Here is a 71,349-nt window from a genome sequence, read left to right as displayed (position 1 = left end):
GAAGATAATAGTCAACACATTCTCTGTTTCCATGCCTAAAACACAACATTACAATCTATCACAGGAAGATAAAACTGGTAAGATGAAGCAGGTCTTTAAGGAAACATGACTGCGAACATCTTTAATGCCTTAAAAAGCAAGTTATATAAGACACAAAAGATTTCTTTAAAAGCAGGATATAAAAAGACAAAATAGGATTTCAAAGAGTAAAATTAAATTACACTTAAAGTGCAGTTTAAGATATTAACAAATAGTCCCAAATGATGAAAACAGAAAAAGAAAAGTTTTAAATCTAAGAGAACTGAAAGTTGGAGCCGACCTCAAGTTGTATTTCCAGACATGTGGCGCAGAAAAACGTGAAAGCTGCTCCGACGTGAGCAAACGCAGCTGCGAGCAAGAAAAGTACAAACAGCCGTCGATATCAGTGGAAGTGTTTGACGCATACGGAGTAAACTGGACGGAGGAGAAGTGGTTTATTGCTGCAAGAGTGGATTGAAATATCTGTTTTGTGTTGATGTTTTGATACTTTTATTGACTTTATTTTCCATTACGTTGTTGGAATCACTGATGTGGATTCAAGGTGTTTACAGCTGCAGCACTCAAACTAACCTTTCAGAGCTTACAGGCCGTGTTTAAGACTCCAAATACCGACTCTAAGTGGGTTTTTCCTCTAAAACAAGTCGGTTTGAATGATAAAAAATGTATAGAAAAAAAAGAAATGCCCGATTTTGGGGCAACTGTTGTGAAGAAGAAGCCTCAGGGACGGACATTCAAGCTGACTTGTCCTTTCATAAAAGTGCTCTGATGACCGGATGAACTTTGCACGCCAGGTTTGTGGCTGCAGAAGTGCTGAGTCTGGAGATCAGTGTTTCCTGAGGAACACGATGTTTTCCTGCAGTAAACTGTGTCGCCATCCTGCAGCTCAGCTGACCGGGCTTCATGCTGTCTGAACACAAGTGTCACGCTCCACTGACGGATCACATGTCCGTGGGTCAGGATGGTTACTGTTCGGCCTCTCTGTCTGTGGTACCCGACTGCACGAAGCATCTTTTACTTTTACCTCATAGTCACAAGGTTCAAATGTCATCTAGAAAGTCTTTTAAATTGACTAGATATGTAAAATAAAGCCACATTCTGCCTCTGAAGTTGCTCTTTGTCAGCTATCATGACTTTCTGCCACTTTAATTTAGAATAAATGTGTAAAAACAACAGTTAAAATGCAAAGAATCGGTTGTCGCTCAGTCTGTTTGAGCTGCAGCGAACTATCTGCCAACTAGATTTAATACACGACACAGAAAACACACAACTCGGAGGAGATGCTTCTTCTCCCCTCTCCAACCCAAACACATCGACCACTGTACCTGCAGTGTTACCTCAACAATTATGGATGCAATGGAATAAAAATAAATACAATGAAATAAATGAAAGGAAATAAAGGAAAAAGCAGAGTTCTGTCATTGCCTGTATTAACAGAGAGCCGGCCAACCAGATTTTAACTTGAGTTTTGTTGAAAAGGCAAATTATTATTTCACTTTTCACAATAAAATGAACCAATGTGAAAAGCAAATTCCTTTTTTAAGCTGAAAAGGACAATTTGTCAAAAGAAGAATGTAATAGATTTCTTTTTTTTTGCATCGTAACATAAATGTACATTATTTCTGCTCTTGAGAAACATTTTAAGAACTCCAATCTGTTGATACACCTTTGAAAAACAACCTGCTTTTTGTGTGCCGCCGACCAAAAGTCCTCACGTGAAGTCATTCGATCAGAGGAAACACTTCGTCAGGCTTCACGTGACGAGTGTGTTGTTTGACATCCTGCCTCAAGTTGAGGTGTGTGTGTGTGTGTGTGTGTGTGTGTGTGTGTGTGTGTGTGTGTGTGTGTGTGTGTCTCTATTGTACATGTTTGGTAAAAGTTATCAGATTCAAAACCACAAAGTAGAGCTGATTAATGTCAAAACTTTGGCTCAAACTGAAGCGGTTTGTGATGCTCTCACCTCCGGGTACTTCTTGTGCTTGAGGTACTCGTTGATGGACGGGTGTAAGTACTTTGCGTATCCCTCGTTAAGACTGTAGATCTTCCCCTTCGGCTTGATCTTCACGTTCTTCTCAGTCAGGATGAACTCGCCGATGGCCTGAAGAACAAGAACGTTATGTTGAGGTGGAAAGCAAACATTTTATAATAACTTAAATATACTTATGGAGAGAAGACAGTCCATTAAAAAATGCCAGAGAGAAGTCTGCAAAATACACGTTCTGTATTATAAAACATATTATAACTGACTTTAGGCCTGAGGACTTCTCGTGTTGGTGGATTTCATGCTTGGAAACAGAACAACACTCTGGTTTCAACAACAAGATTACTTACAAACATGCTTTGAACCTTTTCATCCCATAATAACTAAAGCTGCCTCGGCTGTTACCTCTGAGCCAAATAATAAACAGAAAAAAGGTAAATCTTTATCTGGAACAAGATGCAGGATATGACGCGGATAGCCACTGATGAAAGTACTGCAATATTTATGGATTTGCAGTATTACAAACTGAGAAAACATTTTCTCCATTTGATGCACACAGAAAGTGGAACTATGCACACAATTCTGAAACCGTGAAGCTCATGCATCACGATATTTATGCAACTAGTTTTGATTGTGCAGTTTTTCTGCAGAAATAAAGAAAAAGATGAATAAAAGCCTCCAGACCGCTAAACTCTAAGCACAGTCAGCCAGGAGTCAGATCTTGAAGGATTGCCTCTTTAACATAATGAAAAGATGTTTAAATAAAATGATATTGATATTCAAAACAACCTCCAATACATACACACAAAAAACGTGTTTGTCTTTATAGTCATGCTGGACTTCTTTAAGGATTTATACGAGACAAGTGCTCAATAAAAAAGGCTTTATGTGTGTTTATGTGTGTGCAGCGTGGAGGAATGATTGACAGGATAAAAGTGTGTTTTCTCAAATAAAAGCAGCTATGGGGCCATAAAAGCGTATAAACAGTGACATCAAGAGACACTAATGATGAGAAGGAGACGGCAGAGAAACCCCGAGGAGGCGTCCGCTAGCAGTGAAGTACTCACGGGGTCCAACATGAAGAAGTTGAGGCCGGCCCCGGTGCTGAGGGCCACCAGGGTGGCGCTGCCGTACAGAGCGTAGCCCGCGCACACGATGTTGTGTCCCGGCTGCAGAGCGTCTTTCTCTGTGGGCTCCCCCTCCGACTCCTGAACACATGAACACATGAACACATGAACACATGAACACATGAACACATGAACACATGTTTCCTGCAGTCCTTCACTTCCCCAGGTACCACAAATATAGAAGAGTCGGCTTTAAGGACTGTATACTAAAATATTTACAGCAAAAAAAGGTTTAAACAGCAACAGTGAGGGAGATAAACGGGGCCACGTTTTCTAAATGTGCTCTGGGTCAGTACGTCTATATTTGTATGTTTCTTGCATGGTTTCTCTGCTTGCTGATCCAAAACAATAGACTGTAAATCCTGCTAGTACTTGAGTGACTGACTTCACGTGCAGTTAAGATGAAACTCAGATCAGCTGGACAGCAGTGCCCCCTTGTGTCTGCAGAGTGTTACTGCAATGCTGTAAATATCCTTTTATGTAACACATAAAACTATTCTCAGACTGACATACTCAACTTTCATAAAATGTGAAGAGCCTACTGATGTCAAATATATTTCATTATCATTATTTATTTTATTTAAAAGAATATTTGTATATATTTATGTACATGTATGTATTATATTTGTATATTTAAGTAGAATATGTGTTGGACCTTGATGCCCTTAACTTATTCTATTTATTATTATTTGACGTATTCATCCTTCTAAAATTGCATGAAATGTAATAAATCCTTCTTAGTGAACTAAATACATTCAGATGACAGAATATTCACAACGATAATGAGAATCAGATCATCAGTTTTACATCTTTTACTAGAACAATACATGATTTATCTTATCATGTATATGTCTGGAAGGATCCTCATGACCTTTAACCTCCTTTTAAACGACCGATAAATCTACACAGAGACTCACCCGTTTGTAGATGGCAAATATGGTGCCGATAGAAGCCAAGCAGTCGATGTTACTGGATCCGTCCAGAGGGTCAAAACACACCACGTACTTCCCCTGTGACAAACAAACTCAACACTATTATTAACTATTACAAAAAACGGTCCAATCTAAAGTTTGTTTAGCTTTTATTCATAAGAGATCGTCCCAAACTGTTATTAGACACACTCCAGGTAAGAGGGTTACATTTTTTTGTATTGCAGGTTTTCAGGAATTTGATGCTTTAATATGCAAATTTCTTTCTTCCTGTATCATACATCATCTTCGTACATTGTTCTGTCCTTTTAATAAAAATATATCTTATTGTGAATTATGAGGTTCCTTCACTAATTTCCTATCTAATGCAGGTTCAAACGATAAGTCCTGAGTTTACCCATCACGGCGCGGTGTCGTCGTGTCCACTCACCCTCTTGTCTTTGGGCGTGATGATGATGTCCTTGTTCTCCTCAGACACCATGCAGCAGGTACCGTAGGAGGCCTGCAGCATGTTGATCACCAGGTCGTTAGACAGAACATCCAGCTTCTTCACATCGTCCCCCGTCACGTTCACGGAGCCCGCCAAGCCCTGCCTGTGTGGACCAACCAATCAATCAATCAAAAAATCAACCAATCAACCAATCAACCAACCAACCAACCAACCAACCAATCAATCAGCCAATCAATCAACCAACCAACCAACCAACCAACCAACCAATCAATCAACCAATCAACCAACCAACCAATCAACCAATCAACCAACCAACCAATCAACCAATCAACCAATCAATCAATCAATCAGCCAACCAGCTAAGCCAGCTAAGCTTAAGTCTCACACAGTGGTGTAACGTAATAGTATTTTCATCCCCTTTCTGTCCAGTAAAAATAATCCAGATGTGTTGATGTTTGTGATGAACTGAAGGATGAAGTGTTGCGTCGTGTGCTGAGAAAATCCTTCTACTTCTTAAAATAAATAAACTATTTAAAAAGCCTCTTGGATCAGCTGGAAAATGCATCGTCACAGAGCTGAAAATTACACATGATGATGATCTTATGGAATATGCAGTGGCGGGCCGTCAGGGCCTGCAAAGCCTTCTCTGCTGGCCTAAACAGAATCACAAAGTTATAGCTATTTTATAATTTAATATTTTTTCTTAAATACATTTAATTTTTTCTTATATGTATTATAATTTATAAAAATATTTTTCCTATTATCTTATTTTCTCATTGCACAGCTACTGTGCTCCTCAGTTGCTCTGTTTCCAGTGCAGCTTGTTTTAAGTAGAGCTTTTATCCAATCAGATTTCACCTCTGTGTCTCTAGTAAGAAGAGAGGCCCCAGCCTGCAGACTCACCCAGTGCTGCCATGTGCAGTTTAAATTGAATGGGGACGATATTGTTGATTCAACCAATCAGATCTTTAGTTTGGGATTCATGGCCCCACCAGAGCAGTTTGCAGGCCTAGTTACGTCAGCTCAGAGTCCAGATGCCTCTCTGCCAGTGTGCTGTGATTGGTCAGTGGGCGGGCACGTGACTATGTGCCCGCGAAACATGATTGCTAGCAGAGCTTTGTAGCAGACAGAGTTCAAGTGGAAATATTTGAAAGACATTTTACCTAGCTTTGTTTTCTTAATATGAAATGGCGGAAGGAGGAGAAACGGATTTAGTGGCGGAGTTACTGGGAACGCTTTTCTCAAGAAGGACATTTCTGAACAAACTGGACATAGTAAGAAACACCCCACAGCTAGCAGCCCTGACCAGCCAGGAAAAGGATTTGTATGCAGGGTCAGAAGCGTTGCACATGTTATGGCTGGGAATGTGTTTCATTTTAACTGAGCGTCGGTACTTTTGGAGAGACTCGAGTGGATCTACAACTCACAACCGCGGCCCGCCCTTCGCCGGTCCACGGCCGAAGACGACCACCGAACGCGGTCGAAAACGGACCACCGACCGGCCGCGGAAGACGGACAAGCGACCGGCAGCGGAAGACAACCGAACGTCGGTCGAAGACGACGACCGAACAGCGGCGGACCACGGACAACCGACCGGCGGCGGATCCGGTTGGACTTCTTACTGGAACTGATGTACTGGGATTAAACTCTTTGTCAGCATAGACAGCATTTGGTAAGTGAACTTCGTTTGTTTACCTCTACTGTTCATTTGTCGTTTTTATGAATAGTATTTGAATGGCTCGTGCTCGTGTGGTGGAATGTGGATCCGCTGCAGGTCTGCTGGATTGATTTGTTGCTTTGTTGTCATATGAATATATGCGACTGCTCTTGTGAGTTTGTCATTGTGTTACATTGATTTGGACTATATTGTCCGTTAATGACGCAGCGTCCCGTCATGCTCGTAGTCTTGTATCTGCACATTTTATTTCATTTGTCAAATGTTGCAGTGTTATGTGAATATGCGGCTTTTACACGAAACAAATAATAACCCGTAGCTGTGACGTCATAATGAGGTTATTAGAAGTGGAGAACAGCACTGAAGGCCCAGGTATAAAATCCACGGCCCGCCACTGGGAATATGATGCATTGCTGCAGATTAAAGCAGCCAACTCGATATAAAGGAGTTAAAATGCTACATACACATTATTGCAGCAGGAATATCAATCCATAAACATCATAATAGTGAAACTGATACTTTTACTTCAGTAACATTTTGAATGAGTATTTCCACAGAGTGGTATTAGTGCTTTTACTTCAGTAAAAGGATCTGAATACTTATTTTCACCTCTTCTGAGGAACAACTCGCTCGAATAAAACTGGTGCAAGAAAAAGAGATTCGGCTCCTCAACAAAGACGAAGCAGTCACACGGAAAAGATGCATCCAGTCGGCTTGTGATCATCAATTATCGTCACTCAGTTTCAAACAATGTTGGTTTGTCTTTTGGTTACATCATCTCAACGTGTGGCAAATTCACTGCATAATGATTCATTCTCTGTGAGCAGCTTCAGTACTTCTCCTTCATATGGAACAAGTCTGTAAAACACACTGTGAGGTCGCTGTGAGCAGATGTAGTGAGGCTGTCTACTGGCAAGAATCTGGCGTTACGATTCAACATATAACATATTTGACAACATAATGTTGTGATGCTCATGTGTGGCGCCATTATCTTAGATATAAGTGTTTAGTGTTTGTAGCTCCTCGGGCATCATAAAGGCTGCAGATGATGAAGAACAATGTCATAAAACACTTAAAAATATTCCTCCATGAGCGTAGAACTAACTACATAATAATATGTAATAAACGATTGTATTGAATGTCTGCATACCTCTTGTAAATGCTATTTAGAGAGACCTGAAGTAAAGTGATTCCATTTTCAGTATTACTGCATGAATATCGGCTAACAATTGGTAAAATATCAATTCATGCTAGTATAGCACGCGTAATCTTTGTTTTGAAACGTGCTATATAAATAAAGTTTATTAAGTTTGAAGGTACTTAATGGTCTTTAAGGATTGTTACAGGCTGTGTTTCCCTCTCAACAAGCTTTTTTATTTGTATTTAATTATATATTATTATATATATTTACAATACAACTGCTTATCTCGCTAGAAAAGCTGCACAAATCTCTCTTTTTTTCTCACATTAGAGTGTTGAAATGCACCTAAAATCTCACAAAGCTCTCTAGTCTTCGCTCCCAATGCAGCAGCGTGACTTCTACAGAACACACAGAACAATACATCAGTCATATCAGCGCCTTCTGTCTCGGCCCCTTGAATCTCTCTCTGGCTCCTAAATCTAACTTCCTACCAGCTGTTCTGCAGCTGATCTTGACCCCTGACCTCTTCGCCGAGGGACGCAAGCCAGCACAAGTAGTTTACTAAAGATCACGTCTGCACGTGAGTCTTTGCTTGATCACGGATATGTATCACAGTCAGTAATGCACTGGTGCATGTCAATGGTTCCCATTATTAAGCCTTTTACTCACAGGTGGTTCAGGCCGGCCTTGCGCACAGCAGAAGAAATGGCTTTGATGGCGGTCAGGATGGCGTTGATGAGCTGGGTCAGCTCGCCGGTCGCCCCCTTAGCCTGGCGGCCGGTCTCGATGACGAACCGGGTCAGGGTCCATACGTCCGTGTCGAACGCCGACTGGTCCGACATGCTGGTTGCTGGTTCTCTTCGGTCCCTCCTGGGCGAGCAGCAGAGCGGACAGGCGGCGAGTGAGCGTCCTCATTAACAGCCGCGTCCTTTTCATGCCCAGAGCCATGACTGCAGGCCAAGGGGAGCTATTTGTGTGCGCGCGTGTGTGTGTGTGTGCGTGTGCGTGTGTGTGTGTGTGTGTATTTGTAGATGGGTGAGGCAGTGTCAGGTGTCAGCTGTGGAAACTGGCAAAGTTGAGTCCTGAACAGGACAAGCCCCTTCACTCATTTAGTGAAAAACCTGCAACAAAAACCTGCAACAACAGTGACTGAAGGCTTGTGTAACACGAGAGCTCTTTTGGGAAACTCTCAGTATTTTAACCACATTTGTTTGCACGTGAAGCTGCCAGCAGTCTGCTGCTGTGACAATAGAGGAACTACTTTCTATATTTCCTACTGAAGCTTGCTTTTTCAAAATAAAACATGTCTATTTAGGTTAAAAAAAGATCTTGCAGCGAATGTTTACAACAGAGCTTTGGACAGCGTGCTTTATTTACTACCAACTGTTATTTTAAAGGGAGTTTTGATCCAGTATTTTCTGTTTCTGAAGAAGAAGAAGAAGAAGAAGAAGAAGAAGAAGAGTAGCAGCACAACAGCAGCTTAGTGAGCTTTAAATGTCAGAGGACTCTGAGCTTCACTGACCTTTAGCTTAAAGGTCGACTCCTCTGGATTAAATATCTCTTTACTTTAGTTGACAGTGTATCTTCACAACTTTTCAACGTCTAAAACCGCAGTGAGTTTATTTCAAGTTATTCATTTCATCCACATAATCAACTTTTTCTTCTTTTATTCAATAATAAATATTTTAACAGATAAAAACATGATGATTCAGACACTGAATGTATTACTTCTTAAATAGTTTTGGCCCCAAAAGAAGAAGAATTAAATGATTCAAACCTCCGCTCACTCGATGTCCCCACAGTGTTGCATGACAGAAGAGAATACTGTTGGAACTTTTAACTTTTAATTTGTTTTCCAGTTTAGAAAAGCACAAGTAACCCTCGATCATTATTGAACCACAGCGGTGCTACTGGGCTGTTAACAGTCTGGGAAGCCATTTTTCTTTGGGCCCTCTGCAGTCTCCTGATATAAAGTCTGTGGTGAACACAAGCTGAAGACGTTTCAACGTTTTCTTCTTGACCTCTATGGAAAACGTCACGGGGTCAAGGAAAGATGTGAAGGAGAGTTCACGAGGAGTTAGGAAAAGACAACCGACTGGTGTTTCCGACTACACTTTCACTAAGTTATGTATTTATGATGCGACAGCGGACGTCACTGGAGTTATCTTCTATCCTTTGGTAAAGGAAGGTCCAGTGTTTCCTAAAGGAGCTAATACAGGAAGCGTTGAAGCACCTTTCCTGAGCATTTAGAGAATTCAAGCAGCTCTTATCACGGCGGCCGCTGAGATACTTCTGAGTCAGACTATTCGACCGCAGCCTGGTCCTCCTTTAGCTTCGTGGTTTCAACATGAAGTCACGTGACCGCGGGTTGAAGCCGAACGTTAGCGTTTGACTTCTACCGCTTAAAAAATGATAACAGTGTTCATTTGTGAAGACAATGTGTAAAAGTATCATAAACGTCAAAGCTTATTTTCTGAAATAATCCAAAATAAGATGGAAAAATGACGTTAGCTTCCTGTGGAGGGAGCCAGTGAGACGCTAACTTCCTGTTCGGACTACAAGTCGTCCTGCAGCACTTTATTTCTATACTTAACTAAAACACCACTTTGCCTGTTAATATTCCAGCTTGTTATAAGCTGCATTATTGTGAAACATTTGACTCTGACACAGGAAGCTGTTCTTATTCAACTCTGCACACATTTTGATACAAAGCTTCCATTTTCTTTAACCAATGACTGGTAACCTCGTCTGCTTCTGTCCTTTTAATTGTCAGTCTGGTTGAACTTTGAGCGCTTTATTCTCTACTTACAAAAGAAATCCTCACACAATATAACAGCTATTTAAAGGGGACTTTGTAACCTAAAAGCATTAAAGATCACACAGAAGCATAAAGTCCTCTCAGACATCTGACTCTAACGAATCAAGATGTATTTTAAGCTAAAGGCTGCAGACGCGACACACATTTCAAAATGATGAAAACACAGATTCTTTGTCTTCTTCGACTCATTTGGATTTATTGAGACTTCATCATTCCAGAAACAGAAGTTGTTCACATTATGAAAGGCATCACGTTTTGTTGCAGAGGTTTTGGTTTTTGGTCCTTCACATGACTAGAACATGTTTATTCTATTTGTAATAAAAAGGCACAAGTGGAGGTAAACAGGAAGAATAAAAGTCTTCATTTGTGGGGTTTTTTTGGCACATTTGTGTTCTTTGGGAATTGTTTTTGTGGAATGTGTGTGTTATTTAGCTCATGAGTCACAGTTTTCATGTTTCTACTGAACCTTCTTTCTTTTATCCGTCAGCAGAACATCAACATTGCCGTTATGGAATTAAAAAAAAAAAAAAAAGTTGTGACTCCAAATGTAGTTATTTAACTCAGAAACCCCCCCAGACTTCAAACTCCATAAGATTCATCTACATCAAGCTCAAAGTGAGGCAGACTTCCAGTTTGGAGATACAAGTTTTTTTTTCCTTTCTCGCCAAACGGCGTCGGTCGTGAGAGCGAGTCGGTGCGGCTTCACTTCTTCTTGGCATGTTTCTGGCAGATGGAGACGTACTCCAGGACGTCCTCGGGGGAGCCCATGGCCACGGGAGCCCGCTGGTGGATGCTGTCGGGCTGGATGTCCAGAATGGGCTCCAAGCCGGTGGAGGCCATGCCGCCCGCCTGCTCCATGATGAAGGCCATGGGGTTGCCTTCGTACAGCAGCCGCAGCTTGGGAGGAAGAGGAGGGAAGTTTAGTTTCTGGAACTAATGTCAAACTCTACAAAAGCAATATAATAATCCCACATTTAATTACCAGTTTACAAGTCTCTGGATGGTTTAGAGCTTTCATGAGACTGCCTCTCCCTCTTTTACTGTATTTATTACTCGTCTTTACTCAGAATACAGCATTAAAAGTACCAACAGTTAAAGAATTATTTCACAATTTTACGAGACAATATTCAGGTAAACACAGAAACAGGTTTTTCTTTCCCCATCGACAGATATTTTCCTAATGACGAATGATTGCAGCAAGAAAAACCTGTTTCAACGTTCATGTGGACACCTGATTATTGCTTTAAGACAGATTTGAAAAGTTGTGAAATTAAGACAAAGAAACAGGGAGAAACCTTAACGAATCAAAACTTAGCGCCTGGATTTCTTTCCTTCTTGTGTGTGTTAAGAAAAACCTTTTTCGCACTTTGAAAACATTATTCTGCATTACAAGTCAGGTGCTTTCTACCATTTAAAAAACCAAATGTGACAACATCAGGTTTGGCTCAGTCTTGCAAACGCTGGCAGGATGTGGAGAGTGAAGAAACGACATTGTGACACTTTCGTCAGTTTGCTCTCATGTTACAAATGACAACCATGAAGTCATCCTGACAACGTATCTCACTCCTCTGTGCCGTAGAGCTCTGCTGCCGCTGTCCAAAAACTATTAACACACACACACACACACACACACTGCAGCACTGAGTGACATGTTCCTTCTTTAGGATGAACATGGACGCTGTAGTTTATTTTGAGATGAACCCACAAGCGCTATACGGCTGCTGTAAATACATAGCATACCAAATCTATCTGAAAATAGTCCACACTTCAGTTTATTATTACAATAAACGCACTATAGTCTGCTAAAAACTACAGCGCCCAGCAGTTTTAACCAATTATTGACCTTTTCAATTATTCGGTATTTACTTAATCTGTATTTTTCAGCTTCATCCTTTAAGCTTATTCACATGTGTGTAAGCTACAGGAGGTGGACCTCTCATCTTAAATATGCAACTTTCTCAATGGAGGCTCTCGTCTTTCACACAACATCCATAAACTTATATTATTGTGCCGTTCACTTTGTTTCAAGGTGGCTCATTTGAGATTTCGGATCATGTATTTAAAGGTCTTTAAAACATTCATATGTAATAGATTGACGTGTGTGTGGGAGCAGCGGTGGGACTCGTTACCTTTCCTTGGGGGCTCTTCACATTTCCTGGGTATAAAAAGATGCCTCCGTACATCAGCGTCCGGTGGACGTCTGCCACCATGGAGCCGATGTACCGGGCGGCGTACGGCGCCGTGCCATCCTGCAGTCATTTAAAATGTTAATAATAAGCAACTTAAAGAGCTACATTTGAATAAAACTACTCATTAGCGTCTGCAGTCTTGGCAAACACTGACATGTTGCATGTCTAATGCATGTTGATTCACGCCCGCTGACCCCGGTTAATAAATAATGTACAAACACTACTATGATGGACGTCAGTGTTACCTGAGGGAACTTCTTCTTCTGCAGGTACTCTGTCACCGCCGGGTCAAAGTGCATCGCGTAGCCTTCGTTCACGCTGTAAATCTTGCCGCGCTTCTTGATCTTCACGTCCCGATCGACCAGGATGAATTCGCCAATTGCCTGATGAGCAAAAAGAAGAACAGGTTTTACAACAAACTCATAAACATAAAATAAAAAGGTTTGCGTGGAATGAAACCGGGAGGAAAAATACCAAAGCATGGAGGGACAAGCCTTCACGTTTGTGTGTTTCTGTACACCGAGTGCTCTTTCCCAATGAAACAGCGTTGAACAAATACTAACTGGGTCGAGCATGAAGCCGTTGACTCCTTGGCCGGTGGAGATCACCATCATGGTGGCGCTGCCGTAGAGGGCGTAGCCGGCCGCCACAAGCGTCCTGCCGGGGTGCAGGGCGTCTTTCTCACACGGCTCATCGTCTGTGTACTGAGGGGACAGTTTAAACTCATCATTCCTTTATTTATTATTGATTATCTATCATAAAGGAATCAGTTTGACAATAGTTTTTAGATTCTTCACGTGCAGCTATGAAATAAAAAAGTGTCTGTTCCAACTATTTAATATCCATTTATCACACCTTACACTTTAACTGCCACTTAATAGGAATGTTTTGCCATAAAAGACTAGTTTGAGAAGTGGAGACCTTGTTTCTTAGGATGGATGATTAAACTCTGAGGGGGTAACACTACATCAGTGTGAGATTAAAGATTCACTCAAAGACAGTGAATAGGGGAAAAGAACAGAGACACTTTCGTGTATTTAAACTTGTGTTCGTACCTTTTTGTAGATGGCGAAGATGGTTCCGATGGAGACGAGACAGTCGATGTTGGAGGAGCCGTCCAGAGGGTCAAAGCACACCACGTATTTACCCTGAAAAACAAGTTATGTTCACATTCAGCGATGCTCACCAAAAAACGTGTTGTGTGTGTGTGTGTACATCCCTGAGGTCAAATTTAGGTGCTAAACGCATTTCCATTCATCATAAAGCATTCGCAAAGCAGGTTTTTAAAAAGCATTTTTGAATCCTGCATCATTTGCGATCCGCATGCACCAGCTACCAGGCTTTTGTCGGTGCATCAGATCAGCGGCAGGAATGTGCCGCACGAGACAAACTAAACAGGGACGTACTCTTAGAAAAACAGCTCCACAGTTCTCCTCCAGGTCTGAAACTACACAGTGAACTTTGTGCAAGAGTTTGACTCGTACTTGTTGACAAGTAATGGAAGTACTTTTTATTTACCAAGTATTTTGACAGGAAGTGAAACCCAAGACCTTTAATTTTTGTTTTACTGAACCGGTTATAAGAGATAAGATCCCATGAGGAAAAGATCCGAAAAACACTTTAAAAAAAACTGGATGATCCTGTTTTTTCATTTGCCGACGGGTCATTTCAGAGATAAGATCCGAATTAAATGAGAGCCGGTTTCCTCAAGCTCAGCGGGGTCCAAAGGAACCTCAAAACAGAGGATTCCCAGTTCTGTTCCAACAGCTAGAACGTCTCCGCCGGTCACGCTCACCCTGGTTTCCGGCTCTATGATGATGGCCTTCTCGTTCTCCTCAGACACCAGCACGCAGGAGGTGAAGGACGACTTGATCATGTTGATGACCAGATCGTTGGACAGAATGTCCAGCTTCTTCACCTGGTCGCCCGTCACATTGGTGCTGCCGGCGATGCCATAACTGAGGAGACATAAAACAAACACAAAACCAGATCAGTGTAGAAGTGTGCACGAACAAATCCACTGTTGTGGATTTTTGTTCAGCTCTCTGAAAGTTTCCATTTTGTTTGTCTCTGTACGTTAACTGACAAAAAGGTTATTTAAACGCGCTCTACTGCTTTGTTCACGTTTTACTGGCATCAAATCATAACTAGTCTCCAGTGAAGAGGAAGGAAGTGAGGACAATGAAGTGTGCCAGTGATGCATGACGCTGCATTTCTAAACTCTTAGTGTGAGATTGAGTCTGAATCAGAATAATCAGCGAGAAAAGTTTAGAGCAGGGATTAGAATTCATGCAAACAATACAAAAATATAAAATGTACATTAACTTAAATATTTAGGGGATAAGTCTATTTTTGTAGTAGATACAGTAAGACGGCGTCAGTAAAGCAGAGTTAAAGTCCAACACAGCGCATAGTAATGCTATATTAATAATAATAATAATAATAATAATAATAATAATAATAATAATAATAATAATAATAATAATTAATTTAATTACATTAAAACTGAAGAGAACAAAAAGGCAAAACAAGGAAATAAAACAGTAGTGTTGCACAAATACATTGATTGCTTAAGTCTGCACATAATAAACACTAAACATTAGTTTTGTTGAAATAAATAAATAAACCATAAAAAGTGGGCGTAGCGCTTCCTGATTGGCTCCACTGAGAACCTGAATCTCCGGCTCAGTTTGTTGCCAACGTGGATGCACGAGTCTGCAAAACAACTGCGTAAAGAGAGAAACAACGGAGTCTTCTCCTCAGTTGGGGGGGGGGGTCGTTAACTCACAGGTGGGCGATGCCGGCTTTACGCACGGCGCTGGAGATGGCCTTCACCGCCGTGCACAGCGAGTTGAGCAGCGTCGTCAGCTCCCCGGTGCCCTTCGCCTTCCTGCCCTCCTCCATGACGAACGTGGTCATGGTCACCACGTTGGTGTCGAAGACTCCTTGGTCGGACATGGTGGCGTTCCAGTGAGAGAGAGAGTAGAAGTTGGAGGAAAATGCTGCAGGATTTAAAGGCTCTGCAACGCGGAACTGGAGTGGAGCAACTGTTGTTGGGGGGGTGTATGTGAGGACACGGAGGGCCAATCCAGAGCTGCAGGGGAGGTGTGGCCCCGCTGGAGACACTACCCCGCTCTGTACAAACTGAGCTGTGATGAAATGATAACGTTAATGAAGGGATGTGAGCAGGAGGATAGACCTGAACTCACACCAGCGTTACGCAAGACGCGCTCGTGCGCTGTTCAGCAGGTTTGATAGAGTGCAGGAAGAGTTTCATCATCCATTGTGCTGCTCTTCTGTTTCTTACTTTTATACTCTTCAGTCTAAACCTTTTGTTATTCTCCTTAGTTTGCTTTTGTCCCCTTTGGTTTTTGTCCCCGTCTTACTTTCTGTACTTTCTTGGGTCGTATATGTGTTCATGTATTCACATTTTAACACAAGAAAAAAGAAAAAAATGATTTATTTAGCCATTCGAGTTAGTGGAAAGTCAATAAAACAGACCAGGAAAAACCTGCTACCCTTGCAAAAAACAATTAAACAAATGTAAAAGTGTGATATAAATAAATGAAACCATGTATTATTCTATACGTCCATATACTTTTGGTCTGGGGCTGTTTTCCATGGTTTGGGTCCCTTATTATTGGCTATTAAGAGAAATGTTAATTTAGATTTATTGTCAAGGTTCACGTTCATCTGTCACATAAGCTGCTATGACTTTTACATAATGCAACAATACAAAACCAGTCAATGTTTCTAAAAGAAGTTTTTAAAAAGCTGAACACATTACATGCATTTTTCTATTTTGCATTTTTTATCGTTACATTTGAGATATTAGCGTGTCTACAGCGGTGGAAGAAGTACTCAGATCTGGTATGTAAGTAAAACTAGCAATACTACAGAGTAGAAATATATATATATATATATAATAAAAGTCATGCATTCAAAACTTAACTTGAGTAAAAGTACTAAAGTATTCTCAGTGAAACTAAAGTACCAAAAGTCAAAGTGCTTATTATGCAGCGTCCCATTTCAGAATAATATACATTATTAGATTGTAATTATTGATGCATTAATATGTTCATTGGTGTAATGTTGCAGTTGGTGAAGCTACTTTAAAGTAGCCTATAAACCATAGCAAAGTAAATGTACTTTATTAAACGTGCTTTCCACCACTGCTTGATGTGAAACCACAAACAGGTGGAACGTATTTTACTCTGCAGTCGCATCACTGCACAAGAAGAGCGGAAACATTTTCTTAGGTGTTGAAATGCTGTTAAAACAAACCGCCACAAGATGGCGGTGTTGGTCAGTGACCCTTTGCTCTGTTCCAGCCAAGTGTTAGCCAATAATTCCCATTAAACTTCTAAATAATCACTATATAGCTTTACATCTGTGTTGTTTCAAATCTTTTAAGGGTTATTTATCTCATAAAACTGTTAAAATGAGCCAAAAACAAAGTTTCACTTGCACTTCTGTGACGCAGGAAACAATTAACAAACATTCATATTAATGCGCCAAACGAAAACCGCCCCATTTAAGATACGTTAGACGTTACAGGAACTATATTGTTGCGTGGAAGATAAACGGGTGTATTACCTATAACTAAGATTCCCAAGTTAACAGATGTTACACTATGCCTGCATTTTAATTAACAATGACTGTTATCTTTGGTTATTAATGTGGTCAGTCTAACTCTGGACACCTTTCTAAAGGTTAAAGTGTCGAATTACATCAACCAGCGGCAGTTAAAATAGTTCTTAAATTAGTTAATTAAAAAGCAATGGCAGCTCGTTTTAAGCTAGCATAGAAGTAAAAACTGCTTCAACTTTTCCCCCATGAAGGCTACAGAGTAAATAGTCCGGTTATTTAGCCCGGTGTAGCTAGGACAGTTAAAAAAGTAGGCCCAACCTAGCGAGCAGGTAAACTGACGTTACACCTGAGCGTCATAGCACACTGAGCGGACTGAGCTTCTCCTGGGAAGCTACTGCGCATGACCGCGGAATCAGTTAATCGCTGCTGCTGCTACGGCGGACAAGTACAAAGAGGCTGCTGGTGGTGGTGGTGGTGCAGACGGGACGTGTGCCACGGGGCTAAAGTATAACCTTAAAGTTAGGTTTCTACTTCAACCGGACGATTTACCCTCCAACAAGTAAACCTCCGAGCACAACCAGTTAACAGCGAGGAGGAGTTGCATTCAAGTCCCAAAAAAAACAGCTCGAGGAGACGCTTGGCGTCGGGTGAGTTAACGCGTTGCAGTCGCACAGAGCTTCTGATATATTTACTTCATATAGTATTTAAGCGTTTGATGGTGTTTTTGTGCGTATAAAAGCATGCATACGGTGTATATATATATATATATATATATATATATATATATATATACACATATATATATATATGTGTATATATATATATATATATATATATATATATATATATATATATATATATATATATATATATATATATATATATATATGTGTATATATAACTCTGCATGTTGCATGGTTGTGGGTCAGGTGGTCCTGCAGCGACCAGACCAGACAATCCCATGAAGCGCTGCTGGTTAAGCAGGATTATGTTTAAAGTCATACGGTGTTTGTTGCACACGCTCGTTGAGGTAATCTGGTGGGGGGATTTTAATTATTATTATTTTTTTACCGCACAAACAAACGGAACTTGTTTCCGCCAGAAAGGTGTCATGGAAGTATATCTCACAAAGCTGCATGTATGGGAGTTGAACTTTGAGCTCCATGTGGTGCGTAAAAGTCTTGTTTATTCATTAGAGATTTAACTTTTAAAACAGTTTTTCAGACACTGACCCACCTCTCCTTGGGTTTCAGTAATCCCTTCCCATTATATGACCCGTACTGACTCATGCATGCCATGCATTTAACAGCTTAAATCAGGTTCCACCACAGATTTACAGGCCCCCAAACACCCTCACCCCAAGCTCCTAAAAAGCACATTATTCATATAACTCTACTCTCTTCCATTGTGTCTTTTATTGAAGTCTATTGAAAGGGACTTTGACATGCTTCATACAGTGCTGTTGGTCATATGCAGCCTCCAAACCACACCTCAGAGTTCATTCTTCTGGTTTGAGTGCCACTATACCTATTTTCTTCCTGCCAGAGGTTGACGCAGGCAGATGAAAGCTCTGCTGAAGCGTTTTGGGAGAAGAATGGTGGGGATATAGACCAGGGTGGTGGTCCCTATTGTGCTGGGGGGGGGGGGGTCAAATAAAGGGCTCTTCATCTTCTGCAGGGCGCACAGGTTTTTTCTTTTATAGATGAAGCACTGAATTGATACGTCAAAGCGAAGAATATGAGCTCTGTGACATCTGTTTAATGAAATTCTTCGGCTTCCAGTGCGGCACTTTTTGGCACATCCCCGAGTCCACTTTTCTACACTTGGGTATAACAAGAATACAGATTACAAACCGTGCTTTCATGGAAGGAGACCTGACAAAGCATTCCTTCAGACATTAAAGTACCAACCAGCTGTGGGCTTCAATGAACCTGGTGATCCTTTGTGCTGTCGATTTGGGGAAAATATCATATTTTCTATAAACTACTTTCATGATTTTTCCAGGTGTTTAACTCTATTATAATTCAATGTTCTTTTAAACAGTTGTTTTTTCTTGTATAACATTGATCTGCAGTCTGAATCCAACGCTGGTTACCAACACATATAGCGCATTCTCCTAAACTTAATCTGTTAATTTCCAGATCTATAAAAGTCATCAGACGCACCAATTCAGTCACTAGAGTTTTAAACTTCATGTAGGAAAGTCTAAACGGCACCTAATACTTCACACAAACATGTAGGGCTCCAAGACGACCATAACATTAACGCCCATTTATCCCAGTTTCAGCTAGATCTGCATGAGGATGGTCTTCATTGTACATTAGCTAAGTGCACTTAATGAACGAGCCGTTAATGCATATTGGCCTTGTTCTGTGCTGAACTTAAATCTAGGCTGTAAATGTCATAACAGTAGAACACTGCAGTGGAGCCCAAACGTGTGTTTTGGACACTGCAGCCAGCAGCTCGGGCTTATTTTGTGCTGCCTTCAAGGTCAATCTGTTCAGACTCGTAACGTGAAAACAACACATGGAAAATGTTTTGTTTTTAACCACATCTGCAGATAACATCATTTCAATAATCCCTTTTCTGAAATAGGCTTTTTCTGGCTTCATCCATCTGTTTTTTAAATCTAAACGTAGGTATTAATTACGTTAATGGTATGACTAAGATGCTTCTCACTTCCCCTTAAGGAGAGTATTTTATTCCAATACCTTCGACTTAATGCTCTGTTCAGGTTACCTGATGAATGCATAGACGTTAGTGTGTGTGTGTGTGTGTGTGTGTGTGTGTGGGCCTCTTGCTTGTTTCACTGACGTTAGACTGAGCTGGTTGGCCAGCCTGTAAACCAGCTTAGTGTTAAATCTGTACATTGTGCGTGTCCTCCATCAGCAGCCGGAGCATTCCTCAGCCTCTCAGCGGTCTCCCACTGACGCGTTAGCGGGTCGGGGGGGGGAAGCACAGCCTGGCGTCGGGTGGTACATCGGGCTTAGAGGCGCTCCGGGTCTCAGCAGGGTCGGTCCGTCGGCCCTTTTTGTGGACATATGGCAGAGGTCTCTCAATTAACACCTCAGTGAGACGACCCTTCTGTCCACATGATCAAAGCTGGGCCTCCCTCCCCCCCATCCTCCCCCCCTCCCCTCCCCCTAACCTCCACCTCCCTGTGATTATGACTCCCATCCCTCCTGTGTTTGTTTTAGAGGAACTGACTTCCACCCCACTGCTCCGTCTGAGCGGCTCGCACATCAAATCTGGCTCTGCTGTTCCTGCAGCTGTACAGTGTTTGTGTGGAGCACCAGCCTCGGTGTTTTCTCTGTAATTTGACGTCGAGGGGGAGCCGAGTTGTAATTTTAAGTCTCGGTCAAAACATCTGTGCATGCTTCTGTCCCATTTGTTCCCCTCTTGGATGTTTTGCAGCTTAGAATAGTGTTTCATTTTGAAGAACACGTTCTTTTTACTCCTTACTGGTGTGGGTGTTTGAGTGTGGAGGTGAAGGGAGTTGTTACAGCTGCTCAGAGCTGTAAGTGTGGGATGAAGACCTACATGAGCCCCGGGGACGGCCCTGTTATTACGAGATCAAACCTACTTTGTAGATCCACTGAAACGAAACAGTTAGAGCTCCCGTGCAAAAGCCAAACCTCGCTGAGAACTGAAGAGGAAAAAGGTGCATATTTGATGAAAGCTACATGGGTTTAGTGAGATGTGTGAGATTAGATTATAAATCACGTTAAGTAGCCTGTAGGCATCAACCTGTGAGATCTAAAACAACAAGGCCAGCGCAGCACATTTCACACGGAGGACTAATAAAAACACACAAAAAGAAAAGAAAAGTCAGGCCTCGGGGGGGAATCCTCCTAAAAGATGTCCTGGGGCAGCTGCCAGGCCACAACCTCGCATTGTTTGCACATTTGCTAGGAAGTCCTTATTAGTGCGATCAAAGCTCTGGCAGAGCTTGTTGGAGTTCAGAGGATTAACAGAGTCAGAGATGGATTTGGAGACGTTTGTGTTATCGGCCGGGTTTCGCCTTGTTCCTGCCCTCACTGATCACGTATTAACATTCATGTTTGTTGTTTATGTTTACGTTCATAATGATTTTTTTTGGGGGAGTGGCTCTAGTTCTTCGGAGGCAGACCATTAAATTAACAAAATAAAATGACAAACATCGCAGAGGTGGATATTGTTACCATTGGACAGAATCAGGCTAGCGGTTTCCCCTCGTTTCCATTCTTTATGCTAAGCTAAGTTAGCTGGCTGGTGGCCGTAGCATCATATTTGGCGTACAGTGGTATGAATCCTCTCCTCTAACACCTGAGCAAGAAACCAAATAAGTGTATTCCCCAAAATGTTGAACATATCCCTTTTTTAATGAAACCCTTTTATTTTGGTAACGATATGTCAGTTTCTGGTGCCACCTTCAGGTTAAACTGATTTAAAAACAGTGAAGTTATTTCATCGTGTAGACTTTAGAATATGATCCTTAAAGATACTCGTAGGTGAAATACTATACGACTCTTAAGAAGTGTTCCTTCAAACTACCGTTTCCCTTTGGCTTGTGAAATGCTGCATCAAATATCAGAATATTCTGGAGTGATATGTTCCCTCTGTGTGACCTGGATATGTTTCCAGCTAACCGTCTGGAGGATTGTTAGATGATTGACTCCTGCAGGCTTCAACTTGTGTGTGTGTGTGTGTGTGAGAGATTTCTGTCGGGAGGCAAATTGTTGCGGTGAAGGTATTTGTGTGTAGCTGGGATTAACCCCGGCTAAACCTTGAAGTGTGTTTCACAAAGACGTTTTGTTTCCTGGTATGTTAATCCCTTTTCTTTCATTCGGGCCTCCTCTCGGTCAGCATGTGCTCTCTGGATCGGAGGCGATCCGGAGGGATAGTTGACATTTGCAAATTAATTGAGTTTAAATGAGGATTTAATTTTTTTTCCTGGTCTCTCAGCTGAGTTTCTGTTTGTTTCTCCAACTTCTGCAAACCTGCTGCCTTTATTAACACCTATGAGGTGTTTGAGTAGTAGATATGTTGACTCACCGTTCATAAACACTGGCTGGTAAACGCTCACTCACTCTCTCTGGCTTGTGGTTTATCCAACATGTGAACACAAAATACTTTTCATATCTTCATCTGGATGCAACTGAACATTTAGTGAGTCGTGCAGATCTTTCATGAAGGAGGGTCGATGTGAACCGTGCTTGTACTTTTACTCCTTCATGATCTCGGGTTGATCCTGCAAATTGAATTAATTACACACCGCGTGAAGAGAACGAGGCTCGCTGTGAATGATTGTTTTGATATCCGACCACAAAGGGAGGAGGAGTGGCAGAAGAGAAAGAGCCTCAAACCGCTCGCTTATCTTTGACCGCTCGGAGGAAAACACGGAGGATTCTCACTGTTCTTCAGTAGCTAAAGTCTCTAGAAGTCTCTGTTGATGGTGATCTGTTGGCTAATATGTAGTGTAGAGAGGTGCATGGAGACAAGTATAAACTCATGCAACACTTCTGCTTTCAAGATTACTTTTATTTGCAATACTACAACTTTGTTTTGGAAACGCACTTTTTACATTTAGTGACGTAACGTTCAGGTGCTGAGCCCTTTTTAGAATATTTTACTATTTGTACAAAACGCGTTATAGATAAAAGCACAAACACAATGAATTACTTTAAGGTAGAATCAAGAAAAATTAGGTCAAAATATACATAAAATATACCATGTTTTATATTGTCATTGATATCTGCTGTTCTTTCTTTTTGTCATTGAGATGATTAAGAACTTAAAGAGGATCAGTATGTGTTGCCATGAGGCGTTTGCTCCGTTTGTGGTTTTACTGATCGACTTGTGCTCGATTTAGACCCAATTAACAGCTACACAACACACAAGAACACACACATTGTTGTCCAGAAACATTGTTTTCTAACATAAAAGCCATTCCATTGCACGTGGGTGACTATATTCAGTCATTACAACAAATGCCGTGTAGATAATTCCTCTCACTGTTATAGGGATTGAACATGCAGCCAGAGTTATTATAAACTGCTTTGGCCAGATTGAAGAAATATGTCACTGAATGGCATTTTTTCCATCAGTGTTTAATGGTGTTTGATGTGTTTGAGTGAATTCCTGCGGTGCAGAAATTGTGCATTTTGTACCGAGGTGAGGATCAGGGACCAGCTGCGTCAGGTGATGGAGTTGCTGCCTTGCTGAAGGGTTTAGAGTATCATCTGTCACACTGGGATCAAACCAGCGGTCTTGTCGTCGCTGCTCCGTTTATCCTAACGAGACCGCTCTACAGAGTGACCTCAGAGGCTCTGAAGTGCTGCAGACGTGATAGAAATCAGGAATTTTGTATTTACCAAACAGCCTGTGGTTGTCTTGTGTCACTTGAGGAGAAGCAGCTCGTCTGTATCCCTCCTGAACGACTCGTTGAACGAAAGGAGAGTGAACGAGGGAGGCGTGAAAGTTCCCGCCTTGTTTCTCGTACGTTAAGCAGGACGAGGCAGGTGCGAAGTGAATCCAGGGCTCAACTGATACTGTGATAATCCCTCAGCTATGCAGGCGTGCTCAGACCGCGTCTGTCGAGTTGAAGCATTCCACGAGAAGGAAGTCTGATTTTTTGAATTTAGGCAGAACTCGACACTTATCGAGAGCGCTAACCGGCCTGCTGGCCTTGTTTACCAGCCGGTCTAAACACAGCAAGAGAGTCCCAAACGTATCCGTCCGTTACCTGAGCGAGGCGACGGCGTTACTGGGTTTTTCATTTGGCAGCTGATGTTGCTGCAATCTGGAACCGCGCTGCTAGATGCCACCAAATCTATGAATTCAACTTCTCATTTCCAAGCTGGAGGTTTTTGATATTTCTTCTTTTGAAAAGTTGCGCAGACCTGTCTGTCTTTTGAGCCTTTTGACTAAAAGTTTGACAGACTTTGCACGGTTCTGAGCCTTTTTATAGGAGGATCTGTGGGTCTTTAATTAAGATAGTAGACACTGTCGCTCCACGTAAAGCCTGTCTTTAGAGTATCACACCTTCTTTGGGATTAAAAGGTGACTTTGAAAAGTTTTGTAATTAACTTCTTCACAGAGAAGTTACGGATCGTTTGTATTCTCATCAGTTACGGTGGATACCTGTAATTTATTATATTGTGATACGATCACGTTTTCTGATGTGCTTTGTTTGAATACCTTCGTCCCTGTGCATGTCAACTCTTAACTGATTTATTCTGTAAACGAAACACAAGACTCTGCAGGTAATTATTGCCTCTTCATTATGTCGGTTTAGGTCTCAAACCTTCGACCTCGCTGCAACAACCAGCCCTCAGGAAGTCACTGTCCACCCAGAAATACTACAACACGACTCCTGACTGGTTATGCACGGGGCAAACACACAACATTCGTCTCACTTAGTTAGCTTATCGCTAATCTTGACAAACGCATTCTGATATCGATGTTGTTATATCACACTGGGAAAGAAAGCGGGGGAAGTGTTTTTGCCCAAAAATGTTGAGCTATTCCTTTTTAAAGAATCTTTCTGTTGATTCTATTAGAGCTGAAACAAGCGGGCGATTTTTAATTAACCAACGATTAATCGTGAAAACGGTTCACTGTAAATGCAACTACACTTGAGCCGTGAGGGCGGCGTGTTTCATTCTTAACAGATAGATGTTGTGTGGAGGATCACTTTAATGAGAGGTACTTTAACAAGAAACTCTTTTTAACCCAAGGGCCATTGGAAACGCCCCCCCCCCCCCACACACACACACACACACACACACACACACACACACACACACACACACACACCCCAATTCTTCCACACTTCCTTTATCCTCTGCACACCACAGACAGAGCAGCCAGGGATGCCTCTGTTTACGGCTGAGAGAAGCCCAGAGAGCCACCAGGCTGCTCATGTTACAGCCTCCCTCTCTGGCTGCTATTGTCAGGTTACAATGCGTGTGTGTGTGCGCGTGTGTGTGTGTGTGTGTGTGTGTGTGTGTGTTTGGTGTCCGAGCGGCCGCGTCGTGATTGGCTCGTCCTCCGACCATGTGAGACGGCGTCGGGTGACGTCTCCGTGTTAATCCCTCATTGCGCTCTCTGGTCGTTCTGGGGAAGCTGTCCGTGTTGAAATGCACCCGATAACTTTGAGACGTTTTAAAGACGCGAGGAAGGTGAGAAGGTGAGTGCCAGTTAAGACTTCTACGGCCACAGTTGCTGATACAACTGTTGCATTGTTTTCTGTAGATGTCTTTATTGTGAGAGCTGCACATTTACCAGCGTCGGCGGGTCAAATTAATATCTTTTCTTTTATAATTTGCGTAATCTGTGACGCTAATAAACGCAGCATTGTACTCTTCTCTCCATGCAGAAGATAAACCTCCAGGGATCACAGGAAACAGGCATTTACTGCTAAGATTATGAACATGCATGTCTTTTTCTGCAGACTTTTCCTCACTATACTAGTTTGTTAAATGGAACGACTCCAAACTTGTGTTTGAGAGAACTGGTTCGAGGGTCTGGTCGGGGTTTTGGGGTTTTGGGGGTTGAGAGGTGTTTGTTGTGTCTACAGCTGCTGCTCTACACATTCCCAGTAAACATCCAACCGTTCTTACCTCCAGGCTGGTTGAGGCTCCCAATTTATACAAATTCATATGTTGTGGCTGAGAATTATAAACTACAAGATGCCTCCTTTTCATGCTCGTTATTATTCATAAAGTCTGGTTGAACTGCAACTTAGACAACAATCCAGTGACCGGTTCATCACACGAGAAGTAAACCGACTAGAAGTTGGAAGAAGATCGATTCAGCATTGTATCCTGATATTTACGTGGCTATTAATACTGCAAAGACAAATTAAACTCTTTGGTTTTTCAGTCCACTAGATGGTGCTGAGTTTTATCTTTTATTTTAAAGTCAGCGGGATCGGCAGGAAGTTGGTCCAAACAAGATGTCTGCTTGACTGACGAACACATTTTTGCTGAGATGAAAATAATTGAAGTTAGATGAACCGATAATGAGAGTGTTGTCTGGCCTCTGGTGATTCCTCATCCCTAATATTGACGAACCCAGATAAAGACCGATGTGTCGCCTTTTAATACTCTGTTGAAAAGTTGCATTTTAACACACGGCTGATCACGATCACGTCCACATGTTCCGCTTTGAGCTAAATGCTAACGTCGGCGTGCTGAAAGGCTCACAGTGACGATGCTAACGGTGCGTACCGGGTTGTGCTGGTGGCCATGTTGTATCAGATTAACTGCAATTGCAAGCGGACGACTGGGGAAGACGTGCTACGTCCTTGTGGAAGGACAACACAGGTGGTCCTAATTTCTTTCTTTTCATTGGGAGGAAGGTAACATCCGTTCACCGTGAAATGCATCACGATGCACCCTTTAAGCTGTTTTAACAAGTCTTTATATTGTGACATGAAGGCGTGAGACAGACTTTTAAATATCTTTCCACTGGTCACGTGACCGGTCCTCCAGTCAGGTGAAGACGACACTCTTTTAAGAGTTAAAGGTTTTTCATAAAAACCCGTCTGTGGCCACATGCCTTGTGGAAAGAAGAAGGAGGAGGAGGAGGTCGGGCGTTTTCTCAGTAAACTGTTAAACTGCGGCAGTAAATTACTTCCTGTTGCGGTCGGCGGCGCTTTGTTGACAGTGGAGATTGGCTCCCCGGTGACGCCATTGATCTTATCTGCTGCGGTTAAAGCTTCTGTGCACATGAAGGCAGCGCACCACATGGGGAGCGTTTTTTAATATACAGGAGGCCACATTTCAGCATCCCACGTTAATTACAGTGAGAAAACACTTGTGTGTGTTCTGTAATCAGTGCACAGATGGATTGAGTGAATGTGTAACGATTTATACTTTTTATGTGATCACTTTAACGTCTTGCTGCTGCTGTCGGTGGCGTGGAGGACGTCCACGGTGCTGTGACGTTTTTAATCCTCCTCCTGCGTGCGGCGGTGAAGTCGTCTTGACAATGGGGCCCCGCTCGCTCGCTCGGGTTTCAGTTTTCCATGGCGACGCCGTCCACAGGTTTACCGGCCGATCCTCGTGTTCCTCGTCTGAGTGTAGAGCCCGAGGTCGCCTCCTCTGCCGGGCGTCTGATCGAAGGACGAGAAGTTATTCTGGATGCTCTTTTTTAATAGTTTTCCATTAATAGCGTTTTTTTCAATAGCGTGGGACTTTTTTAGCTCGATCACAACAAGTTATTAGTCCAGGGTTTTCTGTTTTCAGGTAAATACAGTTATTTAACAGGGAAATATATGTTTAACCCGGGATTGAACAGCATGTTTTCTTTAAACAATCTCCAAAAATGCAGTGTTTATCATAGCCTTAAGCTGTAGAAACCGTCATTATTGTCAGGATTTCCAACCGTCATTTGGCAGAAAAAGCAACCAAATGGAAGCTTAAAACTGATATTTCATTAATTGGTTTATTCTACATGTCTCATTTAAATATCCGCCCCCAATACAAACCGTTTGCTCTAACGGGATCCTGTGAAAACCAGCTGGGAAGCCATGATTGACTTCTGCTAAAGACTCTGTGATGAACAAAACATCCGTTAGCGTTGTCGGGAATGTTCTACCGTCACCAGAACGACGGGATGCCGTCGGTCTCCAGCGATTGATTCACTTTTTCGTGAGAAGTTTCCTTTTTACGAACTGGAAAGTGTTCACTGCTGTCTGCCGACGGTTAAACAATGCGACACTTAAAAAGCTGCAGTTATCCCTGCGGTCACACGTTTCATCACGCTGTACCAGTTTAACGGGCTCGTGAAAGTTTAACACCTGAGTTGTCGAGAACACGGTATGTGGTGGTGTCTCCGCCTGACTGGTCTGGAAATTAAAACCCTGCATAATTAATTAATTAATTCAATATTTTGGAGTTGCAGAGGAGATGAGGATCACTTTTCCAATGAGCTCATGTTTAGAGGACATTTTAAACATAAACAGGCTCGGCGGTTATAATGTTTCCAGATACGATAAACTACGCTAGTCTGTGTTTTATTATCTGTTGTTCATTGTTGACACAGCTCCCCGTCCCCTTCCTCTCTCGTCTCGCTGTTTTGCATATTCGGTGACATCTGCCACCAAAACCTCTCGGTCTCCACCGGCTGATGCTGATAATGTTCCTCTCCCCCCCGACATCGCTGAAATAATAGCAGAGCACGGGTCACCTCTCAAGTCAATATTTGTTCATGGACACGGCGCCTTCTGGGCAGTTCGTCTGTTTATTAGAGCCGGAGAGCGACGCTAGAATTCACAGTCGAGGTGTAGACTCATCAAGGTGATCAAGACAAGTTTTAGAAGATGTGTTTGAACTTTAAAACTGAGTTTTTGATCCTCAAATGAAGAGGAAGAAACGTATTAGATGTTTGATTACAAGGCTTCACACCAAACCTGAATATGAACGGACTAAACACACACTTTGTATCGCTTAAATCCTCCCGACTGCTCTCAGTAAGATGAAACCTCTACTGAACTTCAACCTCCTTTTGTTTTGAGTGCATCAGTCACACGTGCTGTTTTGTATACAGAGTCATTTTCCGTGCAGGTCTGTAAACCTTCTTCCATTATTGCAGTGATTTGTTGTCCGGCTGGCTACTAAAGCTAATATAATGTTGATCTGCTGCTTAAGTTTTCACTTCACAAAATAAATGGCCAATTCTTAAAGTGTTTGGAATATTTCAGCTGTCAAAACATGAGTTTTTTTGTTTTTTTTTGGGAGATAGAAGTGATGCTGAATTATTCTGAATCATTCCCAAAAGGTGACAGTGAAAAATTCCCAGAATCCCCCGGGAGTTAATCCCTTGGTGTTGGTGGAGGTGGGGATCCTCCCGGCAGCCATAATGCCACAGTGTTTCCAGAGGAATGTTGCTGCTATTGTCCACCAGGATGACTCCCACTGGGAAGAACCCCCCCCCCCCCCCCCCCTTACCAACACAATACAATGCGTTGCATTATACGTATGAAGGCATGCTACTGTTTTCGTAGCCTCTGACCTCGTGACCGCGAGCTGAGACCGAGATAATGAAAAGGATGACACGGAAGTCCTCCGTTAGTCCCACAGTTCATGCAGCTTCCTCTGGGAACTGAAGACTGAAATACTGCAGTGAGATTTGTACACAAGGTGTGTGTGTGTGTGTGTGTGTGTGTGTGTGGCTGAGAAACCAGAAAAATAACTTGAATGATTAATTAAATGTCGTAGCTCTAATTGTTTTCGTTCTTGTCAGGTTTTTTTCAATTAATTGATTTAAGCTTAAACAAATGTCCATTTAAATTTCCCAGAACACAAGGTGACATCTTCAAATGTTTAGTTTTTGTCCCACCAACAGTTTAAAACCAAAGATATTAAATAAACCTTTAAGTTCTCAAAGAGCAAGATTCCACCGCGCCCGAAGAGAAACAACCAATCAGAGCCGAGGAGTCTCTTAACGCAGCTGTCAATCACTGCTGGTGACCTCCCGTCAAACACCATCAGTAATCTGTTCCTGTGTTGCTCATTTCTCACCGCAAATGTTTTCATATTTTAGACTTTTTAAGCTCTGATATGAGAGAGTTGGCTCCAGTGTTGCTTAGTTCTGGCCCGACTGCTTTCAACGTGACATTTCATGACATTTCATCGTTGTGTAAAGTGTGTAAACACACGTTCGGTACGTGTGAAACATCCTCACCTGTCGTAGCTCTGCTGCCATTTGCTGTTTTTTAACGACGTCTACCGGCTGAAGAAAGGAGTTCTGTTGTCGTCGTCCTTCGGACAAACTGCCTGAAGCGTCGGTCGGGCTGCCTCAGCTCTCAGAGGGTTGAGTGTGAGGTGATGCAGTGTTTCTCCCACGTGTGCTGATGGGTGTTAGTCCCTGTTTTTTGAAATGTACAGCAGCATGAAACATCCAGAAACTGCCAAGTAACAAAGGCTGCAACATGACGTCTGGTCATGTTTGTATTCTGTCATTTTTCTTTCCCACTTTAAGACTACTTTTATACGGATTGTTTTCTATTCACCAAGTGTTTTAACACTAGATGTGTTAGCAGAAAGTCTTGGTATTCACGTGGTAAAGTGAGACTTTGTTGTGTTTTATCGTTTGTGGGTCGTGGTTTTGGTGCTCTGGTGGCTGAAGTTGTGCGTGTCACCAGCTCCTATCCCGTTCCTCTCGCTCTCTCTTTTGTTCTTATATTTCCTCGTTGCTTCCCCCTCGTGGGAATAAATTAGACTTTCAAATTTGGGGAACAAATTGGCGTGTGGACAGCTTTGAGCGCTGTCAATGAGGATGCTAGCATGGAGAGAAGACACACACACACACACACACACACACACCTTTTTATCTCCCCTTCTCTCGGTGGAACAATCCTAATGGGATTAGTCATCACTCCATCCCTCCCTCCCTCCTTTCCTTCCTCTCGTCTCCTTTCTTTTCTCTTCACATGCTCCAGTCCGTCCTTCAGTCCGTCTCCTTCGGGGTGCTGCCTCTGGAAGTGCTTAATGTCATTGAAAAGCTTTTCATAGAGGGAAAATTGTGAATAAATTAGGAGTAAATTGAGCGTTTTGGTGCCACCGTCACCTCATTTGGCCTCTTTTCTTTCCACTGAAATTCGTTGGTGTGACCTTTTTTATGGATTTTCTCAAACGAACTCTTAATCGCTGCGGTTTGCTTTATCATCGCGGGCGTCCCGACGACGCGTCTCTCAGATTAGCATGCGTGATATGCCTGTTGATAAAGCACACTGAGGCCAGTTAATCTGATGGCACCACATTAAGCAGTGCGGTCCTGACCTTCACCATTGATAAACAATGAGGCCAGCTGAGAGCAAACCACAAAAGCCAGGCCAGCATCGGGGGGGGGGGGCTCAACAGATGGACGTGAATATATTTAACTTTATCTTAAATCTGATGCGTTTCTCCTGAGGCGTACAGAACGCCCGACCACAACAGACACGGCAGCAAATATCATAATTGCGTAATAATGACAGGATAAAGGGGCAGTCGCACCAGGAAGTGGCACTCGATTGTGTATTTCATGTTCCTGGACGGCAAGAGTTGCACTTTTCATTTTGTTGACATATTTTATATGCAGAAATTCAGAACCACGTACGCGTATCGCTCACCTGTTGGTCCCACAGTCAGCTGCTGCCTTCAGGCCTATTGAAGACATTCAATCATGAGATTTTAATCAATTGATTGGACCAACAACCGCTCTCAGAAGCCATTAAATGATCTGGATGAAATGGGGGGGGGGATCTTTATCTTTCGGAGGCTGTTTCCCGCTCATCATGTGGTTCTAAGCCCCCCCCCCCCCCCGAGGCTGGCAGGTGTGGTGTTTTTGTTCCCAGGACCTGGACCGTGGACCAGCTGGGCCTGCAGCCCCGAGAGAGGGAACGCTGGCTCTGGTGGGAGCGCTGATTGATTTAGAAAGATATCTCCAGAGAAACTTAAGTCAATTTATGTCATTTTTAACGTGGCGGTCACTCCTTCCTCCGTGGGAGATTGTTTTTACATCACAATAAAAAAGACCAGAGTGGTTTTAAAGAGGCATGAAGATCACATATAAATCATACTTCCTCCTGTAACGTTGCTGCTCTGACCCAAAGTAGAGCGTCAGATACAAGTCACCTGGAGAAAAGAGAGTGAAGACGAAGTAGGAAACGGCGAAAGGTGTGTGTGTGTGTGTGTGTGTGTGTGTGTGTGTGTGTGTGTGTGTGTGTGTGTGTGTGTGTGTGTGTGTGTGTGTGTGTGTGTGTGTGTGTGTGTGTGTGTGTGTGTGTGTGTGTGTGTGTGTGTGGCCAAAGTTACTGCGACCCTGAAAACTCTTTATCTCTTCAGTTTCTTTCGTATCTTTTCCCAGAAAGAAACTCATTCCTCTTCAGTGTTTTTACACTCATCAACGGTGAACGTGTGAATTTCAGAAAGTCGGTGGTGGAAGAAGTATTAAGATAAACCTTTACTTTAGTAAAAGTACTGATACCACACCGTTAAACATGCTGTATTCTCTGCTGAATGTACTAAAGTATTAGTATGTCTCACTATAAGTAAGTAAAAGTATTCATTGTGCAGTATAATGTTCCCCTTCAGTGTTTTACTATGATGTGTGATGTTTCTACATACGTATCATGCTGCATTCATGTGTAGATGTTTATGGTTGTTCATTTTAACTCCTTTATATCCTGTTTGATAGTTTAATCTACAGCAGTGCTTCATATTCTATAAGATCATCCTGTTTATCGTTTCATCTCTAAAAAGAAAAACAGTTTTCAGCTTTGTGACGATGCATTTTCCAGCTGATCCAAAAGGCTTTTTAAAGAGTTTAATTAGCTCAAGAAGTAGGAGGATTTTCTCAACACAGGAAGGAACACTTCATCCTTCAGTTTATTGCAAACATTCAAATTCACCACATTTGGAGTAATTAAATGCTGACACACACAATTGGTGGCAGGATATCCGGTGGCGTGCTCGCGTGACAACTCTCTTTAAAAGGCCGTGTCCTCATTTAAAAGGCCTCCGTCACGTCTATGCAGCGTTTCATCACGATGGGTCTCTATACGTTCGTGTTACTCCTCCAGCACCGCCTCAGTTTGGCAGGAATCCAGCGCAGCCCGTGACTCATTAACAACATAATTGGTTCAAGTGTTTATGGCGAGCCGAACAAAACAAACCGCCTAATCGTGACAGACGAGGTTTGTCCGGCTCTAAAAACATTCCTGACATATTTGTGTTCCACCATCCGGGCTGCTGGTGTTCCAGACATGAGCTGTCGATCAGCGCTGTCATCAAACACAGAATATATTTAACCCTCCCAAACCCAGAAACACTTGACTGTTCTTTGGACAATCGGCAAAACCACATGTTTATTATAGACGAGCTGTAAATACGACAACATAATCGTCAGATTTTCATCTTTCCGACGGTCCTTGAACACATCACGTGTGACAAACGCTTCTGTTTGAAAAAGAAACCAAATAGAAGCTTTGTGACGTTTCATCAAAACTTTGTTCTACATGAACCATTTCAAACTGAAATGGTTCAATAAATGAAGCACGTTTTTTGTTACACTTGGAAAATGTTGGATGTTCAATTAAATTTATTTTTGTATAGCCCAAAATTACAAATTTTGCCTCAGAGGGCTTTACAATATGAACACATGACATCATTTCGTCCCGGAACAGGAAAAACTCCCAAAAAAACCCTTTTAAATACAGTATTTGAGGGTAAAACATTTCCATCATTATTTCCTATCGGGATGGACAGAAGTGCAATAGATATTCCATTGTTTTCCAATTTTTATAAAATAAATTAAACTCATAGGCATAGGAACTGTTATACTGCACAGAAGAGTTGATTACATTTGAACCCCAAGCATATTTTGGGGCATTGTGAGAACTCAGAGATGGAGAATCCTCTTCTTTTTTTAAAGTAAAAATGTTGGTCAGTGTTTTTTTTTGTGGCTTTAGCTTCAGTTCTTTGTAATTTGTTAAAGTTTTGGTGGCGGAGCCGCCTTCATGCCGTCATCGGTTTAATTAGCTTGTTGTTCATTGTCTGGCTGCTGTCGGAGGAGAAACGCAGCGCTGGACCTCGCTGGTCCGTCTCCAAAAGGTCAGTCGAGTGAGCTCACTTGGCACAAAAGCAAACATGGAGCGCTTAAAACGGGGAATTTCTCCCACAATGCCTCTTTGAGAGAGCGGACAACAGACGTGAACGCTTCTGGCAGCGACGGCCTCTCACCGGAGATGGAGCTCAATCTGGAGACTTCGTTTAAAGCAAAGCTCTTGTATTTTTTTTAGATGAAGATACAAATAGGAACAAGTGGCAGCATTTCTCTTTTTTCTTATTGGCCAAAGTTTCTCCTTTTTTTTTTTTTTTTTTTTTTTTTTTTTTTTTTTTAACTTTTCTTTTTTACTTTTTTAAAAAAATTAAGATTATGCCGTTTACATGGCTCATGAAATCCAGATTATTGTCACATCGTGAATAACATTAGGGACATTAGTGTGTAAACGTAGTCGGTGAAGATGTAGAAAGTACGATATACAACATGTCAGTCAGAATCAACGTTATTGTTCACACACACACACACACACACACACACACACACACACACACACACACACACACACACACACACACACACACACACACACACACACACACACACACACGGAATTTGACTCTTGTTTTTACTTTGCTCTTCATGTGCTGACACACAAACGTGCATAACAGCTGAGAACATGAACGACTAAGCTGGACAAATACAGGTGGGGAGTAGAGTCTATAGACTGGACTAGTATGTACACAAGTATGTGGAAAATAGGTGTGTATGATATAATGTGTACATAAAAAAACATAAATGTGTAGATGTTTTTTGGGACGAGAGCAGGACTGTAAAATGAGGTGAAGCCGTCAGAGAATACTGGTAACGGTGGTCAGTCCAAAAGTTTAAATATTTAAACTTTTTGCAATTTACAACCTGATGTTACACAACTCCTCACACACAAAGACAGTTGCTTAAGTTTGCAATAGACTATTAAGAGAAAGCTGCATTTTTAAGCATCATTCATGGAAAGAATAATAACGATACAGAATAACTTTAGTTTTTCCCGTACTGTTAAGAAGGCGTCGTCCATCTGCCTGATTCCATGTGGATGCAACATAATAGTGATAATAGTGAACCTGCAGAGACTCGTGGTGCCCCGCTGAGGAGGGAGGGTCTCCTCCTGCATGGAGGCCGGTGGGTGGTTGGTGTTTTTCACCCGCCCATGGCTCCACTCCTCCGCCTTAGTGACTCCACTCAAGAGCTAAACAAACAAGAGGCTCCAGCCTGTCCTTGGTCAAGTGCAGGCCGGACAGTGGAGGGAGGGGGGGGGGGGGGGGGGGGTAAAGAGAGGGAAACGGTGGAAGCTTTAAAGTGCTCCGAACAGGACTGAACAAGTAACTCTTGGAGAGGATGATGGGAAAAGTTCAAAAGGCCTAGATCATTTTCATGTTAAGGACGCTGAAATAGAAAATGTAGGAAATTTGAGCTTCTTTATTACATCAGTCACTATGGTGGAAAATGCCAAACCAGTTTCTCTAATATCAGAATTTATTACTGATGATCTTAAATGGATTATTTCTGGATTTTAGACCTTTTTTTTTGTTGGATAAAAGAAGCGTTTTGAAGACGTCATCCTGGGCTCTGGTAACATGTGTCTGCATTTTATTGACTCAACAGGTCAATCAATGAAATAAGAACATCTTCACAGCAGGACACAGACTTTTAAGATGCATTGGAGCATTTTGCAGTTACTAGATGTTTTTTATCCACAGAGGATCAGATCCGTGTGTTTCCTCCAGGGGGCAGTGTTGTGAAGAGTTACTGCGTTCTGGAGGTTGTGAGTCCTGAATCGCTGCTCATGGCAACTTCACGCTGCAGTGAGCTGAACAGGCCGATTAATGATGTACCTCACAGTCTCTGGAGTAAAGGGGGAAACTCATCCCTTCCTCTTTATAGTCGGGTATTTGAGGAACAGTGAGTGACGCAACTAGAAACAGCCCTTTTGATTGATCATTACCTCAATGAACAAAGCGGTATGCAACCATTTTTAAATTGCAAACTACAGTTAATGATTCAGTTTAAGCTGGTTTGGCTGAGAATGATCCTTCTGATCCAAAAAAAACCAGTACTGGCACAGATACATTGCACTTGTTTTGTTCTTTTGCAATTAATTGTTATTACCTCAAACAAGCTGAGGGATAAATCAGAATTGACCCAATAAAAGATGAGAAACTGGTTGGAACTGGGTGTCAGAAAAGTTGCCCAGAAGCAGCTGATTGGCTCCTTTTTTAGCTGCAGCCAGAAGTCGTAAATCTCAGTTATAAATCTTCGGTGGAGCTCGGTGCTGTAGAGCCAGACGCTGTCATCCAGCAGGATGAATCGCTTCAGGGTGATCGTGACTACGACCTTAAAGAATATGCACAAAGATTCCCTAAAAAAAGTTACTCTTCCAAAAGTCCTTTTTGTATTCTTCTGAAGTCTTGGTTTCAGTTGTTTAAAGATGGAGGCGGAGTCCCGTTAAACCTGCACATTTGCTCTTTTGTTTTGCTTTTTACATTAATTTATAAGGGACACGAACCTCTGCTTCTCAGATATGTGAAGTCTATTTATTTAAAATGCAACTGTGAACAAAGGACTGCCGTCGTTTCCAAACTTCGCTGTAGTTTGTCTGAGTAAATGTGGTGTTTGGTCACCGCAGATAGACGTTAGTGCTGTTGTCTTTTTACGTCTGTTAGGTTCTCACTAATACTCCTCCCTGTGCACTTACGTTTTTCAATACGAGTACAACATGCTGTAGACTGTAGACTCGGCTGGATTTGGATATCTCTGCATTCCTCTTGACAGATGGTCCTAAATGTCACTCTGTAATTTTGAATCCTCGTCTCAGAAGTTATTTTATCCTCCGATACTCCGCTTTACAAGTTTGTTTCGACAAAGAATCATTTTCAAGCTTCTTTTTTTCCTGGAAATGAACTGAACAAGTCCTCTGAAAGAGATGTAACGAGGTCACAAATAGTCAGACAGAGGAATGAAGATAATGACGGGTGTGTGTGTGTGTGTGTGTGTGTGTGTGTGTGTGTGTGTGTGTGTGTGTGTGTGTGTTCTTTGATTTCCATAATTGAGCTTGTCGTTCTCCCAATGCCGTGTTTATCCTCGTGCGCTGCGGCTGCAGTAGAGGAAGAATAGAAGAGTGGAAAGTGATAGCACCAGGAATAACTCCATGTGTGATTACACAGCAACAGGACCGACAGACGGTTGACTCACCCGCTAACTTTACGGACGACTGTGCTGTCGGTTCTTTCGGGAGCGCCGGTTTTTATTCATTAGTTATTTAAAAGTTTCTGACTGAGAGCGGCTCAGTGAACCTGTTGGTAAAGGTACGGTGATTTGTTTTTCAATATTCTGAGTGCGAGATGTACTTTTGTTGTTAATGTTTCAGTTACTGCAGATACAGGTCAGTTGTTTATGCACGTTTCTGTTAAATGCAGTATTAAGAGTAGAGGAAAGAACAAATCTATTTATAACCTGCACGGTAACTATTCTCAGTAAGTTCCCAACGTCGACAGTTCGTTAGGTTGAACATTAACGAATCTCCGTGCTCTAAATATCACGTTAACAACTTCATTTTATGGCACATGCCTCCTTAATAATGTCCCCGATCTTTGATCTATTACTTCACTGTTTATAGCCGTGTTAGCAGCGTAGCTCTCAGGATCAGCATGCAGCCCGAAATATCAAACAAATATTACAACAAATATTTGATTTGTCGGGAAGTTTTGTGCAGACGTTCATGTTCTCCAGAGGATGAATCTTACTGACTTCGGTATGTTTTCCTCCAGCACCATTGGGGAGCTTGAGGTGTAGTTTTGAGTGAAAAAGTCTCAACAACTATCGGATGGATTGACGTGACATTTGGTGCAGATATTCATGTTCCCCAGAGGATGAATTGTAAGAACCCTGGCGCTACCTTATCTTTAATTCTAGCGCTGACATGTGGACAAATACCTGCAAAAGTATTGGCATTCCCATGAGCCTCCGCTGTACTTTGTGTTCAGTGCTAATCAACAAATATTAGCAGGTTAATAAGCTAAATATTACAAACATTATACCTGCTTAACATCCGCGTGTTAGCATGGTACCATTAGCATTTACTTTAACGCACCGCTGTGCCGAAGTACAGCCTCACGGAGCTGCTAGCATGACTTTAGAGTCTTTGTCTCGTTCTTCATGAATATTCTACGTAGGGTACAAGTAGTTTTGATGGGACGTCTTTACGTTTTATCCACTTAGAAGTAGCTGGAAGTGTTTTCTTCTTCTCCTCCTCTGACCTTGTGACTTTGTTCTCCGGACAGTAAAAGCAGTAAGTAAGGAAGACAAAAAAAAATCCTTTTTTTCTTTCTCATTCCTGTAAGTTCCTCCCTCCTCGCTGGGATAATTGAAAGGCTTTGAGGCCGGCTGAACTCAGCAGGACTCACGTAGGACATCAAAGGGGAAGCGAACGGTTCGGACAGCACAAGCTGGGGGTCAACGCCGCCGGCTACAGCGCTGCCGATCGGCGGTGAACGTCAGCAGGCGCTGAGGCGTCCGGCGGTTCGTTCGTTCGTTCTGCAAAAGCTTCAAAGGCATTTCTTAATGAGGGCCAGACGCAGAGCTGAGACGACAAGTAGCCTCCGCTCGTCGTTCAGTTACGCCGACGCACGGAAGCACATAAATATACAGTATTTTATCTTCTATTGTTACAGAGATGCTCCTCTTTAGAGAAACCACCTGGGCACACTCGTGTCGATTATCCTCAGGAAGATCGAATGTTTCACACGCTGCTGCACACAGTTCGTGTTTTCGTGCCCTTTTTCTGAAGCTCTGAATAAAACAATCTCCTGGTTTCCACCGGAGGCTTTTTCCCTCCATTAAACCGGTTGCCTCTGTTTTTTATTAGGGGAAAAAGCAGCCTGTTGAATATTCAGCGCAGCGGGTTTGTGAACCTTTACGGCCCTCTCTTTAACTTCTCAAGCTGTGTACTGTTGACACACAAGTTTACAGAAGCCGAGCTTTGTGTCGTCTTCACAGCGGAAAAAGTGAACCGTCGCACCACATCCTGTCGGGACTGTAATCGGTCCTTTATGTGGCACACGGACGGGTCGAGACGCGCTGCGTGGCATTCAGGCCTGTTTCACAATAACAACACTGATTGATTGACTTGTTTTGACCTGGTTTTGTTTTTAAGAAACATTAATGAACTTTAGCAACTTCCAGAATTCCACTTCTCCTTTTTTAAGTTTATTTCCCAAACAAGTGGCAAAAAACTTAACCTCTTGATCTCACCGCTCCACACTTTAAATGCAGCTTTGAACTTGAAGAAGACTTCAATGAAGGCGGGTATTGGGGGCGAAATAAGTAATTTGTTCTCACCAAAATTCAAAATGAGTGTTTGCTAATTATAAAATTGTAGGAACTAGTAAAGTATTTATTTTCTTGATTTGCTAAATTACTTACTTTGCCCCTTCCGTCTTCGTTCAGTCACTTTCCTTCAGTGTATATATATATATATATATATATATATATATATATATATATATATATATATATAGAGCTGCAGCGATCAATTCATCGGATGATTGTTTTCTTTATTATTTAATCGACTGTTTAGTCAAGTGATCGGTTCACAGACTGCAGGACATTTACCTCTAAATGATGATCTCTGATCAAATCACAGCAGATCATTTAATCGGCTTCCTTTTTGAACACACACACACACACACACACACACACACACACACACACACACACACACACACACACACACACACACACACACACACACACACACACACACACACACACACACACACACACACACACACACACACACACACGCCTCTCAGTGAAGAGGAACCTGAGTGACTGTAAATCCGTTGACCTGCAGCTCTTGTCATATTTATGCAACAGCTGAGGAACAGAACGAGTTGTTCCGGTTTGTCGGCTCGCGTCGCGTCGCTGCTCTTTGTGTTCTTCACGCCGGTGAGTCGTACTCGGATCACATCAGGATACTTTTAAATCTGTTTGTCTGTTCGGTTAAACACGGATCATGGTGAGTGTTTTATGTCTTAACTTGTAGATGTTTAAGTTTAAGGCCTTAGGGACAGATTGGTTTCTCCTGTAAATGCTTTGAAGCGACTACTTTCTAATCTTCGTCTCTGATACTACAGCAGTAAGCAGAGCTATTGAATAATGTTTTAAGCTTCAGTGAGTAAAAAGTACTCTGATCACACTTGGTTAAAGGATTTAAAGCCTCTTAAGAACGATAACCCTTACTAGTTGTTTGGAGTTCATTTAAATGTGTGTTTTAATATGCGTGTCCTCACCAAGGCTTCTTGTTGCTGTATCAGATATTAGCAGTTACATAACTTTACCTCTTTGTTGGAGGAAAATAACATTTGGTGCATTTCACTCCTCACGATTCTTATCGATGACCGCAATTATCTTTGTCTGTTTAGTCACTTTGTGAGAAAATAAAATGATCTAAATGCATTTTAGCAGGAGGTATAGCATCTAATCCGCTGATATGATGAAGATGGGAGCAACTTAACTACGTGTTTCCCCTCATTGCCTTCGCTACATTGTTTTGGAAATGTTTCACCTAATTGAGGTCACATGACGGCTCGTTGGACCTGACTGTCCACTAAGAGCACTCGATTGAACACTTCCACTGTTTACATGTTGATGTTCCAATAATAATAATAATAATAATAATAATAATAATAATAATAATAATGGCCTCATGAGCTCATTCTAACCAACACGTACTTTCACTTTTGATACTTTGAGTACTTTTTGCTGAAATTACTTTTCTTCTTTTATTCGCCACCTTTTCATGTGGATGTTCACTGAAGAATAACTTCAGTCTCTGCTGTTTAGAGAAAGCTCAGCGCCGATTGCTAAACAAACTATAAACTCAACGAATCAAATATTCTTGCTTCTGAATTTAAGCTTCTCTCTCTTGCACCAGACTGAGGCTCAAAGCCTCGTTAACTCATTAAACACACTTCATTCAAACTGGATAGAAACTAAATAAAGCTCGAGCCTTGTTTAGCATTTCCACTGTTCCAACAAGTAGCAATCGTGATTTGTTCAGAATATAATTTAGTTTTCTTTCCCAGTTTATCTTATCCCAGATTTTGAGGAGTGTCTCCAGCACACCTCTGTCCCAGCGAGGACAACTTCATGCATGGTAATGCACTCATGCCGCACTCTGTCGGGGGTGTTGTTGTTGTTGTTGTTGTTGTTGTTGTTGTTGTTGGGCAATTTGTGCAAAAGCTCCACCTGTCGTCGTCCGGTCTCGACATCCTCTGCGCTCTCGTTGTGAGATGTCGTGAGGACGTTTATCAGCGACATTGTGCCCCAAAGCTACCAAATCTAAAGTAGCACTGATGCACTCCATCAGCAACGACTCACACTGTAAACTTATCTTTGATAAGTAAAGATAAGGTGGAAAATTGGCAGATTTTCCTCGTGTTTATATCTTGTGATGTCACCTCTTTTACTGAAATACTTGTTCTTCCACCGATTGAGTATCAGGATGATTAAATCGGTTACTTATTGTTCAAATGTGTTGCTAAACATTGCTCCTGATAGATTAACATGACTTCTCTGGTGTGGTCCCAGGTGACGTGTCGGGTGAATATGTAGTGCTCGTTGCTTCCTGTTTCCTCTCTGCCTTCATCTTCATCTTCACCTTCAGCTGCAGCGTTGGTTAATATTTCACCGCTCATGAAAAGGCTTTTCCGTCGTCGGCCTCGCTCGCTGCTCCTCAAACCACGTTGGGTTGAAGGTCCGCTCGAGGCCGACGGAGTGACGACAGGTTCTTAACCGCATTAGGTCGCCCGTGCTCTTCACCTGGAGGCCCAGCGGAGGGGTCGCCCCCCCCCCCCCCCCCCCCCCCCCCCCCCCCCCCCCGAACAGCCTAAAGTCCTGCTTCCTCTTATAGGACACGGATCGGTTGGCTGTCATCTGAGGAAGTCGTCTAATCTTAGCGGTGAAACTTATCTCCCTCAGAGGGCGGCCGGGTTTAGACTGGTTTACGGGGACTCGGTCAGTGTTTGCTACCTGTGAGCTGTGGGAGGAAGTTAGAATGAGAGACACAGGTAAGAGAGCACGACTGTTAGAATACAAGTCACCACATTGCTGTTTGTGTAAAGGTTTGCAATCGGCAGTTATATTGATGTTTTTCTTCAATAGTAACAGAGTAAAGGGCATGTGACCCTCTTTCTATTCTGCTACACAGCAACATGGCATTCAGTTAAAGATCATCATAACTCACAACATGCTGGTGTTCTAGCATTTCTAAAGCTGTCGGCCTGTTGCATAATATCTCAGTAAAACTGTGGATTCACTCGAAATGAAAAGACTTCAATGTGTCATGCAGGAGTTTAAAACACAACTGTGTGTTTACATTGAAAACGAGGCGTTAACGTGTTCTGGATGCTGCAGATTTACAAGACACACGGTAATGACCATGAATACAAAACATACGATGTTATAACCAAGATTCTTTTAACGACGAGACGCTCTCAAAAGCCCAAATGTATAGAAGAAGGTTTCATGTGCTGACGATGCCGACGCGGAGCTTCTTCTTGATGTTCTCTGCTTGCATCGTATATCTGAGGATGTCCTGCTCCTTCCTTCAGGTTTGCTTTCTTGCAGCCCATGGAACGGGACGCTTGGGAGATGTTTGGTCAGTCTGGTTGTTGTCGTCTTTGTACAGAACTGTTTTTGCATGAAGTTGGAACACAGCAGCTTGTATTTCGGGTTGAATTGCTCGCTTTACATGCGCACTATAAATACACAGGGCCAGTGTGAGAGATTGGTTGAGATGTGAACGTGCACGTCGTCTCTTTTATTCATGTTTAATAAGTGTAAGTGGATACTTCTGTTTGTCTCCGTTACAAACCCGCCTACCAACAGGAGATAAATGGAGAAGCATGACTCCAGTCCGTCATGTTTGTCTCTCTCTGCACACTTGTTATTGTGAGAGGTGTAAGTTTAGACTTCAGTGTGCGTTGCATGTCAGTAATGTGGCTCCAAATCTTTTGCTGCAACATCAAGATGCGTTTCAACCCAATGGAGGCATCTTGACTCTTTTTTTGAAGATGCATTTGGTGCTTTTCCTCAGGAGGAAACATCGTCTTCCTGTTTGTTTTATCTCCTCATGTTGCCGTGTGAAATGCTCATCAGAAGATTCTAGAGGCGAACTTATTCCCTCGCTGCAGCGCCTCGTAAATGTAAAGTAATAAAAGTAGCTCAGAGGAGGCGGGGCTGCAGACTAAATAGATTTCAGTCTATTTGGATGCTGGAACAGCCCGGTATGCTCCGAGTATCTCTTTCTTCTCCGTATCACATCTATAGTCGTTCCTCGTGGGTGACGGGACAGTCTGGATTTAGACACGGCGGCGCGATGACGGCGCCGCGCTACTTTTAATTGTCTGCTGTACTGTAAACAAAGATGTACATGTGCTGCTGCTGCTGCTGCTCGCCTGCAAAAAGTGACCTTTCAGGTGATTCTACAGGTTTTGTGCATCAACTTGATGGAAGCACTTTGAATTATCACATGATTCTAAACTGAATTAGACAAAAAACGGACATCCGCACCTGGTTATTTCATCCAAGAACTTGCCAGTTCATCAGGTAAACCTACTACTTCACTAGTAGTGAAACACACGCTTGTCTTATTTCACCGAGGACCCTCTTAAAGAATCCTCTAGGAGGCATGGAGCCCACTTCTAGGAGCTAGTGATCAACAGGTCAGGTGGTCCGAGGTCAGTAGAGAAGAGGTCCGGGTCTCTGAGCCAAGCGTTACTCCTCCAGATGCTGCTCTAACAGACCGGGCCTCTCTGTGGCCCATGACGCTCCTCTATGAAGGAGAATCGCTCTTTTGTCTCCGCTCATAATGAGTCCATTGACGATGATCAGGCCAGAGCACACTGCACCTCCTATGTTCATAAATGTCAGACGCAAACACACCTGTGAAAAAAAAGCCGAGGTCGGCGCCGGCGACCGCTTTAAGTGGGCTTCAGCTTTCACAGACTAGAGGGTCACATGAACTCTGCAGTGGTGGAATACTGAGAAGTACATGTACTCAAGCACTGTACTGGAGTACAGTTTTGAGGTACTTCCCTTTTCTGATACTTCTACTCCACTACATCTCAGAGGAAAGATTTACTCCACGACATTTATTTGACAGCTTTGGTTACCAATTACTTTAAATATCAAAAGTAAAAGCATCGAGTTTAATCTTCAAAGTAAAGTTGGTTCAGATTATATATGTGTATATATGTATATTTATTTATTGACACGACCGTAATGTACCGTCATCAAGTCGATTACTTTATATTCATTCGTCAACGTACTGAAGCAACAAGACAATATATTTTGGTGGAGCACGATGTTTCCAGCTCATTTTGGCCGCAAGCAGAACATCAAGTCTTATTAACTAATAATATTAACGTGTTATGTCTGTTATAATGATGGCCGTCGGCAGATGTAGACACGAAATACAATCATTTATAAAATGTGCACAATTACAGGGCAAAATATATAGAATTCAACTCAGGTTACATTTAAAAAATGTCGTATTAATTTTTATGCAACATGTTCAAACCAAACTAAAACGTGGGTCGTGCTCTAACGGGCCTGGATGATGATGATGATGATGATGATGATGATGTCGTGTCTGAGACGATCTTAAAACTGGTCACAACCAGAGCACGTCTGACCTGTTTCACAAGTTACAAAACTATATTTTTATCCCGTTTCATCATCTAACGGCCTATCGTATCGGAGGAAAATGTTTATTTCTGGCTGAGACGTTTCATATTAAAGCCTTTTATCTTTATCTTTATCTCATGTTTGAATCAGTTGGACTGACGGGACTTTTTGTTCAGAGATGTTTTTCTGGCGTTTTTTACGTCGTTTGACATAAAAGCTGCTTCTAACCGGTCTGCGTTTGACTCTTTACGACTAACCTCACATGTGAGTAAAAAGCCTCCTCTTGTGTTCTGTCTCAGTCTGCAGGCTGCATGGTAACCTGGACTTGATGCATGGCAGTTGCATGACCGCAGTAGGTCTTGTTGTGGGACTGAGAGCGCGCGGCTGCAGCCATGGCTCAAACCATGCACGTGAATGGCAATGGCTCAGGTAAACCAACCCTTTTGTTCATCATTATTTATCATACGATGTTCTATTTGCTTTGGTTTTTGATTGTGCATGTATTGGAGATACTCTAGCATGTTCTATGTTTATCTTTTTGTATGTTAAATCATTTTCCTATTGTAGCGGTGAGCTCCTGCATCACATCTGTCTCTGACTCAACAGCACACAGAAGTGAAAGCTTTCCTTTCTAGCAGGAAAAAGCAGATTTTATTTTTTACCTGAAGTCATTCAGGAGCTTTTTTAGGCATAAAAATATGAGTTTACATCCGTGGAAGTGATCAGTACACATGTAACGTATGGCATTTAAAGCGTTGGTGCATCTTTCATCAGTAGCATCAGAATGAATGAGACCGATCGATCACGTCTATCTAGAGCGAAGTGATGTGGTTGAAATTAACTTGATTAAGTTTTACGCATTGGTTTTGCATACATGATAGACTATGAATGAAGGAAATTAATACGTTTTAACTGCTTTAAACTGTATAAACAGCAATTCTCTCTTTAGCAAGTAAAACCAGGAATAAACAAACGAAACCTCATTAAATGTTTGTTTTAATTACAACTTTATTTGTATTGATTTGGAAAATATAATTATATGATATATCAGTCTATAAAAAACAAAGGTTCTTTCAGGTGTGCTGAAACACGACACAACACAACATGCAGAGAAGATTTGCACGCTTCAGTGTGAAATAAACGCCGTCAGCTCCACACACACACACACACACACACACACACACACACACACACACACACACACACACACACACACACACACACACCTGCAGACGACTCGCATTCCTGTCCACACTAACGGGAGAGAGTGAAGCTTCTTGCTTCCAAAATCCCTCCAGGAATGCACAGCATGCAGCACAGATGCTCTCCGCGTCGGTCTGCCACCGCCGTTTAAATTCCGCTCTCTTGAGATTTATCTTCTATTTAAGTACGTAGATGTGTGGATTCACTTCAAAGGCTGCGAACCCAACAAAGGGTATTTTACTGTCCATTTTTTTTTTTACAGAATGTGAAAAATGCTGAGGAATGCTACGCTAACACTGCTAACCCCCCCCCCCCCCCCCCCCTCCTCCTGCAAACTGTAAAAATAGCTTCTCTGCCGTGTTGGCAGTCAACATACCAATGTGGTCACCTGCTGCACCGAGAGACTCTCAAGAAGACCTGCAGAGATTCACTGGACGTTAATAAGTTGATGATCAGGTGGACGGCCGGTTATCTTGAGGAGAAACTAGTGCGACCGTTGTTGGTTTTAGAAGTTTTAAATATTGCCCGTGAAGGTTCTGTTGTGTTTGCAGTTCTTTTTAAAGGGACGTTTCACTGGTTTAACACATTGAGTTTAGTTTACGAGCAGAGCTGCTCGGCCTGTAAAACATTTGTCTTCTGTTCTTCTGGAGGAGCTTCACCGAGGCTCCTGTCTCGGCTCGGTCTTCAGACTTTTGTAGATTTTAGTTTTTTTTTATGGAAACACAAAGTGGATCTGTTGAGTGTGAACGATGTAGGCGTTACGCTAACATCCTTTTCATAATTCTGACATTTTTAACAAGACGACTACAAATCATGACGATCTGAAGTGTGTTCAGCACAACCCCCCCCCCCCCCTCTACAGTGGTTTTGTTTCTGTTACCCAGCTGCCACTTGGAACAACCCCGTGGTGCTGTTTTCCTCCTCTGCCCCTCGTCGGTCACTTTTCCTCATTGTGCTCGTGCGTGTTTATGTAAGTGCTGTTAGCTTATCATCGTGTGTGCCGAAGGGGCGGAGCTCTGCGTCTTTGTAAACTAAACGGGACAATAGTTTGTTTGACGGATAGACGCAGAACTGGTTTTAAGTGTGACTGTAGCTTTAGTGATCCGGTATAGGGCTGAACAGTATATTCATTCAGCACCAACAACGAATGCGTGTACAATACAGCAGTCACGCTGCAAGAGATGCAATGCACTGAGGCGTTAAGGCCGTCCGTTGTGCACTAAACCACTTTGTTCCTCGATAGAAAATTAAAATGATTTTCTTTTTTTTTTGGTCATTTTCAGAGGAGGCTGATTTGTTTACCATTCAACTGGAGAAACAGAAAGATCAGGCTCTTGTGTAGATTGTTGAATGATACCGCAAGTTAGCATAGCTTAGCATAAAGTATGGAAACGTGGGGAAACGGCTAGCCTGACTCTGTTCTCAGCTAACAAATCCCACCTTTTTTTTTAAAATCCGTACAAAAAAGGACTATTTTACTTTGTTACGATATTACATTTTTTGTGTTTTTGTTTCTGAAATATCAGGTAATTGCTACATCAGCTAAAGTTTCTATTTAAAAAAAATAAAAAGGTAGAAACTGGTTCACTAGAAAGAAACCAGCACGTCATGTCTGATTGTTTTGCTTCACCATCTATGAGAAAAGACCGACAAGCTGCCTCGATGTTTGCAGAGGAAGCCCGAACATTTCCTCCGGTCTGCATCATCGTGTACCGCGTTAAGTTGTTTAGTTTGGCAGCGGGCTCTGGCTCGGCCCTGTGACTTTGTACAAGAAGCTAATGGGTCACAGTCATCGGCTCGGCTCGGCTCCGTCTGTCCTGAATGTGTTGAAAACAGGGCAGCAGGAATGTGCAGCTTTTAATGTACTTATTGTCTTTTTAGCTCCGTTTCCTGTTCCTGGTGTTGAGCTGCTGCTCTGTGAGGCGTTGATTGAATGCTGGCTCTACTGTTTCTTGTGAGTAATTGGGCGTGTAGAGAGCGAGCAGGCAGAGCCAGGAAATACCAGCCTGGTTGTGTGAGAAAGGGTCCGTGTGTGTGTGTGTGTGTGTGTGTGTGTGTGTGTGTGTGTGTGTGTGTGTGTGTGTGTGTGTGTGTGTGTGTGTGTGGGCCCTAGAGACCCCTCCACCCAGGCCCTTGCATCACACTTTGGTCTCACTCCGTGTAAAGCGCCGAGTGTAACCACTACACTCTTATTCCACTCTGCAGCTGTGTGTGTGTGTGTAACGTCTTTGTCTCGTGACTTTGTACGGAAATATCTGCCGATTTCTTCATTTGTTGTCTTGACTTTAGAGCGCTGCAGGAGGCGCGACGTGTTTTTATTATTAGCGTCGTGAATTTGATTTTGGATTATTGCAGAAAATAAGTTCTGTGACAAACAAACGTTTGTGATGCTGAGACTCGTCACACTTGTATTCTTGTTGACTGGTGAATGCAGTCGGCTGAATTAAAACGCTAACGTCACCGCCGCGAAGCTAAAGACGGACTATAACACGATGACGTTTATTATTCTCATGTAGCCACTTGTTAGCGACGGCCTTGTTTTTAGACGCGTAAAAGCTTAAAAATGCACGAGAGGAGTATTTACTGACTTATTTTATATCGTAGAACAAAATGTTAAATCTATTAAGCTTGTGTTAACCACAGGAATCTACTGGAATCCAGTAATGTGTATATAATATCACCTTTATAAGTGCAGAACAAGCTGCATGAAGAAGCCTGTAACGTGTGCGTTTTAGTTTTCTAGATAGAAAGAGAGACGTTAGACCAGTCGCCTCATTTATTCTGTGTGGATGATAAAAGGCTTCTGTCGGCTCTAAAGTTAGACTTTTTACAGAGCCAGCGCAAAATAAGCCAAGCCCTGGTTGTTTATTTTTCCCTCACCGATTTTAACATCAAGGTCCTAAGTTGGCCTTCGGCGCAGTATTTTAAGAGCAAACGCACAAAGAGGGAGAGTTCATGGGTTTAAAGTTACTGAAAAGGAGTCACAGAAAGGTTTTAGATGAATGAGTGGAAAGAAACATATTCAGAAAAGCAACAAATATAAATATCTTTATATCTCAATTTAGACGACTCGAGAAGCCCCAAAGCGTGCGTGTATTTAAAGAGGTTTTTAAAACGTCTCAAACATGTGCTGGTGTGTGAACAATCAGACCGGAGGCTTCTTCTTTCGGACATCAACGTATTTGACTTTAAATTCAAAAGAGCAACTGTGTTCAGTCGGCACCTGGTGTCAGTTTGGAGGCTCTGGCCTGGAAAACAGTTGCAACACGTGTGAGAAGTAGCTGCTGGAAAACATACGAGCTGCCACAGAACGAACGTACAGATGACGTCGGATCATATGGGCCGAAATATTTGAATGTCCCAGCTGAGAGACGTGAGGCCGGGCGTGTGCCAAGAAGCTCCGGCTGCTATTTTAAGTTGTTGACTTACAAAATGTTGAGTTCAGTGAGTCATTGTTGGATAAAACTAACAAGGTCAGCAACTAACTATCGATTAATCTGTTTAGTTTTTCATTTAATCGATTGTCTAAAATATGTTAAATAGTGGAAAATGTCCGTTAAAACTTCCAAATGTTCAAAGTCATCTTTACATTTTCAGTTTTGTTCGACCAACGATCCAAAACCAAAATATATTTGATTTCACAGCTGTACAAAACGTAGAAAACGCTCAAAATGTTCCATTGGAGACGCTAGTAAACAGAGGTTTGGTGTTGCGTGATAAATCTTAATTATGTAAACTACAGATTGAATGAAGAGAAGCGTCCGGTGTTAAAGAGAACAAAGCCGTGAATCAGAAGAATAAAAAGATATAACATCCTCCTCTCCTCACAAAGCTGCGGGAAGGCGCCGCATTACGACGCTCGTCAGCCGGCTGTGTCGTGTCCGGGCGTGACTGAGCGGCGTTTGACCCGGGAATGACAACACGCCGCACGCTCTGCTCATTGGCCGGAGGTTTTAACCCCGCGTGGGATCCAGATAATCTTTGCTGACGCCCAGAAAAGTCCCGAACACAGTAAAATAATAAGAGAAGAGAAAATACAGGCAGATTCTCTGCAGATAGACACATCCTTGTAATGGGTCATAAGTGATGATTGAGAGGCGTTGTTGATGTACCAGTACACACACTGTTTATTAGGAAATTGTTGCACGTTATACCTTTTTTATGTAACCGTAGTAATACTACCATTTTGAAATACTGTTGCAAGTAAATTAGTGTCAAAATGTACTAAAAGTCAAAGTACTCATGAATCAGTATCCTGTGTATTATATTATTACTGTGGTATAAAAAGATGAACTGAATGCAGAGGGAAGTTAAATCTAGGTGGAGGTCCCTTTTTTATAAATTCCTTAAATACTAGCAGTGCTTACTCATGCTGGTGGAGCTCAATGTGGGAAAACTTCGTCTCCCAAAAATGTTGTCTTTCGCTGGTTGTGCAAACAGTTTTTTCCGGCGGGGATGATTCTAGACGAGGAGACGTTGTAAAGACGTCACGTTTCATACTAACGTGGTGTTTGTTTAATGGAGGAGACGGTCTGTGTAGCTGTTGCGTAATCTCTGTCGCCTGGACGACGTAACAGCTGCTGATAACTGGAGGCGACTCTCGGCCCGTCACTGCAGCGCGACCCTTCAGTTGTCCCGTGTTCATGAGGTCATCGCTCAGCTGTCGTGTGTGTGTGTGTGTGTGTGTGTGTGTGTGTGTGTGTGTGTGTGTGTGTGTGTGTGTGTGTGTGTGTGTGTGTGTGTGTGTGTGTGTGTGCGCTCATTTCAGGTCTGTGCAGGAGGAAACACAAAGCGGGTTCTGTTTTAAGATGAAGATGTTCCTAAAGGACAAGAGCTTCACTTTGTGCTCAAAACGGCATGAACAGATGTAAACGTTTGCGTTAACGTTTAATCAGTCATTTATATCTGTTTAGGGCAACTAACGGTTATTTTGTTGGTTAATCAGTTTTTTTCCTATAAAGTAGTGATACACGCCCATTATGAGTTCCAACTGTCTAAAATCCTCCCAAAATTTCAATTTACCATCAAATTTGACAAAGAAAAACTGATTGTTGGTCATTTATCAAGAAAAAAAATGGATAAACGTTGGTTCCAGCTTCTTAAATGTTTAGATTTGTTATCATGTTTTTATATGATTGTATAAAAGTAAATCGCTTACTTGGTGAAAGTATAAACGCTGGACATGTACAGTAGCCGAGTGATCCGTCTCAACAACAGGCCGTCATTGTCATGAGTTCGCCTCCCACCGAATAACAGGACTCTTATTTGGGAAGGGAAGCTCTGGGCTCAGTGCCTCGCGGGATTGGAGGAGGCAGCTGTCCAATAGTGATATAGAGCAGAGCTGTGCTTCAGTTTACACCAATAGTGGAACTTTTCATGCCCTCCCCCCTCCTCCTCTCTCCTTTATGGAGAGAGGATTGAGAAAGAGTGAGAAGAAACAGCAGTTCTGTGGCTCAGGTCTGCAGTTAAATCCTGTCCAGCAGTGAAGAAGAAGAAGTGAAATGCTGCCGGTCTGAGGTGAGTGCAGCTTGAACAACAAGGTGGTTTTTAGCAGCGGGCTGTAAGCCTTGTAATTCCCTCCCTCTGTTTGTGTCTGAATGGAAAAGGGTTGACGGGGAGAAGACGTTAGCCCGGAGCTGGCGGGCTGGACCGGAGGGGAAGAGCCGGGCTGTTTTATTTCCAGCCTGTGTTTGCTTTAGTCGCTGAGAGTTCCAGGCATACCAAGAACAAGACGCTGCTTTTAGCCAACGCAGAGAGTGGCCGTAGTGGAGTCTCCGGCTGGCCTGGAAAGCTGAGTGTCTCTATAGACGGGCTCTGACGGGGGAGTGTGGAGTTTGGACTTTAAGCAGCTCTGACTGTTCTGTACAAAGTGTTTGAACTCGGGACATTCGGTGCAGTTTTAATTTGTTTGTCTTTTAACTTTGTGCTCAAAACGTGATGTGACCGTAGAAGCTCAAACGTTGACATGACGGATGGATTTTGGACTTGAACATATTGACGTTGTCTGTTGTTCTGACCCCTTTGGCTCGTCTCTTATCTGAGCGTTGTATGTTTACGTTCTGTTTATCTACCCTAACCCCCAAAAACCTCACCAGGCTAAATTATACAAGTAAACCAACATTTGTTTGTATTCAGACGTTTACTACGCCTCTTAACATTTGGTGTTTTGCTTCACATAGTTGCACGTCACATAGTTTTGGGCTGACTTGAACCACCCCTTGCCAAAATGATTATCGCTCACGCTTTTCCAGAGATGTGAGAAACCCGAGACGTGTTTGTACTCGCGCTTTCAAATTATGGCGATTTGTCAGCGACCGAGGAAACACTTTGCCTGACACTCGAGCTGCTTCGGGGGCAATAAATGCGTCAGTTTTCAAAATTCTTGTGATGGTTTCTTTACAAGTTAACCTTTTTATTCCCTGCAGGTCTACAAATTCAACGCAAAGATAATTCTCTTTACAGAAACACTCTTAACTTAACTTTATCTTCCTGTGGTCTCTGTTTCAGAAAGAGGACAAAGATGCCCAAGCACAGAGGACGAGAAGGACTCTGTGGCCCCCTACTATGTTGAAACTCCCTACGGTTATCAGCTAGACCTGGACTTCCTCAAATATGTCGACGACATTGAGAGGGGCAACACCATTAAGAAGCTGAGTATCCAGAGGAAGCCCAAAGGGGCCAAACCCTTGGCGGTGCCTCGGGGCAGCACTGGCGGGGGCAGCACTCGGGCTGAATGGACCTCCACAGACTCCCTGTCCTCCTCCAACAGCGACGACAAGCAGTCCCCGGTCTTCTTCAACGCCAGGCCCCAGGTCGCCGCGCCGCTGACCCCCTCCCTCTCCAGAGCTACCTGTGAAGCCCCCCTGCAACAATCCTACTCGAGCATCACGGAGCAGAAGCTGCTGCTGCCGCCTCCCTCGCCGAGGTTTGCCCCTCGTCACAACCCCCAGGTGGAGAGGACCCTCATGGAGACGCGCCTTCGCCTCGAACAGGAGCGCCTGCTCATGCAACCGCACGGCGAGCCGCTGATGCCCCGCCGCCGCCTCGCCAGCTTCGGCGGCATGGGCTCCAGCAGCTCGCTGTCCTCGTACTCTGGCTCCATGGCCCCGAGCCAGATCTCTCCCACCACCCATCACCCTCTCCCCATCAACGGTCACCTCCCCAATGGGGAGTACAACCTCTTCTACCCGCCATCCATGGGCAGCTCCATCCGCCACAGCCCCATGAGCTCCGGCATGGCCACGCCTGTCACAAACGTCAGCCCGTTGCACCTCCAGCAAGTCCGGGAGCAGATGGTCGTGGCCCTCAAGAAGCTGAAGGAGCTCGAGGAGCAGGTGAAAACCATTCCTATCTTGCAGGTTAAGATTGCTGTTCTTCAGGAAGAGAAAAGACAATTGGCCGCTCAGTCCAAAAATCAAGGTCCTGGTGGCTTTCGCAAGCGCTCCTACAGTGTAGGCAGCGCCGACCAAATGGAGAACCCGGGCCCCGTCCCAAAGGAAACGGAGCTGCACATCATGGAGCCCGAAGCCCAGGAGCAGAACGCTCAGCGGCTGGATGAGTTCAGACGTCTGGCCGCTGAGGTCCAAGCTCTGGAGCAGACGACCGTGGACAATAATGTGACTGAAACGCGGCCTCAGAAGCTCGCGCAAAACCAGGCCCACCAAAAGTCCATTGGCATAGTTACCGATGAAAATATGAACAGCCTTCCCGTCAATCGGAGGACGAATTGTTTCCGGGATGCTGGAGTGTCGACGGAGCCGCGGGAAGTGCGCAGCGCGGCGGTCGGCGTGACGGAGGCCATGCTGGGCATGACCAGCGAAGCTGAGCGGGAGATCGAGCTCCAGCAGCAGACCATCGAGGCACTGAAGGAGAAGATCTACCGCTTGGAGGTGCAGCTGAAAGAAAGCACGCACCAAATAGAGATGGGAAAGCTTAAGCTGGAGCTCCAAGCGGCCGGCGGGTCGAACAAGAAAAAAGTGGACAAAGGTCTGATGGCGAGGCCTGAGATGTACAACGCCTGCGTGGAGGCCAAAGTCCAGATGCGCAGCGTGGGAGTGGGTGAGAATCTGGAATCCGGCCAAGCAAACGCAGCTAAAACTCTACAAAGCCATACCGTCGGAGTGTCCTGTCAACCCAGCATGCAGAGTGTCGCCACAGGCCCAGAGGTCCCGATGGACCGGTGGGTGGTGCACGAGCGCCGGGAGGTAAACGACCAGTGCGTAGGGAGACGGGTGGAGACGTGCGAGCAGCTGGTGGGCACGGAGCTGAACGTTTGCGAGGTTGGAGTTAACACGGAGGAATCGGTAGACAGCCTGGCTCTCTGCAAACCCATGACGGAGCTGAGCAAACAGTCGAGGTCAGTCGGCTGCGGAGATTGTTCAGTGGACGTGACCGTCGGTCCCGTCAAGACGCTGCTGTCGCGAGGAACCGACCCGGATTACGTCGGCAAAGTGGACTCCGGCGTCATGGCTGCTCCCGAGTCGGCAACCCGGCAGACCAATACCGAGACGGAAGTGGCGAGCAAATCCACCAACACGAGGACGTCCGTGCTGACCGACTCTTTCACCGATATGGGGCTGATCACTTGCGACAAACACACCAACACGGCCGTGACCGAAACGAGGACGGTCGCCGCCGGGGAAGGACTCATCAAAGACGCTCACTCGACGGCGAAGGTGCGTTCCATCGCTGTTGGAACCACCACAGACGTGGAGGCATTCCTTGGCAAATCGAGCTCTGCTAAAACCAAAGAATGTGGGGTGGGACCAGTTAGCATCCAGGAGAACTTCTTGGTTGGATTAAAAACCAGGAACATAGCGTGCGGCCCCTCCCAGCCAGCTGAATGTGTCACAAGCAGCAGCAGCAAAGAGGCCGAGGAGGCTGAAGCTGAGGCTGCACCGCTGCAGGCTCAGGCCCAGGGGGGCGCCGGACTGGACCACTACATCGAGAGGGTCCAGATGCTGCTGCAGGAGCAACAAATGCTGCTGGCGGAGAACTACAGCGAGCTCGCGGACGCCTTCGGTCAGCCCCAGTCCCAGTTCGGATCCATCAACAGTCAGCTGGTCAGCACGCTCTCGTCCATCAACTCGGTCATGAAGTACGGAAGCGCCGAGGACATCCTGAAGCTGCAGTCGGACTCCGTGAGCGCAAACGAAGGTGAGAGGTTTTGCCGAGGAACGCTAATGGTTCCACGTGGTCTCGAGCGCTGCAGAAACAAATGGTGTTCTTGTGATTAACTGGCTGAACGTCGTGCCAGACAACTGACACATGCACACACGCGCGCACATGCACAGTATCTTGCAAAATAGCTGTCAAGCTTGCAGTCTTGTATTTAATGCCTGAGGGAGCGTTGAGAGCGTTTGATTACATCTCTTTTTTCTCTTCTAGTTACAATCAAACTTTTAAAGGTGTACAGTAAGCTGAGACTCTTGAATATCATTCTGTTTTGAGTTTTTATATCTCAGTGCTCACTGTCTTTGGGACCAGAGCAGTTACTCTCTAGAAAAACACCTCAATTACACTTTTATGTACCTCTTCAGAGTTTTACAAGTAGCAACACTTAAAGTTGCCTCGTGGATTTTACTTGGAAACAAACAAGTTCTGTTGTTTTTCATTTTAAATCCTGCATTGTTAACATCTTTACTAGCTTTTAGTCTTCTTAGCATATTGTCTCGTTTCTTATTTACCGTCGATGTAAAATATAAACAGCAGAACAACACATCAAACAGTTAAATCAGTTAAATCATGACATTTACAAAATGCAGATGATTGCCCTGTAGGATAAGGATATAAGATAAATATACATTATACACCGAGGTGATTATATATTTCACCCTCCTTCGTTTCTATCTTGAAGTTATTAATTTATTGTATGTTTAGTTTTAAAGGATGCAGGGATATTGTGATCTTGCTTGATTCTTTTGGGAAGAAAGTATTTTATTGAACTAACTGTGAAATAATAATAATTAACTTTATATATACTGCACTTTTCAAAACAAAAGCCAAAGTGCTTTATTTGATAGAACCAGGACAAAGAAATTAATACAAAGATAAAATGCACAATGATATAAGATAGAAAGCTAAAGATGGAGTGTATAAAATATGTCGGAGTTTGCCTCAAAAACTTGATACAAAATATATTTAAATTTAACATTGAATGGTTTGTAAATGCACTCATTAGACTTTTGCTTCTGAGGACAATAAAACTGCTGTAGAGATACTGCAGAGACACAGAAAGATGTAGTTTAGGACTGACTGCCAGCACAGTGTCCACTCTAGTGTAGAGGATCTAGTTAGTGTGTGTGTGTGTGTGTGTGTGTGTGTGTGTGTGTGTGTGTGTGTGTGTGTGTGTGTGTGTGTGTGTGTGTGTGTGTGTGTGTGTGTGTGTGGAGAGGATCTTGTGTGTGTGTGTGTGTGTGTGTGTGTGTGTGTGTGTGTGTGTGTGTGAGAGCGCTCACACACCGTCTACAGAGGATCCTGATCGGACCGGACAGGCCAAAGTTATCTCTGACCCTGAAATATGCGGCGGGGGGCTTTGGACGTGAACCAACAATGAGCTCATTTCTTTTTGGGAGCCAGTGAGCGTCGCACCCATCGGCCTCTTGTTGCTTTTGCGGGGCCGCCCCCGGCCTCCACCGGCCTCCACCAACACCTCGCTGGTGATGCTGATTCATGGCTCCTTCTGAGTTACATAACACGCATTCATGCCGGCTGGCTCGTGAACGCGGGGCGATTGTCATGTGTCTGGGAGCTCGTTTCTGGCCTCTTCTGGAATGTAGGACGATTAAACAGACACAGTTCCTCTTCAAGTAGATAATAACAGTTTAACTACTGCACTGAACACAATACACTCGGTGGGAATAAGAATGTGGAAGTACATTTACCTACTTCAGTATTTACATTTCATGTAACTTTTTATTTGTTCTCCACGACATCTCAGATAAAAATATTGTACGTTTTACTGCACGACATTATTTGACAGCTTTAGTTTCAGATGACGATGTGAGAACTTTAACTCTTTAAAAGGAGGGATTGACAGAAAACTTTGAGAACAGCTGCTTGATAGATCGTATGAAGGTGATAAAGACACAAGTTCAGTTAATTACACTTCCTCCTCGTCTTAGAGGAGTTTTGTTTATGGTGGAACACTTTGATTTCTTTGTACAAGGACTCACAAATAAGAGCCGAGAAAAGAAAGTTTCTTCTTTTAAGCAGTCGGTTGGTTGCAGTTTATTGTCACTTTATTGAGATATAACCGAGTTAAACGCACCATAACATGCCAACTTGTCATTAAAATATGCCAGCAGTTAACGGTTGTAAAGCTTTTTGTTGTTTGCATTCTTGCTCTGTTTTTGTGTGTGTGTGTGTGTGTGTGTGTGTGTGTGTGTGTGTGTGTGTGTGGAAGGGGGGGGCGTTTCCAATGGCCCTTGGGTTAAAAAGAGTTTCTTGTTAAAGTACCTCTCATTAAAGTGATCCTCCACACAACATCTGTGTGTGTGTGTGTGTGTGTGTGTGTGCGTGCGTGTCATTATGAAGGCCTGACAAACAAATGTATATATTCTCTCTACTGCTTCCATATTTCCTCAAACGTCTCGGCCTCCGGCTCATTATAACGTTTGTGTACCTGCAGTGGTCAGAAACTTTAACCGATCGGTCCCGTCTTTACTTTACTCCTCCTCCTCCTCCTCCTCCTCCTCCTCCTCCTCCTCCTCCTCCTCCTCCTCCTCCTCCTCCTCCTCCTCCTCCTCCTCCTCCTCCTCCTCCTCCTCCTCCTCAGAGATCAGTCTGCAGCTTCGTACAGAGCGGTCACACATGGAGACGGCGTCGTGCGGCCCGACTCCCTCAGATAAACCTGCCAACGCGCCGGCTCAGCAGCAGCAGATCAGCGCAGCGGAGCAGAAGAGCCGCATGGACCTGCAGATGTCTACGGCGCTCCACGGTACGGACACGTGTTGAGGATACTATTATTGTAAAGCGTGGTCATTGTTTGATTTTTTTAAATCCTGCTGTGCAGAGCCAAAGGCAGAGCTGCTGCAGGCTGTTATTAGTGTGTCGATGGGATGTTTTAGCAAAGAGGCAGCGGTGGTTATCTGACCAGATGGTCCGGGCTTTGGTCAGCTCGCCTCAAGTTCATCCTCGAGTGGTAAAGTGATATTACAGTCGGTTTAGAAATAGCAGCACATTTTTATGGTTATTTATATTTAGATGACCTAAAATACGGCTGCTACACAATCACCTGAACGCACACTTCACATATAAACCAGCAGCAGTGGAACCAAAAAAAAGTATAAAGTTGCTTAAAATGGAAATACTCAGTTAAAGTACAAGTACCTCTAAATTGTACTTACGTACAGTACTTGAGTAAATGTATTTAATTACATTCCACTACTGTCAAACGAGGCAGGAAAACATCATCATCTTCATCAGCGAGGCTTCCTGCTGACGAGCTCCTCACGCTCTCACCCGTCCAAACACGCCAAACCTGCTGAATGGCTTTGTTGCTACTGAGCGCGCACACACACGCGTCGCTGTAGACACACATGCAACTGACTGCATGCTGATACATGGACACTCACACACTCAGCTGTCCCCCGGAGCCGTAAAAAGAGGCCCCTCAAATCAGGACAAGCCTTGGCAGATGTGCCGAGTGTTTCTGGCTCTCGGCTGGTATTTTTGGTTTTCGGAGGGCTGTGTTTAAAATGACTGAGATACTTTCAGGGTTTGGAGGAACTTCCAGCTCCTCGCTGACCGAGTGCTTTGGAAAGAGCGTGAGACGGACACTTAATGGCTGCTTTCCTCTCTGCCAGAGCTCTCGGTCATGTCAGAGGACCTTTAGAGGCTCATTCAGGCGTCGTTTGTGCTGCTGGGATGAGACTCTTACAAGGAGAATTATTGTTTAAAAATGTAAATGCAAGAAGACAAAATGCAGGAAAAGAGAATGAAAGAGATGCAGAGAGTTTATAGGAACTTGACAGTTTTCTACAAACTCATAATTACATTCATTTCGGACACCTTTACAACAATTTGCACACTGTACGCATCAGAGCTGCACAGTTCATCGAATATTAGTTGCAATTTTGGCTTCCCACAATTAAATGAACATGATCGACTGTATGCATGCTGCACTCATAGAAAACTCTGCTGCGTATCAAATCAAGCCTTCACTGTTGGGGAGCTGTCATGCCGCTGCACGTGCATCCAGCAGCAGCAGCAGCAGCAGCAGCAGCAGCAGCAGCAGCTTGTGCAAAAATGTTCCTTTGGCCATAATCCTGCAGCTCCCGTATCTATGCACATGTTTTAAAGGGCAAACTTTTGACCAAACTTCTTTATATTTAGCTTGTTCTGATATACATGTTTTGTGTTTTTGCACTGTTCTTTGTTCAGTGTGGTTCGTTCGTGTACACGGGAATAAATATATATAAGTATCCGTTTATCTCTCTACACTAAACAAGAACAGTCTCAGTCCATCATTTAGACACTTTATACGTGTGAGGCTGAACTAAATCAGCAGCTGTTGCCTCATAATAAAGGTCATCACAGACGCAACTGACGTATCTAAAACTAGAATAAACTTGTTTCTATGAAATACAATAAATACAACTCATGTTCGCTCTTCTCTCCTTCAGGGCAGCCGTGCAGCCAGAGCACCCTGAAGTCCATCATGAAGAAGAAAGATGGCCGACCCGACTCCAACGGCACCAAGAAGAACCTGCAGTTTGTCGGAGTGAACGGAGGGTGAGTCTGAAAATATATGAATATAATCTCTGTCCTGAATATTTAGATTACCTTTAACTTTGCATTTTAAGTTGCCTGTTAGATGTTTCTAACGTAATAATATTGTCATGAATTAGCATTTTTAAGTGTCCTGAGTGAGGTTTAAGGTGCTGCTGTTGACATTTTTACAATTGAGGTCCTCTTGGAGGTCCAAGCGTCATGAAATCTGTTGTTTTTTTGGTGCAAACATCTTGAGTCTTCATGTTCCTCTGCTTTTCTCGCCCCCTCGCGGCAAAACAGGTATGAGACGACGTCGAGTGACGACTCCAGCTCGGAGGACAGCAGCTCCTCGGGGTCGGACGACGACGAGGAAGAGGAAGAGGATGAGGAGAAGGAGTTCGGAGGAGACGTGGAGGAATATAAGAATGTGGAGGCAAAGAACACCAGAGAGGAGTTTCAGCCCGAGGGAGCTGGGGAGGTGAAGAAGAAGGAGGAGGAAGAGGAAAGTTCAGAGAAGCAGGAGATCAGAGAGAGGTGGGTTACAGAGTTATTGTTGAAGTGTTTTCACTCTTAACTGACCTTCATTTTAACGTGTTAAGATGATGTTTGGATGTTTTTTACATGTTTTATTTTTACATTTCTTTTTGAAATAAGTATATATATTTAGTTTTTATACTTTTACTCGGACCATAAATATAAAACAGGCAAAATAAATAAAGATGGATAAACGAGCCATTTCAATGCATTTGTATTCTGTTTCCTCTCTATAGGAGTTTAATTGATCATTTTATATTTTGTAATATGGATTATCAGATAAAGGGCAAATGAAATGCAGCAGATGTTATTTGAATGTAATAATAACTGTTGATTGTCTCAAAGGTATGAGCTCAGTGAGAAGATGCTGGCAGCGAGCAACGTCCTCAAATCTCACCTCAGTGACCCAAAAGCTGTGAGCGGTAAAGATCTGGTGAGCAGGATTTATTTTAAAAAGATTTTACTTTTATGTTTTTGTGTCATGATAAATATTTCCCCTGGTTCTTATTTTTAACCTAAAATGCCATAAATTGGACATATTGTTGCAAAAGAAGATAAGATGTTGTTATAGCTGTTAAAACGGTCATAAAATGACCAACAAAACATGTAATTCTGCACAAAGTGTCTTCTAAGGTTAGATATTTGGTTAAGTTTCCACATCAGCAGCCAAACACTAACCGCTAGCCGTCCTCCTCAGAGAGCCTGCATCAACACGGTGCAGCACGAGTGGTTCCGCGTGTCCAGCCAGAAGGCGGCGGTGGCGGCCATGTTGGAGGACTACCTGGGGGCCTTCGGGGCCGTCTCGCCGGCCGTGCTGCGCCACATCGTCAACATGGCCGACGGCAACGGCAACACGGCGCTGCACTACAGCGTGTCGCACTCCAACTTCCAGGTGGTGAACAAGCTGCTGGATGCAGGTGAGCGCGGCAGGATGACCCGTGTTTTATTTATATTCATTTATAAATGGAAATGATTCAAAGCTTTCCTAATCCATCGAAACTCTGAGATTATCTTTGTTCTGCTTCAAATGCAGATGTGGTTTTGTTTTACATCAGACGTCCTGATCTCTCCACACTTCTCACCTCCTGCTTCTTTTTATCTCCCTCTTTAAGATATGTAGAGTCAGCAGTGGAGTCAGCAGTGACTCAGATACTTAAAGGCCTCTTAGCTAAACTTCTCCTCTCTGTCTCACAAATAGAATCAGCGACGCTAACTGTTTACAGTAGTGAACTGTACGTCTGTAAAAGGTGTGACGAAGAGGTCCGTGGTTCCTCTGTCTCTCCTTTCCTTCACTTCCTGTCTGCAGCTCTACGTCAACTTTCAAAATTTTTCTAATTTTTCAAGTTTTTTCAAATTTTTCACATTTCAAACTTATGAGTTTAAAAAATATCAGGGCATCCATCAATCAATCTGTGCGTGTGTGTGTCACGGTCCTCTGAAGCTCCTCATCAGGCTACATTCTAAGCCCGCCCACTTTTTAGTGGTCCAATCAAACAAGATTGCTAAAAGCAGGACTTTTACTTGCACCGCAGTGTTTTTACAGTGTGGTCTGAGTACTTTTTACTGGAGTGTGTGTACTTGTACGTGAAGGATCTGAACACTTCCTCCACCGCTGCCCTTTGCGGAGATCTCCCTGAAGGCTCAATAGACTGTGATGAGGTCCCGGCCACTCAATGCTCCAAAAGGCCTTTTGTGTCCTCGGCCCTTTTGTGTCCTCGTGCTCGGTGACAGCACATCCACCCCCCCGCTCCCATTGTAGCCTTTGTCCTCCCAGTTCCTGAGACCTCTCCTCCCCTCAATGGGGCAGGGCCGTCACAGCTCCCCCCCCCCTTCCCCCCGTCTGATGGCTCTGATGTCTTGTCTCTTTTTTTGCAAAGGATGCGTTCGGACAATATGTTCCGGTCGCAGGACAAGTCTCAGGCCTGACGCGCGTCCTCGTACGCTGAGTGACTGACGGGCAGCGACGAGTCAATCACAGACCGAGTCGGTGCAAACAAGTGCTTTAAAGACCACCCGCACTGAAAACGTGTTCCCCCCCCGAGCTGCTGCAGAGTTTTAAACATGCTGTGTGTGTGTTTCAGATGTGTGTAACGTGAACCAGCAGAACAAGGCCGGCTACACGCCCATCATGCTGGCCGCGCTGGCCGCAGTGGAGTCGCCCAAGGACATGCGTATCGTGGAGGAGCTCTTCAGCAAAGGAGACGTCAACGCTCGAGCCAGCCAGGTCAGTGACGGGGGAGGGGTCAGAGGTCAGGAGGCAGCGGCAGGCCCGGCAAAACGCGTGGTTCAGGTTTCAATGAGCGGGGAAGAAGAAGGAGGCTGTGAGGGGCAAAGATCTGTTTAGGAATCGAGCAGGTTGAAGAGAACGAGAGGCAGAAATAGACCGATAAACGGCGTTTTAAATGGCTTCAAATTAGGTTTATTTGTGCGTTTCATTCGTAGATCAGAAGTAAACCAGATGACGCACAAGAGTCCCAGTTGAGAGTTTTAACTGCAAAAGATTTTATCAGAAAGTATTTTTACTCAAAGAACCAAAAATAGATCTTCGGTGACACCAAGTGGTGAAAGAAGGTAACTGTGTTTAGTTTAGGTCTGTGATGAAGAAGAGGAAGAAGATTTCATGCTCGGTTGCTAAAATCGCTCTTTACTTCTCTTCTTATTCTAGTTTAACACACCTCTTATTATTGCTCTTTCTCCGTCGCTCTTCCTCCTTAAACGAGCGAGTTGAAGGTTGTTAACGGAACCTCTCTGTTGTCCCCCCGTCAAGGCTGGTCAGACGGGTCTGATGCTGGCGGTGAGTCACGGCCGGATGGACATGGTTCGGGCCCTGCTGGCTCACGGGGCCGACGTCAACGTCCAGGACGACGAGGGCTCCACGGCGCTGATGTGCGCCAGCGAACACGGACACGTGGAGATCGTCAAGCTGCTGCTGGCTCAACCCGGGTGCGACGCCACGCTGAGCGACGGCGTGAGTAACTGAGAATACAGTACTGCACCGAGACTTTGTTTCAATGCAACTAATTCTATTTCTACTCAACCAATTGTACCTTTTAGTCCACTACGTTAAACTCACGGCTTAAATTACTCTACAATTAAGATTTTTGCATCAAACTACAAAGAGCCTATAAAATATTTAGTTATGAATAAACCACCAACAAGTACAACTGAAATAATTAGTCGGTTGACGATCTGACGAACAGAAACGTCCCCCAAATGCAGCAAAATAAGAAAATACAGACAGATGTGCTGAAATGAAGAAAGCCACACACTTCTAGTGAGTCACAAGTGAGGATTGATTTGGATTATTTATGTTTTTTAGATAAAGATCTACTTTATCTCACATGTAATGTGCTGATCACTGCAGATAAGAAACTGTTTAGTTTGTGTGACTGATCTTTTCGTCCTTGTCTCCTTGTCTCCTCCAGGATGAGAGCAACGCTCTGTCCATCGCTCTGGAAGCAGGACACAAGGACATCGCCGTGTTGCTTTACGCGCACGTCAACTTCTCCAAAGCCCAGTCGCCTGTAGGTCCTGCTCCCCGTAAAGCACCGTGTTCTTCTAGTTTGTCTGTTCACGCGTCACATTTACACTCGTGTGTGTGTTTGTGTTCCAGGGGACGCCTCGACTCGGCAGAAAGACGTCGCCGAGTCTCACTCGGAGGAGCATGTTTGATTAGATGGCCCCGCCTCTCCCCCCACAAACCCTGCGCTGCTATTGGTTCACGCTGAACGACGCCTTACGGGGGACTTCATCCCACGCTCCAGCCAACCAATGAGATTCCTGGAAATATTTTTTTATATACATATGCACACTGACGAGCCCAAAGTGCCCTTTTGAGTATGAATGTAACCAGCTGGTGCCTCCAGTCCCGTCAGATAACAATCAGCAAACACACACAAATTACACTAAATACCTTTTTGTTCCTTTTTTTTTTTGTTGTTTCTTTAATTTTTCTAATTTTCTTTTGCAATTTGACAACTTTTTTTATTTTAAATGTCTGAAGCTCAATGTTGATCATTCAAGAGCACCAACACATTTGTGATTTATTTTTTTTTTCGGTTGGCATCAGAGTAGAGACAGATGGAGAATAACCCACCCGCATGTTAGAGGAAGTACTTCCTGTATATATATCGCTCGCCTCACACGTGTGCGCCCGGCTCTCTGCAGCACACGAACGCACCGACGAATAGACGCTACCTAGAACTGGAGAAATTGTACTTTTATACGAATACCTTTGTATCTATTTAAAGAGAAGAACCACAGTATTTTGAATATTTCCTATTACTACTTAACGACCCATGAAGTTATATATTTATCAAAGTATAGTTTTTAATGCAGATATATGTATTTCATTGTACATACGGTGGTCATTAGTTTAGTTATTCTCTCTTTTTCTTTGTGTCCATTTTCTTCCCATCTGTCTCTCGTGTGTAATGTACGCTGTCTGTCCGCCGCTAGTGTCACGGTACTGACTTTCATCCTCCAATGACAAGTGAAGTGCCTGAGACTTCGCCATATAACAATAAACACCAATTAAAGAATGCAGATCAGTGTCTCGGCTTCATTGTGATCCACACGTCTGTGATGAGTGAACGTTAAACACATTTAACACGTTTTATCTCACGTGTTCAGCCTGTGGGGTTTCTACCTGGTGCTCTGTGTTTAGCAGAAGAAAAGAGGCTATTAAATACATTTTATCCACTCCAAAATGTTTTATTCTAGACAAAGAGACATGTTGATTTAGCTAAATGCTCTAAAAATCAATGAAAAAGGTGCGAAAAAACCCATTTAACACATCTTAAATTATGTTTTTAGACTAAAACAGTCTGGAAAACACAGCTTTATATGAAAACATACATATTGTATATAATATAATTATATATAACGTGTATATTCTTCTATAAGTGACGATAAACAATGACGATCAAAAACGATACAAAACCTAACATTTGACCCACATTCATAAAACAGAAGTGTAAAAAGCTTCCTGTGAGCCAATGTTTGCACAACTTGAGTTACTTTGCAGAGTCGGAATATTAAAACAAAGATTTAGATCAAACTTTATTGATCTCCGGCGGGAATTTACAAGCGTCCCATCATTATATAAAGTAAATAAAATCAGCTTCACTTTTAACCGTTAAAGTGAAGAACAATCAATGACCGCATCAATAATCTAATGTACGTGATTCTTTAATGAGTACTTTTTCTTTTGGTACTTTGTGTCAATACTTCTGTACTCGAGTAGTACACTTTTAAATGCAGGACTTTTACTTGTATCGGAGTATTTCTGTACTGCGTTGTTGCTACTGTTGCTCGTCACATTATGAGACAAACTGAGTTCAGAGACTCTTCTCTGCTTGAGCTCCCGCTGCTGTACATTATTTTGAATGTGTGGCACTTTAATAAGTCATTTATAACACAATAAATATTTGATTATTTGGCGAAGGACAGAAGGTAGATGGAGCACAACATTTAAACTGATCGGAGATGCAAAGAGTTTTGTCCAACATGAGTAGGAAGTGAGTGTGTTATTGGTGTTATTTGGGTTTAGTGAACGAGTTTCTGGAGGTCGGGAGTCTGACGGCTGAATTCTTCTGGTTAAAGGAGCCGGCTGCTTTCTGACCGCACGGCTTCCTGAGAGGACGGAAAGAGCAACAGCAGTAAAATCACTGAAGAGAGTTTTTATAAGAGAGCGTATTTTGTAATTAAAGTGAAATCAATTCTTGCAAAATGTGCAAAAATGTAAACTGACAGTTGGTGAATAAAGTTTGTAAAAATAATAAAGGGGAATAATGAGTCTTTTGCAATTTTTCCTCTCAAATTTATATTTTGTTTGTAAAAGGAATTTAACACAAGACCGAGATTCTTCAAAGTTTTTGACGTATAATATCCTGTTTCTACGTACGTTTTCAACGCTGCGGTGCTCATAAACTAGGTGAACAGACCTGAGCAGGGGCACGTGGGTGCTGCTGGACTCGGCTGCTCCCGTCCTGCAGACGACGGGTTTGTGTTTCGGCGTGGGCCGGGGTACGAGGCCGAGATCGCCCAGCCTGTAGCGGGCCAGCTCGAACTGAAAACTCAGAGCCGGGTTCAGGCTCACTCCTCTGTAAAGACGGGACGACGGTAACAAAGCAGCAGTTTGGTTTCACTCTGCTGAATATGACAGAAATATACATTTAACGGAGGTGTCCTGTTGTGATAATCAGCCTCACTGGGGACATCTGAGACTTTAATTTCACTGTTGTGATTGGATCGTCTTGCAAAGAAATACACACAAACTCCTCTAACAACCTGAGATTATCTTCTATAAGTAACTGATACTATAATGTCACAGAGCAGCCACTAACAAGCCTTCAGAAAAAAGCTAAATAATTGTGATTGCACAACAAACAGATGTCATCCAGTTACCCAGAGGTCTGCAGCTCATCCAGCTGGTCGCTCTCAGCGGTGGAGCTGGTGAGTGTGGGCCGGTCCAGAACCACCAGCAGCTTCTCCATCAGCTGCTTCCACTGCAGGGCAGAGTCCTCCTCCTGCTGCTGCTGCTGGTCTGTAGGTGCATCCTGCAGCGAACAGAGTCCACGAGAGCGATGACGACCTTAAGCTTTATCGTGACGGTTATATCATTTCAGGTTGCAGGCAGCAACTTTATATTTGGTTTAATTTAAATTGATTCTTCTCAGTTATATGCAACATAAATATCTGCAAGGCTGTGATAGTCTGGCCCAGATGTTCCTGATGTTTTGTTAGTTTTACCATCAGGGTTTGTCTGAGAGCCACCGCAGCTTCCTGCGTGATGCTCTTCATCCTGCTCCTCCTCCTCCTCTCCTCCTTTAGCTCCGCCTCCAGCCGGCTCACCTGCGCTCCGTTTTTAGTGCACCGCTCGGACAGCGAGGCCCGTTCACGTCTGAAAACAATACAGCGAGGACGTATTCAGGCATGAACCGGCTTCATGACGTTGAGCATCCGTTCTCACGACTGATGCGTCTCAAACTGCGTATTAACTCTCAGGACCACGAGTGAAGCCTCTGACTTCTGACTGCTTTAAGTCTCACACCCGCTCTGCTAAACTCTGACTTGCATTCCCTACATGGAATCTCACTGTTAGAAGCTCAGATTGAAACTTGTGCTTCGGGTGCTTTAGGTCACTGATACCGAAGTTTACAACTATGTTGCTGCTACATGTACTTCTAATTTCACTGCATTTTATTTATAGAGTACTTTCAAGATACTTCAGCGCGTGAAAACATTTGCTTTATTTAATACCTTTCTTACTTTTTAAAGTCTTTTCTTCTTCTGTCAACACTTAAAAAGACCGACGGTTACACTAAATTACCGTTTATAGTTCGTAGGTTATGTTTTTAGTGTCACCAGAGCTTCAGTGAGCTGCATTCAATTAACAGTAATTAGTCCTTTTAGTAAAGAGTGTGCGTGCATGTCGTAGTGTTTCCTTTGTGACAAAACGTATATTTTGAAATGTGTGGAGACGTTCTTGTTAATTGCTCTTAACGCTGAAATGAATGTGACATTGCAGGAAGCCTGAGTCAGCGTTATGTGGACCGTACAGACGGAGTGAACTTTGACCTGAGGGCCTCCATCTCAGCCAGGACTCCCGTGTGTTTGGTCTGAAGCTGCTCCAGTTCTTGCCTCCGCTCTTTCAGCTCCGCCTGCAGCTGCCGACACTTCTCTGTAAGCTGCTCCGCCGCCTGACGGAGAGGGAAGACATCGCGCATTTGAAAACCCCATCGAGTCTACATCTATCCTAAACCTGCAACGCCCCGCTGGATCCGAACCCCCGACTCTCCTTGGTACCCTTCTTACCTTCTTGCGGACGCAGCTCTTGCGGGACGTCTCGCTGAGCATTTGCTCCAGGATGTCCACGTCCATGCTGAGCCGACTCTTGCGGTCCCGCAGCGCCGAGTTCTCCCCCATCAGGGACAGAGTCTGCTCCGACAGCTGGCCGATCCGAGCCTTGACCTCCGCGTTCTCCTGGAGGGCCGACCTGGTCGTCTCCGGGACCTTCTGGTCCACCAGGTGCTGCACCTCTGCCGCCATGGTCGCCACGTGGCTCTCCATCTCCTTCTCCAATCTTTGGGGTTAATAATTTAGGCGAAGTATTTTAATAACACTGCAGGCTTTTGGGAGATAATTAGACATTTGTGTATTTTTAATATGAGCCCTGTACATAACAGCTCTTTACCACACGTTATATTTTCATTTCCTCATAGCTAGGATCAGCTTTAATAGCAACCTCTTCTTGTCCAGCAGTGCTTTCATCTCCAGCTTGTGGATGGCAGCTTTGTGTTGCTCCTCCTGACTGACCAGCTGCTTCTCCAGAGACTCCATGTTGGACGTCAGCTGCTCCTTCTGCTTCTGAAACTCCTCCAGACTAGCCAGCCGCGCCGCTTTGAGGAGGAGAGGAGAGGAGAGGATTAAACCTTGGTGGAGGTTTAACTCAACCAGTGAGTTTGGTTCTGCATCCACGTTGTGTCAAAATGCAGAGTCCAGGTATCTAAACTGTTTCTAAACCATTCTTCCTGTGATACACATCAAAAAACATCAAAACCCTGGAAAAGTTGCCGTCTTCATGGTACCGTTAACGCTCCGGTTCAACCTGCAGAGATATTCAGACTCACCGAGCGTCCTGTTTCCTGCGTTGAGTCCTTCGGTCCGGTCTTGGTGCTCTTTCCTCAGCTGAGCGAGCTGCAGCAGCAGAGCCTCTCTCTCCTCGCCGGCAGCCCGCCGCTGACTCTCCAGCTGCTCCGTCAGCTCGTCGGCCTCGGCCTCCTTTTCCAGGACGGAGCGCTTGAGAAAGTCCACGATGTCCTTCTTCTCCTTCTCCAGAGAACTGTACCGAGAGCTCAAGTCCTTCTCCTGCCTCTCGTGTTGGTCGCATTTCAGCTGGTACCTGGAGGAGGAAGAGGGTCACGGAGGCCCGACGGTTACGGACAACATCTTTAATGATTCTTACAACTAAATACATTTACTCGGGTACAATTCTGAGGTACTTGTACTTGAGTATTTCCATTTACTGCTGCTTTATACTTCTATTCCACTAAAATTCAAAGGAAAGTAGTAGTAGTAAGGACAGCAGATTCAGATTAACAATACAAAATATAATCAACAAATAAATGATGATGTAACTTTATAGATTAAGATAAAACTTTATTGATCTTAAAAGGGAATTATAACGCTATGCAGCAGATGAAGTAGTTCAAATTAGCCTTTAAACAGCTGCAACATTGAAATGATGTCCACACTAATGCATCAATAATTATAATCCAGTTATATCAATTATTCTGAAGTCAGCTTTTCTGCACAATGAATACTTTAAATTCCGGTACTTAAGAGTATATTTTGATGCTAAACCGTTTGTGCCTTTACTCAAGTAAAAATGCATTACTTTTATTTGTATATAAAAAAAGTTAAATAGCTGTTAAATAAATGTAATTAGTGAAGTAAAAAGTACAATATCTCACTTTAACTTGTAGTGTAGCAGAAAACTGATACTCAAGTGAAGTGAAAATACCTCAACATTGTACTTTACTTTACTGTACTTCACTGCACAGTGTTTAGTAAATGTACTAAAGTACCGTTCACCACTGGTTGTACTGTGTTATGACTAGATACTGCAGTATTGTTGTCGCTTATATACACTTTTAAAGAGGCATGCTTTAACTTTAACTACCGAAGTGACCTGAACTGATTTTTAAATCCAAGTTTGAAGAACACCAACAAAGTTATCTAGAACGCATTTACTACTATGAACACATTGTCACATAAATCCCATTAAAGTTAGTTAACTTTGACTTTATATAACATATATATATATATATAGTTTGTCACCTCTCCACCTGCTCGTTCAGATATCGTATTTGAGTCAGATACAAGTCCTTCTCTCTGTCGTCAGACACGCTTTTATCTGCACGAGTCGACGGACTTTCCTTCTTCGGTGTTTTCTTGACTTCGTCTCGTTTCATGTCGTCACTTTTCTTTTCCTTCTTTTTGGGCATCGCGTGGACCGAGGAGCAAGTTGGTCTGTCGCTAAGGCAATGCTGCATTCAGGGACTCCTCGGAAAGTTTACTTCCTCACGTGTTGCACTTTGAGCTTCAAGAGGATGAAAATACTTTGATCGTTTTTTGTTTTTGTTTAAGTTTGCACGAATATGTATTATAGGTATGGTGATTATTCTAATGTTTTATTGCTGGTTCAACATTATTAATATGCTGTAGTTAATTAGATTTTCGAAATCTGATTTGTTTTCCCTGGTATTTAGAGCCATCACGACATTCCGTTAGTCCATAAAAATTAATGAAAATAAATATTATTATTAATAACGCTAATAACAAAAAATAAAAAATAATAATAAAATGATTTTTTGTATAGCAAATGTGTATTCTAAAACAGAGTTACAAAGTACTGTGCAATTAAAACAAATACAAGTAAATAAAATCCCAAACATAAGCACAATTAAAACGAGATAAAACAATACACAACAATACCATAATAAATACAAAATTGCACTCCAACAAACACACAAACAAATTCATGTTTCACACGAAATCTCTGCTTATTTTTTTTCCCACAAAATATACATATTTGTATCTCTTCAAGCATTACATCTGTCACACTATGTTTTGCTTTTTTATTATTAGACAAAGTTTATCTTTTTAAAGAATTGTCCCACCTACCCAGTGATGTGGCCCTGACCTCTGACCTCCTCTGCCCATCTTTTTGTTTCCAACTCAGTGGCTCCCTCCAGTGGTATGAGCCAGTATTGCATGATTTTGTGTACATTTTTGGGGTTTCCACATTTCATGTCATTAAATGTCAGCTGCTCATCTTTTTCATTTGGGACACTGACCTGACTGCTGCTGCTGCTGGATGGTTCAGAGAACAGTCATAATAATAGAAAGGTTAAATGTGTTCATTACTGCATTATAATCTATCATTATTACCGTAGCTGTAGAGGCAATTAAACTCAGTGTTGTAGCACCAGAACCCTCAGCCAATGAAGTGTAGCAGTTATTTATTCAGCGCTGTTTAAATGCCTGCTTTTTAATTGGTAACTTTTGTGTGTGTGTGTGTGTGTGTGTGTGTGTGTGTGTGTGTGTGTGTGTGTGTTTCACCTCACTTCACTCCCTGCCTATAAATCCTCTCGGCTGACTGAGTGAACAGTGTGGAGGTTAATTCACTTCCAGCTCAGTCAAGCCTTGTAAATTAATAAGAGAGAGTATTAATCCACCGCGTAGCACATTCATGAAAACAAAAAGAGCTACAGTAAATACATTTAAGGGGGATGATATTCAGATATTACAGCATAACTACAAGCCCAGGGGGAATATCACAATGATACCTCTGTTATAAAGTGAGCACCAGACACTCAATATAAGCTGCTGGAGGGAGGTGACGTGGGGGAACTAATCAGCATCAGTGTAATTCAGCTGCAATTCAGACAAACAAACATAATTGTGCTGCAATGTATTTGAGCCCTATACACTGTCATTTAATGGGATCTTTAAAGATTTATGAGTACATCGTGAACACCTAACCTCCCTGGATCACCTTAAACCCCGTAAGAGACAACATGAGATCAAGTTAACTACAGAATAATCATTCAGGATTCTTCTCAAATCTGCAAACTTATTAAGAGCGACTTATTAACGCTCTTAATTCTAATTTTTT

The 71,349-nt window shown here is 43.2% G+C and overlaps 4 protein-coding genes across 7 annotated transcripts in view; 1 reads left to right on the top strand and 3 right to left on the bottom strand.

Moving 5' to 3' along the window:
- The window catches only part of fbp2 (fructose-1,6-bisphosphatase 2), a 13,459-nt gene extending 5,189 nt beyond the window's left edge, over positions 1-8,270 (bottom strand). Inside the window, exons 1-5 of the mRNA XM_079161262.1 lie at positions 8,010-8,270; positions 4,504-4,666; positions 4,062-4,154; positions 3,085-3,225; positions 1,997-2,134 (exon numbers count right to left, since the gene is read on the bottom strand). Coding sequence (XP_079017388.1) covers positions 1,997-2,134; positions 3,085-3,225; positions 4,062-4,154; positions 4,504-4,666; positions 8,010-8,182 — 708 coding nt within the window. The 5' untranslated portion in view covers positions 8,183-8,270. The remainder of the gene's footprint in view (positions 1-1,996; positions 2,135-3,084; positions 3,226-4,061; positions 4,155-4,503; positions 4,667-8,009) is intronic.
- Positions 8,271-10,340: 2,070 nt separating this feature from the next.
- Positions 10,341-15,750, bottom strand: fbp1a (fructose-1,6-bisphosphatase 1a). Its single transcript, XM_079161261.1, has 7 exons — positions 15,136-15,750; positions 14,143-14,305; positions 13,403-13,495; positions 12,911-13,051; positions 12,593-12,730; positions 12,288-12,407; positions 10,341-11,055 (listed from the first exon to the last, which is right to left on the bottom strand). The coding sequence occupies exons 1-7, from the start codon at positions 15,303-15,305 to the stop codon at positions 10,861-10,863; spliced, it is 1,020 nt and encodes a 339-aa protein (XP_079017387.1). The 5' UTR covers positions 15,306-15,750; the 3' UTR covers positions 10,341-10,860.
- A 1,651-nt stretch (positions 15,751-17,401) lies between these two features.
- On the top strand, positions 17,402-64,211 carry kank1a (KN motif and ankyrin repeat domains 1a). 4 transcript variants are annotated; one of them, XM_079161216.1, is made up of 12 exons: positions 17,402-17,584; positions 44,516-44,645; positions 51,927-54,575; positions 57,196-57,357; positions 59,045-59,153; positions 59,433-59,666; positions 60,012-60,099; positions 60,364-60,583; positions 61,748-61,890; positions 62,434-62,634; positions 63,092-63,190; positions 63,280-64,211. In XM_079161216.1, exons 2-12 carry the CDS (start codon positions 44,609-44,611, stop codon positions 63,340-63,342), a joined length of 4,005 nt encoding a protein of 1,334 aa, XP_079017342.1. In that variant the 5' UTR covers positions 17,402-17,584; positions 44,516-44,608; the 3' UTR covers positions 63,343-64,211. The 4 variants fall into 4 exon arrangements, with proteins under 4 accessions (XP_079017342.1, XP_079017341.1, XP_079017343.1 ...); XM_079161215.1 differs by lacking the exon at positions 17,402-17,584 and adding an exon at positions 39,459-39,543; XM_079161217.1 differs by lacking the exons at positions 17,402-17,584; positions 44,516-44,645 and adding exons at positions 41,534-41,596; positions 42,140-42,186.
- Positions 64,212-65,203: 992 nt separating this feature from the next.
- On the bottom strand, positions 65,204-69,676 carry cfap157 (cilia and flagella associated protein 157; the record flags this gene model as incomplete). The annotated part of the gene is made up of 9 exons (XM_079160832.1): positions 65,204-65,300; positions 65,612-65,770; positions 66,075-66,226; positions 66,420-66,570; positions 67,248-67,369; positions 67,485-67,752; positions 67,915-68,068; positions 68,300-68,571; positions 69,510-69,676. The coding sequence occupies 9 exons, from the start codon at positions 69,674-69,676 to the stop codon at positions 65,204-65,206; spliced, it is 1,542 nt and encodes a 513-aa protein (XP_079016958.1).
- Positions 69,677-71,349: the final 1,673 nt, after the last annotated feature.

The sequence above is a fragment of the Pholis gunnellus genome, assembly GCF_910591455.1.
Source record: "Pholis gunnellus genome assembly, chromosome: 6".
NCBI classification, from domain to species: domain Eukaryota; kingdom Metazoa; phylum Chordata; class Actinopteri; order Perciformes; family Pholidae; genus Pholis; species Pholis gunnellus.
The sequence above is the reverse complement of the archived record's forward strand: the minus strand, read 5'-3'. Positions and strand labels throughout refer to the sequence as shown.

Bases quoted from the DNA above. Each gene is read 5' to 3' on its own strand.
- fbp1a (XM_079161261.1), bottom strand. From the start codon at position 15,305: ATGTCCGACCAAGGAGTCTTCGACACCAACGTGGTGACCATGACCACG. The intron at 13,496-14,142 runs GTGAGCGTGACC...CTTGTTTTTCAG, and splicing joins TCATAGAGCCGGAAACCAGG to GGTAAATACGTGGTGTGCTT. The intron at 13,052-13,402 runs GTACGAACACAA...CTGTCCCCTCAG, and splicing joins TCTTCGCCATCTACAAAAAG to TACACAGACGATGAGCCGTG.
- kank1a (XM_079161216.1), top strand. From the start codon at position 44,609: ATGGCTCAAACCATGCACGTGAATGGCAATGGCTCAG. The intron at 44,646-51,926 runs GTAAACCAACCC...TCTCTGTTTCAG, and splicing joins CGTGAATGGCAATGGCTCAG to AAAGAGGACAAAGATGCCCA. The intron at 59,154-59,432 runs GTGAGTCTGAAA...GCGGCAAAACAG, and splicing joins TTTGTCGGAGTGAACGGAGG to GTATGAGACGACGTCGAGTG.